At 42.7% G+C, this 72089-nt stretch overlaps 1 protein-coding gene across 1 annotated transcript; it reads left to right on the forward strand.

Moving 5' to 3' along the window:
- The first annotated feature begins 244 nt into the window (after positions 1 to 244).
- On the forward strand, positions 245 to 29213 carry spcs3 (signal peptidase complex subunit 3). Its single transcript, XM_052019546.1, has 5 exons — positions 245 to 624; positions 17473 to 17546; positions 18372 to 18448; positions 20464 to 20579; positions 26237 to 29213. Exons 1-5 carry the CDS (start codon positions 482 to 484, stop codon positions 26367 to 26369), a joined length of 543 nt encoding a protein of 180 aa, XP_051875506.1. The 5' UTR covers positions 245 to 481; the 3' UTR covers positions 26370 to 29213.
- The last annotated feature ends 42876 nt before the right edge of the window (positions 29214 to 72089 follow it).

Raw genomic sequence — 72089 nt, forward strand, 5'->3', positions numbered from 1 at the left:
CTCCCCCCACCAGCTCTACCCTCACCATCCATTCCTCCCTCCCTCACCATCCCTCCCCCCACCAGCTCTACCCTCACCATCCATTCCTCCCTCACCATACTTCCACCTCCACCCGAGCTGCACAGACATCCTACTTCCATCCCAACCCTCCATCTCCACCCCCACCGGGGCTGAGCCACACACCCAGACCCTTCCCCCGGAACTACACGCACACTCGCCCCACCCACGGATTTACGCAGGCCGCCCTCCGCCCGGAGTTACAGACATTTCCCCCCGTCCTCCTCCTCTCTCCACCCCCGCAGCCAGCGTCGCCCAGGCGAGGCCGGTCCCGGAACCCAGGACGCGGCTGCAGTTTCCGGGCGGCGCCAGTCGGCGGGGCCTGACGTGGTGTTGTCCGCCCGCTGCTTCTTCCCCCCCCCTCGCCGGTGTCGGTGCGGCCCGCGGCTGCTCCTCCCGCCCCGTCCTGTCCCGCTCCGCCGCCATGAACACAGCGCTGTCGCGGGCCAACTCGCTGTTCGCCTTCTCGCTGAGTGTGATGGCGGTGCTGACGCTCGGCTGCTTCCTCACCACCGCCTTCAAGGAGCGCAGCGTCCCTGTGCACATCCAGGTCTCCAAAGTCATGCTGTGAGTGAGCGGGGGGGCGGAGTGGTGGTGAGGGGAGTTGTGAGGGGTGTGGGGGGAGGGGGTGAGGGGAGTGGTGGTGAGGGGAGTTGTGTGGGGGGGAGGGGGGAGGGGAGTGGTGGTGAGGGGAGTTGTGTGGGGGGGAGGGGGGAGGGGAGTGGTGGTGAGGGGAGTTGTGTGGGGGGAGGGGGGAGGGGAGTGGTGGTGAGGGGAGTTGTGTGGGGGGGAGGGGGGAGGGGAGTGGTGGTGAGGGGAGTTGTGTGGGGGGGAGGGGGGAGGGGAGTGGTGGTGAGGGGAGTTGTGTGGGGGGGAGGGGGGAGGGGAGTGGTGGTGAGGGGAGTTGTGTGGGGGGGAGGGGGGAGGGGAGTGGTGGTGAGGGGAGTTGTGTGGGGGGGAGGGGGGAGGGGAGTGGTGGTGAGGGGAGTTGTGTGGGGGGGAGGGGGGAGGGGAGTTGTGTGGGGGGGAGGGGGGAGGGGAGTGGTGGTGAGGGGAGTTGGGGGAGGGGAGTGGTGGTGAGGGGAGTTGGGGGGAGGGGAGTGGTGGTGGGGGGAGTTGGGGGGAGGGGAGTGGTGGGGGTCTGGAGAAGGGGTGGGGGGGGTTGGTGGAGGGCGGCCCACGGCGGAGGGACGAGAGAGGTTGGGGCTGGAGGGGCGGGTAGAAGCTGGTTTGGGGGGCGGGGTGATGATAGTGAGCGGCTGGGTCTGGTAGAGGGGATAGGAGAGCTGGGGACGGATTAGAGGGGACAGGGGGATGAGAAGGAGCGGTCGGAACGTTTTGAGGGGGGAGGTGAGGATGGCCAGGATGGAGGGGCCGAGTGGTCGATGCAGGGGTGATGGCAAAGGGTGGCCAGGATTGGAGATGGGGGAGCAGTGGGTACTTGGTATGGACAATGGGAGAGCAAGAGGGTTGGGAGGGGGGCGGGGCTTGCAGCGAGAGTTGGGGGTGTGAACTTTGGGGATGCCAAGACCCGGGGAGAGGGATCAGGGAAGGGGGAGGGTGGCTGCCTTTGGGGATCCAGGGGTCTAAAGTGGGGGTGGTGTTGGGGGAGAAGGTGGGAGCCCCAGCGGCCTGGGGTGTTGGAGATGGGTGGTGGGGGGGGGGGGGATGTAGGGGTGGGAGGGAAGGAACTCGGGGCAGTGAGGATGCCACCATAGGTCTAGGGGGAAACAGTCGATGGAAGCCCCAGTTGGGGGCGATCAGGTGAAATAGGGGTCGGGGCGGGGGGTTGAGGGGCATTGGGGGAGGCTGGTAGTGGTGGTGCCGCCGCCTGGAAGCTGTGGCTCTGTGCCTGAAGCATGGGGTCTGGATTTACTTTGTCCTTGGACTCATTTATTCTCTTTCCAACCCCCTTCCCCCTAAAGAAGCCTTCATTTCTTCTCATCTACTGAATGATTGCTTGTTTTCTTCGTTCTGCTTCCTTGCCTCGTATTCTCCTAATGCGCTATTTTCTTGTGCGTGTTCTTTGTGTCTCCAATGTCTGCTGAATATTTACATTTGGCTCTGCTCCTTTTCCGAGGACCCGTCAGCCTTTCGCATCCACTATACCTATTGTTTCGCTTTCCAAGAACTAGATCACTTCAACAGCCGTTTGTACTATAGTTTCTGACCAGAATTTGCCATATTTTGCCTTTTCGATTAATTTGTCCATACTTGGAGTGATCTGACATATTTGTTTGAAGGATACGTGTACTTTTCTGCCGTCGCATTATTTATGTCGAATTGGATCTGCCTGTAAAAATGCACGTGTAAAATTGATTTAAAGATTGGAGTTCCACAAATTATGCAAGTTTATGCCAGAAACTTGTAAGCGGAGTTGAAAGTTTGTTTGTCTTCCTTTTGTGCCATATGGCAACGCTGACGTTGTAACAAGAGTGCTACCCTTTGCTGTAGTCGTTTAGCACCGAAGGACCATACCTGCACCCGTTGCATGAGGTGCATTTTTACCAGAATTACGCTTTTTTAAAGCTATTTTTTGGTAGTTCGCGCACAAAAGATAACTGTGGTTTCATTTCCGTTATAGCACCTGCCAATCACTGTGGTCCACGTATGCACAAAGCCAGTAGCAACGCTGCAGCTGCTGTCTGACCCTCATGGAGGTTATTACGTGCATTGGATCAAGATGAATTGTGGTGATACATTGAACCTAATATTCTGCTTTAATTTGGTTGACTTTATGAAAAAGACAAGCCATAACTGCATTGATCCATACATTTGCGAATCTAAATGGCATAACACTCAGGATGGCATAACACTCAGGATGTTTTTTTTCGTGGTTAGTCCTGTCTTTATTTTAAAAGATGCACATTTAAAACAAAAACAGGAAGTGGAACGTTCTGAGCATAGAGATTGTCATCTTTTAATTCAGCAAACAGGACATTGTCCATCACGAAGAATTACCTAGAAAACTTTTGCAAAGGTTTGAACAATACTTGAGGTTATTTGAGAATAACCTCACCTGTTTTGTAAAAAAAAACAGCTTGCCAAATTCATTTCAGAAGATTGGATTCTTTAAAACTTTTATGTTGGTTGTACATTTTGAACACAGCCCTTCTGTACTGATGACTTCATGAACAGTATGTTGACTGTTTGTTCACTATGTTAGCCTGCAGCCTAGTAACTTTTAACATAAGCATTGATTTCTCTGTTATGATCCTTACCAGCTGATCTGCTTTCACTTTTTATAAAGTACAATTTACGCAAAACCTCAATATTTGTCTCCTCACTTGTATTGAGATTTGCTTGTCTGTCTTCCCAGTCATTTTGAAGCTCCTGTTCTTTTAATATTATTTACATAGAATTATCCTGCTAATTTAGATCTGGGATATTGTCTCCACCCTCTCATTGGCCACTGTTCATGTCACATCGTCAGGATCTCCACATTTTAAATTGCTCTTGCTTTCAAACATCTGCATTGTATTTTGTACTTCATCTGTGCTTTCAACCAAGTCTTCCTTTCTCACCCCTCCTACTAGATGCCCATTCTCTCCTGTATATTGTGCTTCATATGGAGGTAAGGCATTGCAGATGTGTTTCAATTTGTTGTGGGTACTGCTCCACCTAGATTGTATACCATGATTATTGCACCAATAACCTTTTGGTGCCATAAGAATGGAGCTAGTTGGAACAAGTTGTAGAAGAGAGGAAATTTAGGTTCAAGCTTTTTTAAAATGTATAGCATAGGTGGCAATCAAGAGAAACGTTGTTAGAGTTATAGAATCATTGAGTGACATAGTACAGAAACATTCCCTTCGACTCACCATATCCTGTGGACCGTCAAGTACCCATTAATACTAATCCCATTTACCAGCGTTTGGTCTGGAGCCTTCTGTGTCTTGATGATTCAAGTGCTCATTTAAATACTGTAAGAATCTCTGCCTCCAGCACTCCCTTAGATTGTGTGTTCATATTCTAATTACCCTCTGAGTGAAAAAAATCCTCTTTAGATTCCCTCTAAACTTTTTACCCCTTACTTTAAACCTATGCTCTCTAGTTTTAGATGCCTCCATCAGGAGGAAAATGTTTCTTTACTATCTACCCTGTCAACATCCCCAAAATTGTTTACACCTCCGTCAGGTCCCTTTTTCAGCCTTTGGTCCAAGGAAAACAAACCCAGTCTATGAAATCTTCCCTCATAACTGAAATAATCCATCCCACTTAACATTCTGGTGAATCTACTCTGCACTCTGTCCAGTTCAATCACATACTTGCTATAGTATGGCGATCAGAACTGTACACCATACCCCAGCTGTTTTATAAAGTTGTACCAGAGCCTCCCTATTCTTGTATTCTAAGCCTGGCAATGAAGGCAAGTATTCTATATGCTACCTTTGCCACCTTGTGTCTCTGTGCTGCCACTGTTAAGAATTCTTGAACTTGTACAGCAAGGTCCCTGTGTTCCTCAATACTCCCTACAGTCCTACAATCTATTCTTTAAGTCCTATCCTATTAGTCTGTGTCTATAGATATTATAGAGCCCATGCTAATTGTGGAAAGATCAGTCTGTTACATTGATCTAAATCTGGCTATTTGTGTCACTTTCAGTATTTCAGCATTTTGAAGATGATGTATGTGCAGAGAATGTATTCTGTAGGGCAGTGGTAAAGCGTGCATTCTAGGCTACATTGCTGGTACCTAAGCTTTTTCTATTGAATTTATTGAAGTAGGGTGGCATGGTGGTGCAGCTCATAGTGCTGTTTCACAACTCCGGCTTTCTGGGTTCAATCCTGACCCCTGGTGCTGTCAATGTGGAATTTGCACTTTATCCCAATGAATGTGTGGGTTTCCGCTGGATGCTTCTGTTTCCATACACATTCCAAAGACATGCAGGTTGGTGGGTTAATTGGCCATTCTAAATTGCCCCTAGAATGTAGGTGAGTGGTAGAAAGAGGGCATGGCTTTAAAGTAATGGGTGGGAAGCTCAAGGGAGATATCAGAGGAAGGTTTTTTACCCAGAGAGTGGTTGGGGCATGGAATGCGCTGCCTGGGGCAGTGGTGGAGGCAGGTTCATTGGTCAAATTCAAGAGATTACTAGATAAGCATATGCAGGAATTTTAAAATAGAGGGATAGGTGGGAGGAAGGGGTTAGATAGTCTTGGGTGAGGTTTAAAGGTTGGAACAATGTTGTGGGCCAGCGGGCCTGTATTGTGCTGTTCTATGTATCCTTAGTCAAATGTACATCGAAACACACAGTGAAATGCATCTTTGTGTAATGTAATTGGATGCAAAATTGGAAGGCCAAGGGGTCTGTTTCCCTGCCGTCTGATTCTATAACTGAGCATCATGTACTTTACAAGTTTATAGTAGCCTTACAGGGATTGTTAGGTCACCTTGTGTGTCTCCACAACATTTGCATCAAGGGAATAACTTCATTGGCCTGATCATCACCAAGGCACAGTAAGCTCAAGGCCAAGTACTGCTAAATGGGATTAGTATAGATAGGTACTTGATGGCCAGCATAGACATGGTGGGTTGAAGGGCCTGTTTCTGTGCTGTATGACTCTAAGAGCACAACAACTTTCCAAAGTGTTGGATCAGGCAGAATTTGAGTCTGCAGAAGTTGTGTACTTTTTAAGTGAAGTGTTAATTGTCCAGCCATAGGAACACTGTAGCTTTAATAAGATGTTCTTTAATAAGTGGCTTCTTTACTGATTCCCCTCTGCTTTTCTCAACTCCACATGAATCGTGTCAATAGAATGATAAAACGTGCTGCTTGTTTGAATGATTTGCTAAGAAGGAAGTGCAGTACCATGCAACATACAGTAGTCTATTTGAATATCTGTGGCTAGGGCTTAAACAGTCTCTTATCGTAACTGCACTCTCAAGGTCCATGTCGCTGTGACTTGGACATGCCATATCATTTTATTTTATTGGTGCTTTGTTGCCTAAAACCGAAGTAGGTGCAGGCACCACAAAGATGTATTGTTTCTGGAAGAGGGAAAGTAAAATTATTTCAATATTAAGGACATGCATTGCAAAAAAACCCCCCACTAAAACGCATGATTTAAATTCAGAAATGAGGAAGTCGTGCTTTAGTTATAGTCATAGAGTAATACAGCATGGAAGCATGCCCTTTGGCCCAATTCAAAGTTATATGAAGCTTTGATCAGACATCATGTAGAGTACTTCCTTCATGTTTGCAAATGGCACAGAATAATATTGGAGGGAACAGAATATGGATTCTCCATTGAGGAATAATTGTAGATCTGCTAAATAAATTGTCAGGATGTTATTGGGGGGGAAAAAGCATTCTGAGGGATGGGATTACTCAACTCAAAGTACACCAGAAAACAGAAGCAAGAATGGGCTACCAGCATGCCACCCCCCCAACCCCCAAGTGTGCTCCACCATTCAATATCATGCCTGATCTACCCAGGCCTTAACTCCTTCACTGGCCCAGACTCCAATGCTCTCAAATCCCCAATCTTTCCAATTTATCTACCTCTACTTTAAAACGTCCAGTGAGTGAGCCTCCACAACTGTCTGGGGCAGAGAATTTCAGAGATTCACCATTCTATGCAGGAAAACATTGCTCCCTCCCTTGGTTATAAATGACTGCTCCCTCATCTTGCAACTATGCCCACTCCTTTGAAATTTTCCCTGTAATGAAAACATCTCAGCATCTACGCTGCTGTCTCCTTTTTTCTAAACTCCAAAGAAATTAAGCCCAGTCTGTTTAGCCTCCCTTGATAAGATAATCCTCTCTTCCCAGGATTGAGCCCAGTGAATCTCTTTTGAACTGCCTCCAATGCTACTATATTCTTTCTTGGGTAGGAGGACCAGAACTGTACAGTACTTCAAGTGTGGCTTCCCCCTGTACAATTGTAACAAAACTTTCCAATGTCTAAACTCCAAACTCAATCAAAGATATGACATGTTTTTGGAGACATCTTATCTGACCAATTTGATTGAATTTTTTGAAGGGATAATAAAATGTGTCAATGAAGGAAGTGTCGTTGCCTACATGTTTCAGTAAGGCATTTGACAAGTTGGCACATGGGAGACTGATTCACAAAGTTAGAGCCCAAGTTAAATTGCCTCAGCCAAGTTAGAAAATTGGGTCCAAAATTGGTTTAATAACAGGAGGTGATAGAGACAGATTGATTTTGAGAGTTGAAGCCTGTAACCATTGATACTTGAGAGATCAGTGCTACGGCCTTTACTGTTTGTTATTTACATTAATGAGTTGTAGGAGGTATAGTATGTAAGTTAGCAGATGAGTGGAAGTTGGTGGTGTTGCCAGTGAGGAGAGTGTAGTCTCGGGTTGCAGGATAATATTGATCAGTTAGTAAGATGGGCAGAACAATAGCAGTTGGAAATTGATCATGATAGGTTTGAGGTGATGCATTTTGGGAGAACCAGTAAGCTTAGAATATACTCATTAAATGGTAGGATGATTCACTGGGAAGGGACCTAATTAAGGTGTACAAAATTATGAAGGGGATAGAGGGTAGATAGTGAGAAACGTTTCCCCCTGGCAGAGGTATCTTTAACCAGAGAGCTTTGTTTCAGGTAAGGGGCAGGAGATCTGGAGGGGATCCAAGGAAGAAATTTTGCACATGGGGTTTGAAGGTGGGGGGAGCAGTCTGGTGGAGGCAGAGACTCTTGCATCATTTAAGTAGTATCTGGACAGGCACTTGAATTGCCAAGGCATAGAAGGCTGCAGGTCAAGTGCTGGAAACTGGGATTAATATGGAGGGTATTCTGGTCAACATGACCATGGTAGGCCAAAGAGCCCATTTTTGTTCACTGTGACACTGTGTATGACTTTCCTTTGTATTCCTTGAGTTTAGAAGATTGAGGATGATCCAATCAAGTTCTTTAAAATTGTAGATGTGGAAAAACTCTTTGTTTCTTCTGGTGGAGGAATTACAATACTGGGGACACTAAAATGACTAACTCCTTGATTTTAAGGGTGAAAGCGGTAAGCTCTAGTTGTATAAAGATCAGTGGAAAGATCTCTAAAAGAATGCAGATGTGGTTCAGTTGTAACTTTCAAGACTTGCATATAGGTTTTTGTCAGGGGTATTGGGATATAGAGCAAAAATAGGGAAGTGGAGATACAAATCAGTCCACCTCTAATCAAATGTAGGCAGCTCTGACTTGAATGACCTATACCTGTTATGACTCAGAGGCCTGGGAACTTCACTGCTAGCACTTAAGTTTAATTCAGGCTCTCGCTAATGAAAGGACATTCTCATCCGTCTCCTGCCTGTAAATACGACTGCAAAATGAATTTAAATGGTCTTGGCACTGTTCCAACAAGCAAACGGAACAAGAAGGCACTTAATTTAGGACTAAATGAAGCTTGCTCAGAGTTGCCAGAGGAATAGGTAATTTGGGAAATGGAATTGGTGCACTAATGTTGAGAGAGAAATTTTTACCACACAAGATCATTTGGGTTGTCCTGTCTCTAAGTCAGGAAGGAGCTCTCTAGTGCTGGGTATGTAATACACATACGTGCTGTTTAACTGTGAGACACGAGACTGTGTTTGCTCCAGATTCCAGCAACGTATTGGAGAACTTGGGAGGTCAAGAGGCATCAGTGGGTGAAAATGAATTGTCAACCCCCACAAATATTGCTTGACCTGCTGAGTTCCACTGGCAAGTTGTTTGTATTTCCGTTTAAATATGATTAGGGCCTCTGCCTCTACCATCCTTGCATGTAGTGAACTCCAGACCCTTACCATCCTCTGGGTGATATCCATTCTAATACCACTTGCTCTGTTTCGCCAGGTTTTTGACACCCCTGTAAAGGGCATAGGGTCTCGTTTACTGTATCTAGGCCCTTCATGATTTTATACAACATAGTCATCTCCCCTTGGCCTCCTTTGTTTCAAAAAGGACAATCCTTTCTTATCCAATTGTTTCTTTATAACTACAACTTTCTAGTCCTGATAATATCATAGAAAAACTCTTCTGTACTCTCTTGTAATGCAGTGACCAGAGCTATGTGCAGTACTTGAGCTGTGGCCTAACTAGTACTGGATTGAAATGTGCAAAATTCTTAATAGGCCTTATAAGATAGATGAAGAGTTTGTTTACCCTGAAATGGGTAACCAGGAGTCACAGTCTCAAAAAAAAAGGTTGGCCATTAAGTTAGAGACGAGAAATGTCTTCACCCGCAGAATTATCAACAAGAGGACTGTAACAACATGATCACTCAGTACATTCAGGATGGAGATTGATAGAATTTTTTGTTAAGGGAATTGAGGGATATGGAGTTGTATGGTACAGCAGCATGAGCTTGATGGGCCAAATGGCCTCCTTTTCTTTCATTTAAAACAAACATCTGACATGCTGCAGGAAAGTGGTGCTGAGGTTACAGATCAGCCATGATCTGATTGCATGGCCTACTTCTGCTTTTGTTTCTTGCATTTTATTGTAACTACTTTTTTGACTTGCCCGAAGTAAAAACTGAAATTGCTGAACACAAAAATGGTATCGCTGGAAATCAGATAGCATCTGTGGAAAGAGAAACTGAGTTAATGTTTTGAGTTGAAGACTCTTCATTGCAATTGGGAAGTGAAAAAGTGTCAAAAGCTTCGCTCAGATTCATGTAGGTTACATCGCACTGTCCTCATTGGCTTTGTTAATCTCCCCCTCACTCAATGAAGTACAGAATAACCAGCCAGTTCTTTTCAGGGTATCTAGTGATCAGTTGTTCACCATATTCAACTCTCTTACACACTTGTTCCTGAAATGGAAGGTGCCTTGGTGTGTAGTGTTTCGAGTTTCTTATTTTGCACAGTCTGTTCTCTAGGTCATCTGAAAATACCGGACAGGTTTGCCACGGGGAGTACGCTGATCGGCTTTTATTTAAAGGCTGCAGCTGTTTGCTAATATTGTTTTGATTCCAACTCTGAGTGGTTCAAAGTCTTTTGAGCTAGTGGAAAAATATTGGAATATATTTTGGAAGACCTACAGGACGGTGCTTCAAGGGGAGGTAACATTGCCCAAGATACGAGGTACTATTTGTGTAACCCAGCTGTTCCATGACACCAGGCAGCTTAAAGCAGAATGTGGGCCTGAACAAATTCTGATAGTTACTAAATAGCTGTACTTCAGTATGGATATATTCGTCGTGTGCATTGACCACGGAGTAGAGAAAGTTTGCCAAAGTACCATATAGGAGTAGTACACGGCCACTTTCACTCTATGGGAGAACATAACACTTCATAGGATATAGATTGTGCTGATTATTATAATTTACTAATTAATGGCTATGCAAATAATAACTGGTGTGAAAACTTACCTACTGGTAAATAATATAGAATTAACTGACATTAGTACCACTCCTTAATTAAAAATTTAAGAAATAAATGTGCAGTAGACATTTAACAATTTCTGTTGGTATCCTGTAAGGACAGGAATAGGCCAGACTGCTTTTTGACTCTCATTTCCTTGAGTCTGACAAATGTTCTATCTGTGCAACATAATGTAACAATGTTTGCTAATTTAATATATTCTTCATATCTCTGCATTTCTGTCGTGTAAATATATAGGGCTCCCTGAGGGGGGGATAAAAAACTTCCCCCTATTTTGTCATTCAGACAATATTCCCTTCTACATTGTCACTTATCAAATTGTGTAATAATGCAAACAAATTATCAAATATTCAGACAGCATATATGTTGAAACAGTAACTCTATCATACACACACTTTTCTGGATGCTTCTGGTATGCAATGGCAGTTATTACCTGACTCCTGTGGCCAGTCTCGGACTTATCTGTAGCAATTCCCTTCCATGATGTTGTGATGCCATTTACTTGCATTTAATTTGAGATAACAAAGTTGCTGCTTATAGTCATCAAGAAGCAGAAACTTTCTTCATAGCAACTTGCTACTTTCAAATTAGTTGTTGTGTTGAGGTACTTGTACGTTATGGGATCAAGTTAATGGCTGACCAGTTGCTTAATAAAGTTAAAATACAGGTAATACTCAACAGATCAGGCAGTGTCAGTGGAGTGAGAAACAGAATCAACATTTCAGGTCAATAATGTTGATGTTACAGTAATTCTCAATTTGTTTCCTGGAATCTGATGGGAATGCACAATCAATGACAGCCCAGTGGAGTGCATGGAGATACACCTGTTCTGTCCTATCCTATTGACATCAGCACCAATATATGACGTAAGCTGACCAACCTGGGCAAAGAGACAAATATAGTTCTACAGCGAGGCTTTTGTTTATTGGTCCTTGTGCCAACTTCCAGTTTTGAATACTCAGTTATCAGCTCTGTTTGGCTAAACAAATCATATTTTAAAGCTGATGAGCCTTTCTGCAGTTTTGTGGTGAAAAGTTTTCTTTTTTACATGACAGCAGATTTTATTAGTAAGGGAGCAGAATTCTTGAAATGTGAGAAGTGATTCAACCATTACTTGATCAAATATTGCCTTTGTATCAAGGGCAGACATTCTTGCCTTGCTGTGGAATTGTTGCTGCATTAAGAGAAATATAAGATTTTTTATATTTAGCAATTAGTGGAAGAAGAGGTTTAATGTGAATTCAACTGTAAAGTGGACACCTGCAGTGATCTCAATTACTAAAAACTGCAGAGCCTGAGGGATTGCTGTTCTATGCTTGTATATCGTCTGTGTGCCTATTATATAGTTTGTAAAAGCTTATTTAATTTGGCCTGGTTAGAATTGACATTATTGTACATTGCAATAATGTCTGATTGTTTTGAGTTATTTTTTGGAGTTAATTCCCTATGTAGCCTGCCAGGGAGAAGAGACCTAGTCTACATAAATAAAAGTAAAAAATGCCAGACTCAATCAGCAGGTCAGGCAGTGTCTGTAGAAACCAAAACATTTAACGTTTCGGATCTGAGACTCTTTGTCAGAACACTCTACTTGATCTCGCCTGTAGGATAGTTCTCTCTCTGCCTCCACCCAATCCCAGGAATCAATCCAGTGAGTCTTAATCTCCATTTGTAAGCAAATCCATCCTTTGGTAGTGAAACCAGACCTGTACATGATATTCTAGCTATGGTGTCACTAAGTCCTCTTTCATTAAAGGCCATTTATACACCTAATTGCTTGTGGTATCTGCAAATTAATTTTCAGTGATTTTGTACAAGGATACTTGAGTCTCTCTAATCTGCTGTTTTTTTTTTGCCAAATGGATGTAATATTCCATCTGCCATGACCTTGTCCATTCATTTAGCTTGTCTCTATCCTCGTGAAAGTAATAAACAGGAGCAGGAGTAGGCCAATTGGACCCTTGAGCCTGCTTCAGTATTCAATAAGTTCATTGCTGACCTAATTGTGGGCTTCACCCCACTTCTGTGCTGAATCCCCATACCCCTTGAATGCCATGTAGTTTAAATGTCTGTGAACTTCTGCCTTAAGTACATTCAATGACTCGCCTTCACAGCTCCCTGGGCTACAGAATTTCCAAAATTTGTGATTTTCTGTGAGAAGAAATTCTTTCTCATCAGTCTTGGAGAGGCAACCCCTGATTCTGAAGCTATGGCTTCTAATTCGAGGAAACCCCCACCAGGGGAAACATCCTGTCAGCATCCACGCTGTCAATCCCCCTCAGAATGTTTGAAGTTTCAATAAGATCACCTCTTCTTCTACCCTGCAATAAGCAAATGCTCAGTTTGCTCATCCCTTCTTGCATCAATCTAATGAACCTTCACTGTACAGTTTTCAATTCAAGTATATCCTTCCCATGGACACAATATTCTGAGTGTCCTATAAAGGTGCATCAAATTTGTATTCCATACTAATTGCAATGAAATCTAATGTTCCATTTGCCTCCTGTGCTTATCATTTTGTGTATCGTGTACAGGGGCTCCCAGATCCCTTGGACCCACAACATTTTGATGTCTTTCACCATTTAAATAATACTTTCATTCTTCTTTCGTAGGTGGATAACTTTGTGTTTTTCTACATTATAATCCCATTTGTCAATTTATTGCACACTCACTGAACCTGTCTAGGAGACAGCCCATCGGGTCAGGGGACTTGTTGGCCATTAGCCCTAGTAGTTTGCTTAGTACTTTTTTTTTCTGGAGATAGATTATTTTAGTTTCCTCCCTTTTAACCTCTTGATTTAAAAACATTCCAATGATAATGCGTAGTGTCTTCCACTGTGAAAACTGATCCAAAATAATTATACCTTTTCTCTAGTTCCCATTATTAATTTCCCAGCTTTATCCTCTAAGGGACCAGTGTTTACTTTAGCCACCATTTTTAAATACCTGTTCTATATTGCAAATTTATTCTCGTACTGTTTTGCTCTTTATAATTTTTTTTAGTCATTCTTAGTTGGTGTCTAGAAATTCCCCAATTCTCTGGCCTTCTGTTAATGTTTGCAACTTTATATACCTTTTTCTTTCAGTTTGATACCATCCTTAGCTACTCGTAGTCTTTCTTTCTCAATGGCATATACCTTGGCTGAGATTTATGAATTATCTCCTAAAATATGTGTTACTGCTGATTTGCTATCTTGTCCTAAAATTAGTTCACGCTAGCCGACTCTATCCTTGTATCAATGAAACTTCCCTGAGTTTTCCTTACAAGTCTTTCTGCTACCTGGCTTTGTATCATCAAAAAACCGACACTTCATTCCTTCATCCAAATTGTTGATAAAGATTGCAAAGGCCACAACTGTTCACACAGAACCCCACTAATTATAATCTCTCAACCCAAGTATCCTGATAACCAGTCCTCAGTTCATACCAATTCCAGTCCCATGTCTTATAATTGTTTCAACAATTTCTGAAGTAGCATCTTATTGAATGCATTCTGATAGTCTAAATACACCACAAACACTGGCATCCCATATTTATACTGCTGGTTACAATCTCAAAGAAAAACTCTTAACTGATCTGGTGAACATGGTTTTCCTTTCATGAATGAAATTTGAAACTGCCCAATTGTGTTATTAATTTCCAGTGATCTGTTACTACTTCCTTAATAATGGGTTCTGCCACTTCCCTACAGCAGATATCAAACCAGTTTGTGGTTCCCCATTTTCACTCTTTCTCTTTAAATAGTGGGAGTTACATTTTCAGTCTGTTTGGAATGAGAATTTTGCAATGTGACAACCAGTGCTTTCACTGAATCCTTCAGAGCCTTGGAATGCAGTTCATCATATCCTTGGGGATGTATCTGCTTTCAGTCCTATTAATTTCTCCAATACTTCTGTAACTGGTGTTAATGTCTTTCAGTTCATTTTCCCTAAATCTATTGTTTTCTACTACTTCTGGGTTTTTAAAGAATTTTCCGTCATTTCTTTGTCCCGTAACTTAATTTCCCATTTCATTCTGTAAAGGAGCCCTGTTTTATGTATTAATGGAACCTTTTACAGTTTGCCTTTTGTTTCTTGCTAGATTATATTTTACTCTTGTATTTTTACCATTTCTTATATCTTAGTATCCCTTTGAATTCCGAAGTTTTTCCAATCCTTGGGCTTCCTGCTCTTCTTGGAAACGCTACACACCTTTTATTTTGATTTTGTAGCTCTTCGTGTTAACTACAGTTGGCCAAATTTTTCTTTTGGATTGTATATCCCTAAATAAAAAGATAAAATTTGTTATAAACTATGCATTAATAACATGTTAGCTTTTGCTTGTCTACTGTTTTTTTCCTGATTTGCCATAAACAACTTTGTGCCTCAAGCTTTCATAGCTTGCTCTATTTAGGTTTATGACCCAGATATCAGTCTTGACTAAATCACTTACAATCTTAATATAAATTTCTTAACATTATGATAATTTCCCAAAAGGCCCCTTAACTACAAGGTTATTAATTAACCCTTTCTCAACACACAATACTAGATCTGAAATAGCCTGTTCTTTAGTTGCTTCCTCAACATTTAAATTCAGAAAGCCATCTCATATACTGTGAATTCATCTTCCACAATATTACTAGTTTTGTTTCCCAGTCTACGTATTAGATGAAAATTTCCCCATGATTGTGTTATGCTTGTTATGTGAATCTCTAATTTCCATAAGCCCCTAATTTCCTCATTGATACTTTGTTCTACATTACTTTGCACAACATCTTTGGGGCATATGGACAATATCCTCCAACATTTCTGCCCCTTGCTGTTAATTAGCTCCACCCATACTGATTTTACTAACATACATTCTATCTAGTGCCTTTATCCTATCCTTTATTATCAGGGCGAGCTGCCCTCCTTTTCCATTTTGCTGATCTAAAAGTATCCTGGAATGTTTACTTCCCAACCTTGATCAGTGCAAATATGTCTCCACAATGACTGTAGATTATACCCATTATTTCTGTCTCTATCATCAATTTGTTTAGTTATGAGCAAGACCATTACAAATAGGAACAAGAATAAGCCAGTTTCTCCCTTGAGTCTGTTCATTGCTGACATAACTTTCCACATCTAATTTCCTGCCCTCTCCTTATAACCTTTGGTTCCCTCACAGATCAAAAATCTGCCTTTCAGAGTTTTCTAGTGCAAAAAATTCCAAAACGTCTTAAGCCCTTTGAGAGGGGAAAAATAATCTTCCTCATCTCGGTTTTAAATGGGCACCCTCTTAATCTGAGACTATTCCCTCTGGTCCTAGACACTCCCATGAGGGGAACCATAAGAGTCATGGAGATACAACATGGAAACAGGACCTTCTGCCCATAGAGTCTGCACCTACTATTAACCACCCATTTTTAAAATCTTTCCACATTCTTTTTCAACTCCCACCAGATTCTACCACTCACCCACATACTGGAGGCAATTTACAGAGGCCAGTTAACCTGCCAACCTTTGTCATCTTTGGGATGTGAGAGAAAACCAGAGCACCTGGGGGAAACCCACACAGTCATAGGGAGAATGTGCAAACTCCACAGAGACCACCCTGGATCAAGGATGAACCTGGGTCTCTGGTGCTGTGAGGCAGTGGCTCAACAAACTCTGTCACTGTGCCAACCATCCAGCGTTTACCCTGTCAAGATCTAAAAGAATCTTGTCTTTTTTCAATATGATACTCTTTCATTTATCTAAGCTAAAATGAGTACAGGCTTGATCTGTTCAACTTTACTGAACAGTTTGCTCTGGGTGGCATTAAGGAAACTCCTGTCCAGGACTGTCATGAAGGAATTCTTCAAAGTTCTCCTTCCAGTGGGTGCTGACAGACTCTCTATCATTGCTAAGCTCTTCTCTATTCTTGGCACTCAGTGAGAAGCCCAAGAACATCCCTGGTGCTAATTCTGGGCGCCTTCAGGGCAGTCCGCATGCTGTGAATCCTTGCTAGTCCTGTGGAATGGAGCTTGTCAGATTACCTGTGAAGTCCGCTCTGAGAAGATTTATCTTTGCAGGGCCCTTGATATGTTGGACATTGAGTTTATTTTTGCAGTAGCATTTCTATTGCTGCTGTTGTTTCTGGGTCAAGCTGATGGTGATGACAGTGCAGATTAAGCAGTACCTATCATGGTGGGAGCATCTTTGCAGTCTCTCTCTCTTGCACAATGACAAAATCTAAAAGGTGCAAGTGCTCCGTTCAGGATATTACCATGGTGTCTGGTGCTTGCCTCACTAATAGCAAGACTGTGTTCCATTTTGTCAGGAGGACTCTTTTGAAGTTGGCTCTTCCTACTTCCTCCTTGCTGCTCGCACCTTTCTAGAGGATTGTTCCCTCCCAACACCATTGCCCAGAATGATCAGATGGTTACTAAAATGTGGGTGCCATGTTGCTTAGTAGCTTCCGTCAGCCACATATTGTACCTGCGACACATCACACATTGTTGCAGATCTTGCTGGGAAGTGCTGACGCGCATTGTTAAATTCAGAACTTCCAGGCAGACAATGAAGCCCCAATCTTAAATGCCTGAGCTCAGCCATCCATTTTGTAGCTATGCTCTGCCACTGGAGACCAGTGGCAATTATCCAACATTTGCACTTAGAAACTGGTTTTGGATCTTGCATCATTTGAACGGACATTTAGAAAGATTCCTAAAATCCCCAGTTCTGACAGCTTAAAGCTGGGGTAATGTTTTCCTAGATATCAAAGATTTCTGGAGGAGTTTTATGATTGAATATTTTTTCTGACCCATTCCTAACAGTCCATTCTATTTTTCTTGAGATCCTGCTGCCACTAGGGATCTAGTTCCTTGGCTTGGGTTCTGACTTGGGAGCAAGATTGGCCTTCCAAGTCCTGAAACAAGATTGAGCAAGCAGTGAACATTGGTGACTGGCCCATTGCGTTTTGGGTAACAAGTGGATTTTGAAGCCACAACCTTTTGACTTAATGGCAGTTCACCAAATGATGCATGTTAAAACCTAATTGTGTTGCTGTACTAGTCTGCAGCTGACTTTAATAATTTTAAAGTATCTTGAATATGCTTTAAGGAATAACTACTCAAACATTTTTACTGCAGGAAAAATGTAGAAGACTTCACAGGACCCAGAGAAAGAAGTGATTTGGGATTGATCACGTTTGACCTGTCTGCAGATATCCTTTGAATGCTTTTTACATCAATGAAACACAACAACGAGGTAGTTTGGAACAAGTGGTAGACACAGGAGATTTAGTTATAATGGATTAGTGCTCAAATGATTCCAGTATTTCAAAGATTTAATTGATACAGCAAGTGTTTAAGGAGCTTGTCAATAGCTGTGGCTCTTCTCAAACTCTCAGGGATTTTTATATTTATTTCTGCTGAGTACAATGGATAACTTCATTATTCAGCAGTTACTTATGCATACTAGCTCAAACTGTAGAATCAGAAAATTTATAATGCTAGAGGAGGCCAATTTGGGCCATGTTTGAGCTGGTCAAAACCTTGTTGTATGTCAGCTGTCTTTGCACCTTGGTGCACATACATGTAGTACTCACCTGAAAGTATAAAGAATTATAAGAAAAGGAAATGTGGAATAGGGCTTGTTCTGTGTCTTGCTACTTTCAACAAGTACTATGTACAGTACTGGGTTGAGGATTCCTGTGACTACAGTCATTGGAATTCATAGTTCTGTGGTGATCTGCGTCATCCTTAATATTTGCCAGCTCTCTGGGTAAATGCTTGCGACTGTTACCACAAAGAAACAAACTGTCATCTGTCCAACTTTATCAGGGACTTTCTAGGTGTTAAATGGGTCCATAATTAAGAATGCTTCTGATTTGGTTCATCTATTTTGGATCCATTAATTGGAACAAAGTGTGGGGGAAATTGAGCAACTCTCTGACTAAACTGGCTTTTTGCCATGAGAACTGCAATCTAAATAGCAATTAGCTGCAGTTTTATAATTTTTTTCTAAGTTTTCTTTAACTGCTTTCTACATTTGAAGCCAATCTTTGACTGGAATGTCAAGCAATTGTTTCTTTATTTATCAGCAGAGTACAAAACAAAAAATAACGTAAGTGTGTTTTCTATATGTAATAATATTTTTTTTAATAAACTTCAGATACTTGGTGCCACAAGCTTATTTAGAATAATTTCTATAGTCAGGAATTTCCATAACTTTGGAAATTACATAAATGCACTCAAGATTTGGGGAAGTGCCGTGTAGGGTGACAGATTATGACATAAGGAAACATGCAGCCAGAAAAGAGGGGAGGTCTTCAAAGTACTGTTCAGGAAGAACTACAAGGCTATCAGAGACCAAAGGCTGTGATGTGTGCTTTAATCTTAGTATCTGATTCAGTCCCTTCCATGTTCTCACTTTAAACTTAACTTTTTTGGGACCTCTATTATAAACAGAAGTCTGTGGGCTCTACTGTCCACTTGCCTTGATTTACTTTTCTTTAACCTCTTCACATATTGACTCAATAATTAGCATTGTCAAAAGGAAAATAATCTGACTGCATTTTCACTGTAGACCCAATAGTAATCATGAAAATGCATCTCAAAATCAGTTAGGGCAAAAATATGCACCTTGAAATCTGACATCAAATGTGCATTTACCCAATTTTGTCTTAAGCCATTAATTCTTGACCTTGTTTTCCCTGATTATAATGCCTTCAGCAGAGCAATTGATTCAAAATTTAACATGAGGCCACTTGGTATTAGAGCAATTGACCAGGTGTGTTTTAAAGTCATCCCTTAAGGAGGAAATCCCTTTGCATCGGACCTCGGTAGCGGAATGCCTGCCCACTAAGCAAACTAAATCTAGGCATGAGCAAGAGGCCCAAGACAGAAACGTGGAAATTATCACTGGAAGAGCTGTAGGGGGTGGAATTAAATTGAGGAACATAGAACATAACAGCACAGTACAGGCCCTTCGGCCCACAATGTTGTGCCGATATTTTATCCTGCTCTAAGATCTATCTAACCCTTCCTTCCCACATAGCCCCCCCATTTCTGTATCATTCATGTGTCTATCTAAGGGTCTCTTAAATGTCCCTAATGAGGGGTTGTTGCTTAACCAGAGACCAATATACTTGATTAAACAGGAGTAATAGGTGAATAGAACTTGAATTCTGATGTGGGCAGCAGAATTTTTAATGACCTATTTTATGGAGAGGAAGAGGAAGGCTGGCGGGGATGTATTGGAATAATCAAATCTATACTTCAAAGGCACAAATTAAGGGTTTTGGTGGCAGATGATGGAGGTAAGATTGTACTTGTCGATCTTGTGGAGTAAAAATTGACAGACTTGGAGATGGCATGGATTTGTGATCTGAAACCCAAGTTCTTCATACTTTATACCAAGGTCACGTACAGTTTCCATGGTACATTTTCACACAGTTGGCAAGGAGAGAAATGGATTTGGTGCTCGGGAATGGGCAGTGATTGAAGACTATAGTTTTGGCTTCCCGAGCATCTGAGGAACATTATGAATCACTTGTATCAGCTTGCTGATTGTAATTCATTTAGAATGAGTGTTCAGAGTATAGCAACTTAATTCTATGCAAGTGATGTTATAGATTCTGGGATGCATTTTACTAACTCTATATTGGCTGAAATTTAATCATGAAAACTAGAGTTAAATTGGTTAATAAAAATGCAGCAGCATTGTTTTTATTATCCAGTATTTACTACAAAGTGATCAGTCAATCCCATGAAAATGTATTTCATTCACTTATTTTTACCTTAATGGGATACAAATAAATTGCATAATCTCATCCATAGCAGACTTGCAGATAATTGGGACCAAATATCCACATGCAGATGTATGGGTTGTCTAGTTAAACTCTTCACAAGATAGAAATGCTTGGCGGTTACTCCCCTCTGTAGGGAAGCATTAGGTTGAACCAGTTCAGCTACTAACTCTTTGTTGGAACTATTGTCTGTGCAGATATAGACTGATTATAAGATTTACAGCATATTTTCTAGATTCCCAGCACCTGAAGGTCTTTGCTATTATTTTGTGTGTACTGCTGTTAATAGTTTACTGCATTCATGTTATCTTGCCTCTTATTGTAAATGTAGGCATTGAATCAGGTTGTTCTCTGGGACAAGATTGTACTTCGTGGAGATCAAACAAAGTTGGATCTGAAAGATGTGAAGTCAAAATATTTCTTCTTTGATGATGGAAATGGCCTGAAGTAAGCAATTTATTCAACTTTATTCACTAAATATTTTACCTTTAGTGAAGCAGTTTCTCACTAATTTTACAGGTTAAACTCTTATAAATGTTTGAATGCTGTCTATATTGTGTGAGTAACAATTAGTACACTGAGATGAAATGAATAATTTGCAATTGAAACAGGTAGAAGTGAGATTAGAAACATTGAACTAAAAGTACATTATGTTGGTAGACCAGGTGGTATCTTAGTGATTCACCATTTGAATGCTGGCATCTCTGATGTCATAGCACTTCCTTTCTGCGGTCCTGGAGTTTTGGGCTCCAGTTTCGGAGAAGGATAGCGAGGAAGGCTATCAAAGCTTGCAGTGTCATCTTGACCAGCTGGGCAAATGGGCTGAAAAATGGCAGAGGGAATTTAATGCAGACAAGTGAGGTGATGCACTTTGGGAGGACAAACCAGGGTAAGACTTGCACAGTGAATGGTAGGGCACTGAAGTGTGCGGTAGAATGAAGGGATCTGGGAATACAGATCCATAGTTCCTTGAAAGTGGTGTCACAGGTAGATAAAGTCATAAAGTTTTCAGCACTTTGGCCTTCATAAATCAGGGCATCAGAGTACAGGAGTTGGGATGTTATGTTCAAGTTGTACAAGACATTGGTAAGGCTGAATTTAGAGTATTGCGTGCAGTTCTGGTCACCTATCTACAGGAAAGATCCACAATTTTTTTTGACTCTGCAGGTGCTCCTAACTGAGCTATGTTAGACCTTACATAATCTGGTTGTTAAATTTGTCTGCTTTATTCCTTCTACTAAAGGTGTGAATTTGTAATGAAGACGAGGCAAAAGTCCTGTTACTTTGCTGTTTAATCATGAGATTTGTACCTTATTCATTGCTGTTAATTTGCACTAAGATCTAGTTGTGAAATCTAACAGACTTTTTTGATAAATACAGAGTATTACTCTTAATTTTAAACAAAAAAAAGATGCATTAATATAGTATCACTTAGAAGATTTGAATGTTTAACCATTCGTAGTGGTTAGCAATCAGTATGTTAAGATTCCTATTTTCATTATTAGTTGCTATGAATTACTGAAATTGTCATTGAAATTACCAACGATTACTATGGTGTGTTCAGGACTGTAACTAGGTTGAAAGGTGAGAAGTGTGCAGTAATGTAGCCTGGTCTCCCTCATTGAATCCAGGTGGTATAAATTAAATCCTGCAAAATAAACCTTTGGTCGGTATTGGTAAAACCTGAGGGATAGAGAATGGGTTGATGAATTTGGAAAAATATTCCGCGGACCCGTTAAAGTTTATCTTTCAATAAATTATCCAAAGAAAAGCATAGAATACTTTAGGTGTTGTAAAATTAGTGTTTTATACCTGTAAGGGTCTTCATAGAGTACTATAGCACAGAAACGGGCCTTTCCGCCCATCTAGTCCATGCCGACCTAACCTTCTGCCTAGTCTCATCTACCTGCCACCGGACCATATCCCTCTAAACTCCTCCCATTCATGTACCTATCCAAACTTCTCTTAAATGTTACATTTGAACCCCACATCTACCACTTCCACTGGCAGCTTGTTCCACACTCACACCACCCTCTGAGTGAAGAACTTTCCACTCGGATTCCCCTTAAATATTTCACCTTTCACTCTAACTCTGTCCTCTAGTTCTAGTCTCATCCAACGTTGGGGGGTGGGGGGGGGAGTCTGCATGCATGCAGTCACCCTCTCTATACCCCTCATGATTTTGTATACCTCTATAAAATCTCCCCTCATTCTTCTGCACTCCAGGGAATTAAGTACTAACCTATTCAGTCCTTCTCAATAACTCAAGTCCTGGCAACATCCTTGTAAATTTTCTCTGCACTCTTTCAAGCTTATTGATATCTTTCCTGTAGATAAGTGACCAGAACTGCACACAATACTCTAAATACGGCCTTACCAATGTCTTGTACAACTTGAACATAACATCCCAACTCCTGTACTCTGATGCCCTGATTTATGAAGGCCAAAGTGCCAAAAGCTTTCTTTATGACTTTATCTACCTGTGACACCACCTTCGAGGAACTATGGATCTGTATTCCCAGATCCCTTTGTTCTACTGCACACCTCAGTGCCCTACCATTCACTGTGCAAGTCTAACCCTGGTTTGTCCTCCCAAAGTGCATCACCTCACACTTGTCCGCATTAAATTCCATCTGCCATTTTTCAGCTCATTTTCCTAGCTGGTCAAGATGATGCTGCAAGCTTTGATAACCTTCCTCACTGTCCATTACACCCCCAATCTTGGTGTTATCCACAAATGTGCTGATCCAGTTTACCACATTATCATCTAAATCATTAATATAAGTGATAAATAACAACAGACCCAGCACCAATCCCTGCGGCATGCCACAAGTCACAGGCCTCCACTCAAAGAAACAACTTATCTACTAGCACTCTCTGGCTTCTTCCGCTAAGCCAATATTGAATCCAATTAGCTACTTCATCCTAAATGCCAAGTGACTTAACCTTTTGGACTAGCCTCCCATGTGGGACTTTGTCAAAAGCCTTGCTAAAGTCCCTGTAGACAACATCCACCAACTTTCCCTCATCAACCTTCTTGGTAACCTCCTCGGGAAAAACTCTAAGATTGGTTAGACATGACCTACCACGCATAAAGCCACGTTGACTATCCCTAATCAGGCCCTGTCTATCCAGATATTTATATATCCTGTCCCCTAGGACACCTTCCAATAATTTACCCATGACTGATGTCAGGCTCAGCAGCCTATAATTTCCCACCTTATTCTTAGAGCCTTTTTTTGAACAATGAAACAACATTAGGTATCCTCCAGTCCTCTGGCACCTCACCCATGGCTAAGGATGTTTTAAATATCTCTGCCAAGGCCCCTGCAATTTCTGCACTAGGCTCCCACAAGGTCCGAGGGAACACCTTGTCAGGCCCTGGGAATTTATCCACCTTAATTAGCCTCAAGACAGCCAGCACCACCTCTTCCGTAATCCAGATACGGTCCGTGACCTCGCTACTCTTTTGCCTCAGTTCTATAGTCTCTGTGTCTGTCTCCAGAGTAAATATGGATGCAAAAAGTTCATTTAAGTTCTCCACCATCTTTTTCGGCTCCATGCATAGATGACCATGCTGATCTTTAAGAGGACCAATTTTGTCCCTTGTTATCCTTTTGCTCTTAACATAGCTATAGAAACCCTTCCACCTTCTCTGTCAGAGCAACCTCGTGTCTTCTTTTTGCCCTCCTGATTTCTCTATCAAGTGTTCTCTTGCATTTATACTCCTCAAGCATCTTCTAACTGCCTATATCTGATGCTCCACCACCTTTTACTTTACCAGGGCCTCAATATCCCTCGATAACTAAGGTTCCCTAAACCTGTTAGCATTGCCTTTTATTGAGATTCTGTACTCTCAGTATTTCACTTTTGAAAGCCTCCCACGTACTGAGCATCTCTTTGCCGGAAAACAGCCTATCCCAATCCATGCCTGCCAGATCCCTTCTGTTGCCATCAAAATTGACCTTACTCCAATTTACAGAGAATCTCCTTCTCTGCAATTATCTTGAAACTATTGGAATTATGATCACTAGATTCAAAGTGTTCCCCTACATACACTTCTGTCATCTGCCCTGTCTTTTTCCCTAAGAGGAGATCCAGTATCCAGCTCTCTCTAGATGAGACCTCTACATATTGATTAAGGAAACTTTCCTGAACACATCTGACAAACTTGATCCCATCCAATCCCTTTACACTGGAAGTCCCAGTCAATATATGGAGAGTTAAAATCACATACTATCACAACCTTATTTTTCTTGCAACTGTCTGCTATCTGTCTATAAATTTGTTCCTCTAAATCCCGCTGACTATTGGGAGGTCTATAATATAGTCCCATAAATGTGGTCATCCCTTTCTTATTCCTTAGTTTCACCCATATTGCCTCAACAGACAAGCCCTCCAGTATGTCCTCTCTGAGTATTGCTGTGATATTTTCCCTGATGAGTAATGCATTCAATTTTAGCAAGTAATTCCTGTGCTTTTGGTTTAACAGTAACATTACAACTAATGTACTTGGTTTTTGTAGAGTGTTTTACTTCCATCTTTCACATGGGGTTAAAACTTGTCATAATTGTTCTGTGAGCCAAGATAAACTGAGGATTCCTGGGTGGAGTAGTGACCAGCAGTTAGAGTAGCTGCAGCACAGATCTGGAATTGACTAACTGTAAATGTCCCCAGTATAGGTAGGAGTATCGGGGGAGTTGATGGATATATGAGAATAGGGAAATAATGGGATGATAGAAGTGCTTTGAAATCCAGCATAGACTTGAATGGCCTCCACCTGTGTCATTAGAAGCTACGAGAAATTCAGATATATGTGTGGACTCTGGAGAAATATCCAGGGAAGTGTACACCATATGATTCCTAGCTTGTGTTCGTTGGTCTGTGTTGCATTCGTTATTTCTAGCCAGAGATTTGGTATCGAATGCTGCAATTTGATTTGGCTCCCTGGTATAAAAATGGAGCAAGGATCTGGACAGAGAATGCAGGCAGTATTTCCATTCTTGTTGATACCCTGGGAAGCCTGTTTCACCAAGCCCAGTCTCTCTCACTTGACTTCCACTCTGTTAACTAATGACGGGCAAATAAGTGCATTATGTCACGAGAGGTAGGGCATCTAAGTTTTAATCAGGTTCCTTTGCTGGAGGAAAGCTGATAGGAGAGCCAGGCAAGAACAGTGATTGATACTTGCAGTACTATCAAGAGCCTCCAGGTGTCAATGTTCAGCTTATGAAAGCCACCCTTCTGAACAGCCTCACCAATTGGTTAACACTTTTTTTTAAAGCCATTGTACTCGTTCCCACTTAATTTTCTTTCAGCTAACTTTCAACATGGTGAAATGCATGTTCCATATGTATCTGTAGTGTGCATTAAATCATGGTAGATCCTTTAATTCTTTCTATTGTAATTGCAGTAAATAGTGGACCATTGAGAGTGTTGCATAGTCTGCACACTTCACCCTGATATATTCCGAAAAGATCTGCATTATAACTTGTGTGTGTTAGAGGAAACTTTTAATCAATAAAGCCACTTGAGAAACTAATGTCTAGCTAATAATGTGGCAATGATTTCCTGCTTTCAATATGCCTATCTAATTGCAGTCATTCTTGTTGACTATTTTTGAAAACTTGAGAATCTTTTCAATTTGTAGCAATAATTACCATTTACTAAGTAAAACATTAGACAATTCATAGCATAACTTTGATTAAAATTTGACTTTGTGATTTTGGGGCAGGTGACCAAAGCTTGGTTGAAGTGAGAGGCCCTAAGGAAGGTGGAGAGAGGTTAGGGGCAAAATGCCAGCACTGAGGGACAGATGTATGTCCATCATTGTAGTGAAGGAAGTCTGGAATGAGCCCGAGGCTGCAGCTCGTGGTCTGCAAACCTCTGTACAATGGAGGAAGGTAGATTAAGATTGTAAGGGCATTTGAATGCAAGAATAATAAAATTAGTCATTGGCTTGGGGCCCAGTGTTGACTGGTGAGCAAAGGGACTTAAGGTGAACAGGACTCAGTGCATGTTAAGGCTTCCATCATAGGACATCTTTAATTGAATGGTTGTGTTTGCCAATAAAACTCATACATTTTGGTGTTTTCTATTGACAGGGGTAATGAAAACATCACTTTGACTCTGTCCTGGAACGTGGTCCCAAATGCTGGGATTCTGCCTCTTATAATGGGTTCAGGGCACTATTCCGCCGCATTTCCAGACTCGTATGAGATGACAAAAAGCTATTGAACTTTTGACTCTTCTTTGTTATAGTACCTTTTATTGTTGTAATTTGAAACTCATAACTCAGAACGTATTTTTATATCCAAGTATCATGTCTGCGTGGCTGGGGTGAAAAAAATCTGAAAATTCCCCCCAAATGAAAATAAAAATGGGTGACTGTTTTGTATTTTTTTGTAACAGGCGCACAAATTTTGCATTGTAATTTTTTTTTGTGTTCAGGTTTGATCCCATTCTATGACGTGTGTTGGATTGTATTCGCTTGGGATGAGTAGGGAAAGGTCTATTTCTGCACACTTAATGTGAAACAGTAATAAACACATGGCTGATAATAAGTATGATACCTAATTCCCGGGAAATCCATCCCTCCCTGCCCTCAAAAGTGTGGGTTACATTTTCTCCATAAAATGTTGTCTCATCGTACACAATACATCAGCAGTGTACTGTTTACACCACAACTTCCATATCTTTTGTATTTTCAAAAGCATTTTCTCTTGCATTGCTACATAGCCAGCCATGGCAGTTTAGGTGTACTCTGGAAGGCAAAGCTAAGTAACTGCTTTGCTTTTTCTGCCTCCCTAATCCTAAACAAAAAAAAATAAAAGGTTACTTGACTCGGTTTGTATCCTTGAAGAAAATGATATCCTCCTTATTAATTATGCTACTTAATAATCTCCCCCCCCCGACTTCTAAAGCCTTAGTCACGACATCTGTTATGCTCATTGCAAGTGGTCTCTGTTTACTCACTAGGGTGGGGATTTTATTTTCTGTGGACAAAAATTGAATCCCATTCCTCTAATGTAGACAGATTTGCTTCATCTTAGGACTGTTCATGTTTTTCTTTGCTGTACCTACAAGAAACACAAAGTAAATTGAAGCATGAGTATTTATACCAAGTGTTCTGGGGATGTTCACTGCTGGAGTCCGAGCATTGCTTGTATCTTGCAGCACATCGGCTTTTATACTGTATAATTACTGTGAATTGCAACAAAAAAAATACAGAAATGTGCATATTCTGTGGAACAGAATATATTAAATTCTTTTTGCGGTATATTCTTTTAATGGTTGGCAAAACACTGTACATGGGAGCGTATTGATGTTAGAAACCTGGAACTCTGAAAGATTTTTAAAAAGGCTGTGCTTTACAAAAAAAACAACAAAGCCTGTGTTCGAATAAAAGGTTTTGTTTTTATTTTGTCCATGAACAGTTAACCAATTGTGACCTATTTTTTTTACTGCCTCCCACATTGCTCATTCTGCCTACCCCCTCACCCCTTGAATTTATAATTTAAAGAAGCCACATCTGTACAGAACCACATGCTCAGCCAGATGTTTTGTAGCACTGCAACCTGAGACCTACTGTAGCCACCTGAACTGTGTGTGTTCCCTTGCACTCTGCAAGCTCATGTATCTGAGTAGCAGTAGACTACTAATCCAGATATCTGAATTTAAAATCCCACTACAGCAGCTAGAAAGCTTAAACTTGGTAAATTCAATAAAGGTTTAGAGCCCGCAATAGAACAGTACAGCACAGGAACAGGTCCTACCTCCCTCTCTGTGATTTAAAAAAAATACTTGCTCTGCACATCCCCTTTAAACTTTTCCCTTCTCACCTTAAAGCTACAGCCTTAATACTGACCATTAAGAGCAAAAGAAAGAACAGCCTTCCTCACTGAGGTAAAAGATCATGGCTGATCTTTTAGCTCAGTGCCACTTTCCTGCTCTTAACCCCATTTCCTTCAATTCTTTTTTTTTATCCAAAAATCTATTATGCTGTTTTGAATATATTAGTCACGGACCTCAGGTAGAGAATTCCAAAGGTTGACCGCCCTCTCTGTCAAGAAATTGCTTCTCATCTCAGTCCAGTGTGAATGCTTTCTTTTGAGACTTTGAAACCCAATTCTGGACATCTCAGCCAGGCGAAACATCATCCCTGCATCTACCCAGTCAAGCCCAAAGGAATTTTGTATGTTTCAGTGCAATCACCTCTTCTAAACTCTAGACAGTAGAGGCCCAGTTAGCTTAATTTCCTTCAAAGGATATTCCCCATTCCACAATTCCAGCGATCAATCCGGTGAATCTGCATTGCACTCCATCTATCAGAACTATATCCTTCCCTAGATGGGGAGACCAGAATTGTACACGAAATCCAAGTGCTGTCTCAGAAGAACCCTATACAATTGTCGTAAGACACTTTTACCCTTGTAATCAAATCCTCTTGCAGTAATAGCCAGCATACTGTGTGGCTTCTTAATTTGTTGTAACTGCAAGTTCTGGTGATTTAATGAACAAATTCTCAGGTCCCTCTGAACACCAACACATGAATCTTTCACCCTTTTTGGGAAAATACTGTCTTCCCACCACCCCCACTATTTTGCACTATATATTCCATTTATTTTGTCCTTGTCAGATGACTTAGTTTGTGTAATTCCCCTTTAATCCTATTTGCATCCTCCTTGCAATTTTCACTGCCACCCAGGTTGGTATCATCAGCAAACCTGGATGCATTATATGTGGTCCTTTTTTTCAAATCATTATATTGATTGCAAACTGTTTGGGACCCAGTGCTGATTGCTTAAGTTACTGCTCACAACCTGTAAATGAACAGTTTATTCTCACACTATTTTGTGTTTGTTAACCAATACCAAATCAATGGAGGAATCTTATTCCAAATATCATCGGCAATAATTCTGTTTAATAATCTCTCATAGCTTTCAAAGGCCTTTCAAAGTCCAACTATGCCGCATCGACAGGTTTGTCCTCTGCTATTCATTTACCTTTATTTTGATAGATGTTGCATTTATATTGTGTGTAGCAGTTGCTACCGCGGAATAAAACAAGACTCTACTCGGAGGATTGCCAAACGGAACTGGTTTATTTTCCCGCCTTGCGCGGGCCCTTTAAGGGAGAATGTTCCCGCCCAAAACAACCGGTAATGACGTAAGTCCTACGTCATCAGGACTTTCCTGCGTGCGGGTTCTCCTCGTCGCTCGGAAAGACGAGGCCCACCGCCATCTTGGGCCTCGTCGCTCCGACGCCGCGCGACCCGACTGCCGAGCCGGTTCGCCCGACTAGACGGTGAGTTGCCACACAACCCCCCCCCCCCCCCCCCCCCCCCCCCCCCAGAACCGGCGATACAGTCCCCAAGGTCCGTGGGCTGTGCCAGCTGCCGCTTAGGGGGACGGCCTCTGCGTCGCGGCGTGGCAACCTCGACAGGCTGTCGCAGATCCAAATGGGCCGGTTTGAGGCGTTCCGCCGTGAAAACCTGTTCCCTGCCTCCAATGTCCAAAATAAAAGTGGATTCGTTATTCCGTATGACTCGGAACGGTCCCTCATATGGTCGTTGCAATGGCGCCCGAGGTGTGCCCCTGCGAACGAAAACAAACTTACAGTCCCGTAGTTCCTTGGGCTGGCAGGATGGGGCTTGACCGTGCCGTGAGGTGGGAATCAGGGCCAAGTCGCCAAGCTTCTCGCGCAGTCTTTGTAGGACTGCTGGGGGTTGTTCTCCTTGGTCCCGAAGGGCAGGTATGAAATCCTCGGGGACAACCAGTGGCGCCCCGTATACAAGCTCAGCTGATGAAGTGCGGAGGTCTTCTTTGGGGGCAGTGCGTATGCCGAGCAGGACCCAAGGCAGCTCGTCAACCCAGTTAGGACCCTTCAGGTGGGCCATCAAGGCCGATTTCAGATGGCGGTGAAAACGTTCCACCAACCCGTTTGATTGAGGATGGTAGGCCGTAGTGGTGTGCAGCTGCGTCCCTAGCAGGTTCGCTAATGCAGCCCGGAGACTGGAAGTGAATTGGGTGCCTCTGTCTGAAGTGATGTGGGCCGGAACGCCAAAACGTGAGACCCAAGTTGTGAGCAGCGCCCGGGCGCAGGAATCAGTGGTGATGTCAGTCAGGGGGGTTGCCTCAGGCCACCTCGTGAACCGGTCCACGATGGTAAGGAGGTACCGGGCTCCTCTTGAAACTGGCAGAGGGCCCACGAGGTCGACGTGTATGTGGTCGAACCTCCTACGGGTAGGCTCGAACTGCTGTGGTGGGACCTTGGTGTGTCGCTGGATTTTTGACGTCTGGCAGTGCGGACAAGTCCTGGCCCACTCACTGACCTGTTTGCGCAGGCCATGCCAGACAAACTTGCTGGCGACCAGTCGGACAGTAGATCTGATGGATGGGTGCGCCAACCCATGTACTGAGTCAAAAACGCGTCTCCGCCAGGCTGCAGGGACTATAGGGCGGGGCTAACCAGTTGCAACGTCGCAAAGTAGGGTCTGCTGACCTGGACCAACCAAAAATTCTCGGAGCTGCAGACTCGAGACTGTGGTTCTGTAGCTGGGCAGTTCGTCGTCGGCTTGCTGTGCGTCAGCTAGGGCCGTGTAGTCGACACCCAAGTATAGGTTGTGGATGGTTGGTCTGGAAAGTGCATCAGCAACGACATTATCCTTTCCGGAGACATGTTGGATGTCAGTTGTGAACTCGGAAATGTAGGATAAATGTCTCTGCTGACGAGCTGACCAGGGATCGGAGACTTTGGAGAAGGCAAAGGACAGAGGCTTATGATCGGTGAAAGCGGTGAAAGGCCTGCCTTCTAGAAAGTATCGGAAATGCCGGACCACCAGATACAGCGCTAGAAGTTCCCGATCAAAAGCGCTGTACTTCAGTTCGGGCAGTCTAAGGTGCTTGCTGAAAAATGCCAAGGGTTGCCAGCAGCCTTCGAGTAGCTGTTCCAGTACCCCACCCACCGCGGTGTTGGACGCGTCTACCGTGAGGGCAGTCGGGACGTCAGTCCTGGGGTGTACCAGCGTCGTGGCGTCTGCCAGGGCGTCTTTGGCCTTAACGAAAGCAGCCGCAGCCTCGTCAGTCCAGGTGATGTCCTTGCCCTTACCAGCCAGCAGCGAGAACAGAGGGCACATGATACGGGCTGCTGCAGGGATGAAACGATGGCAAAAGTTGACCATCCCAAGGAATTCCTGTAGGCCTTTGACTGTGTCGGGGCGGGCAAAATAGCGGATAGCATCCACCTTGGCGGGTAGGGGTGTTGCCCTGTCGCTGGTGATTTTGTGGCCGAGGAAATCGATAGAGTCAAGTCCGAATTGACACTTGGACGGGTTGATTGTGAGGCCGAAATCGCGGAGGCGGGAATACAGCTGGCGGAGGTGGGAAAGGTGTTCCTGGCGGTTACGGCTGGCGATCAGTATGTCGTCCAAGTAAATGAACACCAAGTCCAGGTCTCGGCCTACCGCGTCCATCAGCCGCTGGAAGGTCTGTGCGGCATTCTTAAGGCCGAACGGCATCCGAAGGAATTCGAACAGGCCGAATGGGGTGATAATCGCCGTTTTGGGGACGTCATCCGGATGGACCGGGATTTGGTGGTATCCCCGAACAAGGTCCACTTTGGAAAAGATGCGGGCCCCGTGTAAGTTCGCTGCGAAGTCCTGGATGTGAGGGATGGGATAGCGGTCTGGGGTGGTGGCGTCATTCAGCCTGCGGTAATCGCCGCAGGGCCTCCACCCTCCGGTGGCTTTGGGGACCATGTGCAGGAGGGAGGCCCAGGGGCTGTCTGACCTGCGAACAATCCCCAGCTCCTCCATGTGACGGAACTCTTCCTTTGCCAGGCGGAGCTTGTCTGGAGGTAATCGTCATGCTCGGGCATGAAGGGGTGGCCCTGTGGTAATGATGTGGTGTCGTACCCCGTGTGTGGGCCTAGAGTTTGTAAACGAAGGTGCCAAAATCGATGGGAATTCAGCTAGGAGCTTGGCGAAATCGTCGCCAGAAAGGGAAATGGAGTCCAGGGGATAGGTCTGGAGAGTGCTACAGTGGACTAACCACTTCCTTCGCAGGTCGACTAACAGGTTGTGGGCCCGAAGGAAATCGGCTCCTAGGAGTGGTCGGGCGACGGTGGCAAGGGTAAAGGTCCAGGTAAAACGGCTGCCGCCAAAGTGTAATTGAAGCATACGGGTGCCGAAAGACCGTATCATTGTACCGTTGGCGGCATTGAGTAGAGGACCTGGTGGCCTGTCACGGGTGTCGCGGCCTGTCGGGGGCAAAATACTGACCTCCGCTCCAGTATCAACGAGGAAACGCCGTCCAGATTTCTTGTCCTGAACGAATAGGAGGCTCTGTCGGCGGCCAGCCGCCATAGCCATCAGCGGCGGCTGGCCCTGGTGTTTCCCTGAAACTTGCAGGGTGGGCGGCATCGACGGGCCTCCGCACCCCACCTCTGATGGTAGAAGCACAGCTGGTCTCCCGTGTCGTCGTCTGCGTTCCTGGGGCGTGGTTGCTCGGTTGCTGAGGCCGGGCGAGGCGGGCGTTGGGCTCGCGGCCTGGTGATTTGACTGACGGACGAACCACTCTCGTGCTTGGCCCTCCACTGAACATCTGCCCGGGCGGCCACCTCACGGGGGTTGCTGAAGTCGGCGTCAGCTAACAACAAGTGGATGTCATTGGGGAGCTGTTCGAGGAAGGCCTGTTCGAACATCAGGCATGGCTTGTGACCCTCGGCCAATGCCAGCATCTCATTCATTAGGGCGGATGGGGATGTCCCCCAGGCCATCCAGATGAAGCAGGCAGGTGGCACGCTCACGATGGGAGAGGCCGAAGGTCCGGATCAAAAGGTCTTTGAAAGCCGGGTACTTATCTCCTCCGGAGGCGACTGGATGAAGTCTCCAACCTGGGCGGCTGTCTCCTGGTCCAGAGAGCTAACCACATGGTAGTATTTCATGGAGTCGGAGGTGATCTGCCGAAGGTGGAATTGCGCTTCGGCCTGGTCAAACCAGACGCTGGGCCGAAGTGTCCAAAAGGTGGGCAGCTTGAGGGCCACTGCATTGGCTGCTGCGCTGTCGTTCATTTCGCGGGTCCAGAAGCCGTTTGGACCGTCGGGGTCACCCGACTGCCGAGCCGGTTCGCCCGACTAGACGGTGAGTCGCCACGTGTATATATAAAACTATCTCATAAACTTACGTCCAATGCAGGGAAGGAGATTTGTCTTTACTCAGTCTGGCCTGTATATGACTCCTCACCCCCAAACAATGTAGGTTTTTAATTTCTCTCTTTGAAGTGTGCTGGAAGGTCATTCTGTTCAAGATTAACAAACAAACAATCTTTCCTGAGAGCTTCATGAGCAAGGCAGGCACATAATTCCTGTCCTTAATTGCAACATTGAATATTAGCCATTTCAGGGAGCAGTTGAATCAACAAGCTTGTTGGATGTGGTGCTGCATTGGTGGACTGCCCACCAAAATATGGTGAACCAAATAGATTCTTGCAATATTGTGGGTGTTTAATGATTCCAGGTTTATTTATTGGAATTGCTGCCTCCTGAGCCTCTAGTTCGTTAACCATTTCATAATGAATCCTCCTAAGTATCCATTTCCAAACGCCCATGACTTGAATTTTGGCAAGCAGATGTGATATTCCAGTGACTTGAGGTAGCTTGTGAGAGATGCCGACAATGACTTGTGTTGGAATTCCAAACATTTTCTCCCTCGTTGTTTTGGCAAAGCACGTTATCACATGAGCAAGTCTGTTTGAGATAAGTGACTTGGCATCTAGGGAAAACTTGAGTGTGGTTATCTGAAGCTGGGATTTGAACCAAGATATTTCACCCATTAATATCTACCATTTCGTGTAGTTCTCCAATATCTCTGTTTATTCTACTCTATCCTGGCTATTAATCTTAAAGAGCATAAGCAAGAAAAGTTTGTCAGGGATGACTGGAAACTGAGTGCAGATTTACACCAGTATGTTTTTATACTAATACAGTTGATTGGTGACTGACTTGGCATTAGTTGAATTACAGACATTTTGTGGTATTTATTCAGTTAGTTCTTTTTGAAAGAAAAATCAGCTTAGGTTAGCAGTCTTCAGTAATAATAGCTTAAAGGCAGTAGTCTAATATTGTAATCTGACAGAAAAGTAGTTTTTAGCTTGGTTTGAAAACCATTTTCATTGTGTTGTGAAAGTAAACCTAATAAACATGCAAGTGATTTCCCTAAATATAAAGATGCTATTACTTTTGCGTAAGACATTAAATAACATTGTAAATTTGCGTAGGCATTGGACGTGCAGCACTAGAATTTGGGGGTTCAAGTGAAACAGCTGGTTTCAGGAGTACCTAGTTTGGTATGGTGGATCTCAGAGCGTTCTAAAAGTACTTTCACCGTAACCTACTCATCCACATTATGCATTGACGGCAAAGGACTGAAAATTGCTGCAGAAATTTGTTTCCACTGGAACCTCTAAGTAATAGCCTAACTATATGCAAGAGATAAGACTGCAGATCCTGGAATCTGGAGCAACAAACAATCTGCTTTTGTTTGTTGCTACTCATAACAAGCATTTGATTGAATGTGGGGGTGATACAAGTTGCTGAGGCACTTCCCCGATACATGACTGACACTCCGCATTTTCAATGTTGCCATTTAAATAATGTTGATTTGAGCTAGGAATGTGCCTACTGCTCATGTCATACTTCCAACACATTGGAATAAACTGGATTTAATTTTAATTTGGTTTCCTGACTATCAACCTTAATCACAGCAGGTCTCTCTCGAGAAATCAATAGTTATGAAGGATGGTCATTTAAAACTGCTGTAAATTGGAATTTATTCTGGCGGAGGGTGATGATTCTTTGGAATTCTCTATCCTGGTGGGTTGATGAGGCTAGATCATTGGAGGTATTTAAAGAGGTGGAGACATTTCTGAAAGATAAGGGAATTTAGGCCCATGGAGAACTGGTGGGGAAGAGATGAGACCTGGGACAAATCAGCCATATTGGTAGGGCAGGTTTGAGGGGCTGAGCGGCCTACTACAATTCACTTTTCTTTCAAGCAGTTGTGTTCTTTAAACAATGAAGATCCCATTACTGAATGGTAACTCCCCTCATTTCTGAAGTGCAAATGATATAAATCTCATCCAATCTTTTCTCGATGTTCCAAGAACCACATTTTACATATGATTCCCATCTCATCGCAATTGCATTCTGTATTTGCAGAGAGATTGAAACTCATCTGCGATCATGTACCAGCACATTTTGGAGTGGGATTGTGCTGGAGCCAAGCCTGCTACCCTGACTCTCTGCCCAGACATGCCTTTTACAGCTCCAGAAAACTAAATAAGCTGGGAGACATGCAGAAATATACAAATTGGTTTTAATAATTAAAGAATGGTGTAAATTTGTATGGGTAATCTACCTGTGGCTCTGGAATTATGGGGCTAATGGGGGAAAAAGCTAGTTCCAACAGTGGTTTGCTTGGGCACCTCATTTGAACGAGTGAGTTGGCCCTTTGTACACCAGCCCTCACTGGCATTGATTGAGCCCCCCTCAGCACAGCAATGCCCTGTCGCTGAGCTCAGTGCTGCACTGCCAGCAGATCTCCAACCTCATCTTGGACTTGTGTGTTTGGCCAAACCTGTTCAGAGCCAACTTGACCCGAGCCAAGAGTGGATGGTAGCTCACACCGCGGAAACGTAGGCTGTCAGTCAGTTCGATCTGGCTCAGTATCAGATGTGAAACTATAAACTGTTTTATGCCCTGCTCTTCACCAATAGGTGCCACTCTTTCTCCTCTGTTCCCCTGGCTTTGAATAATAAAATCTAGAGGACTAACCTCTAGAAGGGAATGTAAATCGATTCTACAATGTTTTGAGCAACTTGTTGGCAAATGGTTTTCCATAACAGTTCATTTTGTATTAGAATCTATATTTGTGCTGTATGCCATGTATCACAGGAAGGAATTGTTTTAACCTTTGTTCAGTGTTTTACAAAAATTGCACATACTAATCTTTCCATAAATGCCTATTTCATCATGAATATTTAAATGGTTGTGGATTGGGCAATTGTTGGACAGGTCTCGACTACACCAGCACCAAAAGTAACAAATGCTTTGACTTTTGTTGAAACTTTCAGAAGTTACTTTTCATCCAGAATTGTAGATCACAGGAAATTGAAGAGAAAAGTATTTTGAAATCCACAATTAAAGTATTTGCCTTCCTCTGTTTTATCATTTGATTTATCCTTTTTATGTCCATAATACATCTTATTGAGATGAGCAAAGTGAGCTCCACATAAACTTGGATCAGCCAAGTGCAGGTTACAAATAGGATACCACTGCACTGAAATCCTGCATACTAGTACTGCTTAGCTCATGTAACCCACTGCAGTTGCTGGAATTCTTGTAATAGAAAGTCAAGCAGCATCTGTGAAGAGAGGACTGAATACAGGTGCTCTGCAGAATGACACTGAGCTTCCAGCTTCCCATCACTTTAATTCTCCATTTTACTCCCACTCCGATCTCTGTGTTACAATGAGGCCCAACACAAGCTTTAAGAACAACACCACGTCTTCTGGACACATTGCAGCCTCATGAACTTGATATCAAGTTCTCCAACTTTAGGTAACTCACTCTTTCTTTAGAACATCGATCAGTACAGCACAGGAACAGGCTCTTCACCCCATGATATCTGTACCAAACACAATAAGTGGTATCTCTTCTGCATGCACATGATCCATTCCCTGCATATTCATGTGCCTAAAAGCCTCTTAAATGCCACTATTGTATCTGCCTCCCTCACCATTCCTGGAAGCCCATTCCAGGCACCTACCACTCTCTGGGTGTAAAAAAAACTTGCCCCGCTCATCTCCTCTACCCTATCTATGCTTCTCATAATTTTATAAACTTCTATCACGTCTCCCCTCAGCCTTTGGCACTCCAGAGAAAACAACTCAAGTTTGTCCAACCTCTCCTTGTAGCTTTTACCCTCTAATCCAGGCAGCATCCTGATAAACCTCTTCTGCACCTTCTCCAAAGCTTTCATATCCTTCTTGTAATGGGGTGACCAGAATTGCACACATTGCATTCTCTTCTCTTGAGGGACTGGTCCCTCCAGAATGCTGAAAGGCAAGGGGAGGGGAAGATGTATTTGGAGGGCAGTGGAGTGAAAGATAAGGATCCTATCCTTATTCTAATTGTGAGCAGAGGGTGTTGACAGCAGAAATGTGGGAACTTAAGCAAATGTGATTGCGAGCCTTGTCAACTGTTGTGAAAGGGAAACCACAGTTAAGAGAAAAGAAAAGCAAGGAATCATCATCAGCACAGACACAGTGATCCAGAAGAAGTGGGAGAATGAAAAGGAGCCATCACCAGAAGAAGGATGGGTGGAGGTGCGGGCAATTGTTGGTGAACTCTCATCTGCAATTTTAAATGTAGATTTAACCATCAGTTGCTAGCTTAAGGCTACTGGCACAAGTAGTCTAGATAGATATTGGAGTCTTTGGGCTTGTCATGGACATTGGTTGATGATCTATCTTCTACTTGCCCTGTCTGTTTCAGTGGTGCTGAGGTGGAGATAGTTGAGACCTTCCAAGTTCCTACGTGTGAATATCACCACTCATATGTCCTGGTCCAGTCATGTGGATGGTACGGCCAAAACATCACGCCAACGCCTCTGCTTCCTCAGAAGGCGAAGGACATTCAGCATATCTCCGATGATGCTTATCACATTTTATAGATGCACAATAGAAGTGAACGCAGCACAGTCCATCACGCAAATCAGCCTTCCCTGCACTGACTCTGTCTACACTTTCCACTGTCTCGGGAAAGCAGCCGACATACCACACTGGTCATCCTCTCTTCTACCCTTTCCTATCGGGCAGAAGATACAAAAGCCTGAGAGTACAAACCACCAGGCTCAAGGGCAGCTCCTATCCCACTGTTATCAGACAGTTGAATGGACCTCTCATACGCTAAACGTTGAACTCTTGATCTTTCAATCTCCCTTGTTGTGACTCTTGCACTTTATTTGTCTACCTGCACTGCACTCTCTCTGTACCTGCAACACATATGTATGGTATGATCTGTCTGGAAGGCACACAAGACTAAAACTTTTCGCTGTACACGTGACAGTAATAAACCAATACAATATAATGATCGAGAAGCTGCAAAAGGGAAGGGACGAGTTTGCTATGGGCCATGTGATAGTGAGGGCAGGGTGAAAAATGGCAGCAAAGATGGTGAACAGGAGCAGGAAGCAGTGCCAATGCAGTCACCAGTGCAGCAAAAACAGATGTGTGTGAGTTCGCCTCATTAGGACTGAAACAAGGACTGTTCTACCTATCCAGACAGTCACCAGCTTGGCTCGGAGGGTGCAAATCTCTTCAGCTGTCTTTAATAGGAGGAAAGTGAGTGGAGTAAGAGAAGAAGTTGGTCAATATTTAGCCAGGTGAACTACAGTGATGGCGGAGGGGCACTGGTTTGGCCTCTGTTCTAGTCAGAAGCAAAAGGCTCTCAGCCCATGCTTTTGTGGGTGGAGATAGAGAAGAATTTTAAGTCCATGGTGAAAATAAACCAGTCGGGATGAAGAAACTGGAAACTCAAAGGAACAAAGAACATTATGGATGTGGAAAGGGAGTAGACAAGAAAGAATAACATTAAGGTGGAAAGAAATTAGTTCTGTAAGAGAGGAGGTCCTGCTTGTGGATCTCATATTAATATCTTCCCTTTTTCCATGCCATCCATAAATTTAAATTGTGTGTGTCCTTGTGATGTTAATGCAAACTTATACATAATGAAGGGCATGTGTTACCTGTCCTGAGGCTGGAGTCATACAGCACGGAAACAGGCCATTCGGCGCAACCAATCGCGCCGACCAAGATTCCCCTCTAAGCTAGTCCCATTTACCCGTATTTGGCCCATATCCCCCTCAACCTTTCCTATCCATGTACCTGCCTAAATGTCTTTTAAACATTGTAATTGTGCCCGCCTCTACCACATCCTCTGGCAGCTTGTTCCATATACCCATCACCCTCTGTGTAGAAAAACTTGCCCCTCTGGTCCCTTTAACTCTTTCATCTCTCATCCCAAACCTATGCCCTCCAGCTTTAGGCTCCCCTACCCTGGGAAAAAGACTGACCATTCACCTTGTCTGTGCCCCTCATGATTTTATACAACTCTATAAGGTCGCCCTTCTGCCTCCTTCCCTCCAGGGAAAACAGTCCCAGCCTATTCAGTCTCTCCTTATAACTCAAGCCATCCAGTACCGGTATCATCCTTGTGAATCTTTTCTGCATCCTCTCTAGCTTAATCACATCCTTTCTAGACGGCCAAAACGGCACACAATACTCCAAGTGTGGTCTCACCAACGTCCTGTACAGCTGTAACATGGCGTCACAACTCTTGTACTCAATGCCCTGACTGATGGAATAGGCGTTGATTGAGATGGAAAAGTAAACCAGAGAGTCATTGAACGTTGAGGGGGTGGGGAATTTGTGTCTGGATGATGAGTACGGTGCTGTTTAAAGGGCCAACACTCAGACGAAATTCTTTGTCCTCAGTGAGACCTGTGACTTTCTATGACCTCACACATTCTTATGCTCCCCTTAAGCACTTGCCCGTGAAGGTCAGCATTACAATCATCTCCAGCTTCCTACCTTCTGGATCATACTAAACTGCTGCCACTGATCTCTGCCATAGATTACAGTTTGTTGCTCACTGCTGGATTAGGAAGGACACCCAAAATCCACGCTGAAGGAGAGGAGACTTCAACTAAATTTCCTTCAACCTACAGGAAATATCACATCACAGTGATACGCCCCAAGAACTTGCTGCACACCAACTGAGAACGTCAGTTGGAAATCTGCAATGTTGGTGCCAGTGTGATATGCCAGTGTGATATGCCAGTGCCATGCAGAAATCTGACAGCACTCTTCTGTGAATATTTCAGTTGCTCTTTTTGCAACTCTCTCAGACAACATTAGGGGTAACTCACTATCCTGTATTTAATACTAGAAAAATAGTGTGGAACAATTTCTAGATCAATATCATATTCACTGCTAAACTGCTCATTTTCCTCTCTCAAATAGCTGCTTCGCCACTGAAATCTTCATACTTTTCACCTCTAGGATCAATGGGGCATACCCGCACACCCACCACGCAAAAGATATATTGGTGATGGAGCGAAGAATTTACACAGCACCCACCACAATTTCAGGACAATCTAAGATTCTTTAAACCAGTAAAATACTTCTCACAGTCTACTTGCTGGCCTCAAATTTTCACATTTCCATAAATTCCCAAATGATCCAAAATATTGTATATTCAGTGTCTTAGTACATCCCATCCAGCCATCATGTTGTTTTTTCCGACTTTCACTATGTCCCTGAACTCACCTCCTTTAGATTCTCACCTGAACCCCCTCCATGGCATTGCATCCTCTTGCCTCTCCATCTTCCTCTGATTCTGGTACTGTGACCCTGGCTAAGAGAATCAAAGAAGCATAGAAGATTTACAGTTCAGAAGAAGACCAATCAAATAATTATATTCATGATGGATGAAAAATCAATCAAGGTCCCAGACAGTCCTTCTAGGTGAGGCAGCACTTCACCTGTGAGTCCAAGGGTATCATTTATTGCATCCAGTGCTCCTGGTGCGGCCTCCTCTACATCGGTGAGACCCGACGCAGATTGGGTGACCACTTCGTCAAGCACCTTTGCTCCTTCCGCCGCAACGACCAGGACCTTCTGTTGGCCACCCACTTTAATTCCACATCTCATTCCCATACTGACATGTCTATCCATGGCCTCCTTTCCTGTCACGTTGAGGCCAGGCGCGGGTCAGAGGAACAACATCTCATATTCTGCCTTGGGAGTCTCCAACCTGATGGCCTTAGCACCAATTTCTCTAACTTCTGGTAACCCTACCCTTTTTCTTTCCCCCACCCCCCCCCACTCCTTTGTCTTCCCTTATTCCTATGGTTCCCTTCCCCCGCCTTGATGACCTGCCCATCTCCTCTCCTATCCTCTCCCATCCTTTATTCCATGGTCCACTGCCCTCTCCTACCAGATTCCTTCTTCTTCAGCCCTTAGCCTCTTCTACCTATCACCTCTCAGCATATTACGTCTTCTCCCCCTCCCCCACCCACTACTTTCCCCCTCTCATCTGGACTCACCTATCACCTGGACTCACCCATCCCCTGCCTGCATGTACTCCTCCCCCTCCCCCCACCTTCTTATTCTGTCTTCTGCCCTCTTCCTTACTAGTCTTGATGAAGGGTCTCAGCCCGAAATGTTGACTGTTTATTTCCCTCCATGGATGCTGCCTGACCTGCTGAGTTCCTTCATCCAGCCCAATCCAAACTTCCAGCACGATCTGTAGCCTTGCACAACAAGACACTTGAAGTATATATCCATGTACTTTTTTATATGTGATGAGGGTTTTAGGTGGGGTGTTCCAGACCACGACTATTCCCTGGGTACAAAATGTAGCCTCATTGCCAGCTAATACTTTCTACCAATTTCATTCTATCTATGGCACAGTTTTTGACCTCTTTGCTAAGGGAAAAAGGTCTTTCCTGGATATTTTATGCGGGATGTTATGTTGCAGTTAAGTCTCCCCTCAGCCTCTGTTCCAGAGTAGACGGTCAAGACCTAGCTGATTTTTTCCCAAAGCTACGATAGTAAAAATGCCTCTGTAAACCCCTCACTCTTAGAAATTTTGTAACCTTATAAGTCTCAGAATACATATGTTTGACCAGTTTCTGTTTATAACTAATCACGACTACAGAGTTTGAATTTCATTTCCCTATCTAATTCTTTTTATCACCTTCCCCATGATACATACAAAATACATTGGAATCATTTTGACATCAAATTTACTGTGAAGATGTTCTTTGCTATTGGATTAATGAAACAAGCCCATTTTCCCCAATTTTAAGTCTGATAGATTCTGAGATCCCAACTTTTTTACAGTGTCTTTAGGTATAAATCTGTTCAATATCGGTTCAATACAAGTGAAGTATAGTTTCCAGGACATAATCGTTCTAACATACACATTGATGATGTAGTACAAAGTGTTATATAGTTGATGGTGTTGATAAGCAGCTGACTATCTATCTTCAGCCAGACTTCCTTTCCATTCTATTTGTGACTTTTATCAGACTCAAAAATGTATTCAAAACTGAAGACAGAAACATAGGAATTGAAAGATGTTGGCTCGGAGCAGAGGTGTTAACAGGGGAAACATGCCAAATATCCTGGCTATGAGGTCTCATTATTGTAATAGGGACCCTACTGTCAAAGTCAAAGCCGAGTTTATTGTCATGTGCACAAGTACATGTAGGCACAGGTGCAATGAAAAACCTGTGCAGTAACATCACAGGCACATAGCATCAGATACGCAACATTCACAAGAAAAACATATATTAAACATAAATTATACACAATTTTTACAAGAACGAACACAACCAGAATATAAAAAAAAGCAAAATCTATTGTTGGCTTTGACCCCACCTACCTCGGACATTCCCTATAGGTAAATAGGTAAATTGGTTTATTATTGTAGAGAAAAAAAGGTCTCCAGATGCTGGAATCTAGATGAAAAACATGATGATGCCGGAGGAACTCAGCAGCCCAGGCAGCATCCTTGGAGAAAAGCAGGCGGTCAACGTTTCGGGTCAGGACCCTTCTTCAGGACTGAAGATAGGAAAAGGGGAAGCCCAATATATAGGAGAGAAAAGCAGAGCAGTGATAGGAGGGCAAAAGAGGACAGGCGGGGTGGACACAAGGTGGTGATAGGTAGATGCAGGTAAGAGATAGTGATAGGCAGGTGCAGGGGAGGAGGGGAGAGCAGATCCACCAGGGGATGGGTAAAAAGTAAGAAAGAGAAAAAAGAGAGAAAAATAGAGAAAAAGAAAGGTTAGGAAATGAAAGAAGAGAAGATGGATGGTGGCGGGGGGAGGTTGTGAGGAAGGGGGTGTGGGGATTACCTAAAGAAGTGGTTTTTTTAATGTCATGTGTACCGAAGTACAGTGAAAAGCTTTTGTATGCCATCCATACAGATCGTTTCATTACAACAATGCATTGAGGTAGTACAGGGGAAAAGAATAACAGAATGCAGAATAAAGCATTACAGTTACAGAGAAAGTGCAGTGCAGTGCAGACAATAAGGTGCAAGGTAGATTGTGAGGTCAAGAGACAATCTCATCATACTAGGACCCATTCAATAGTCTTAGAGGGATAGAAGCTGTCCTTGAGCCTGGTGGTACGTGGTTTCAGGCTTTTGTATCTTGTGCCTGATGGGAAGGGGGAGAAGAGAGAATATCTGGGGTGGGTGGGGTCTTTGATTATGTCGTCTGCTTTATCGAGGCAGTGAGAAGTATAGACAGAGTCCAAGGAGGGGAGGCTGATGTGCTGAGCTGTGTCCACAACTCTCTGCAGTTTCTTGTGGTCTTGGGCAGAACAGTTGCTGTACCAAGTCGTGATGCATCCAGATAGGATGCTTTCTATGGTGCATTGATAAAAATTGGTGTGTGTCAAAGGGGACCTGCCAAATTTCTTTAGCCTCCTGAAGAAGTAGAGGCGCTGGTGAGCTTTCTTGGCCGTGGCATCTACATGGTTGGACCAGGACAGGCTATTGGTGATGTTCACTCCTAGGAACTTGAAGCTTTCAACCCTGTCTTCTCCCCTCTTCCATCAGGCAGAAGATACAAAAGCTTGAGATCACATATCACCAGGCTCAAGGACAACTTCTATCCCGCTGCTATAAGACTCTTGAATGGACCTCTTGTATGTTAAAGATGAACTCTTTACCTCACAATCTACCTCATCATGGCCCTTGCACTTAATTGTCTAACCGTTCTGCACTTTCTCTGTAATTGTAACACTATATTCTGCATTCTGTTATTGCTTTCTCCTTGTACTACCTCGATGTCCTTATGTTTAGTACAATACTTATACAGTATTGTAGCATGGTATCATAATGGTTAAGTTACTCCACTACTGCACTTTCTCTGTAACTGTAACACTTTATTCTGCATTCTGTTATTGTTTATCCTTGTAGTTCCTCAATACACTGTGATAATGAAATGATCTGTACGGATGGCATGCGAAACAAGGTTTTTCACTGTGCCTCGGTACGTTTGACAATAATAAACTAATTACCAATGCCTGAACAGCAGGCTGACATACAGTATGTGCATATGGCATCAATTGACCAGTGAACTATACAAATGTGATAATTTACATTTGATGCCTTTGCTTCACAGCTTACTAAACAGAATAAAGCCATGCAGATCAACAAGGTTTTCACTTAGCTATAGTGATCTAACCAAACTTTTCATAGCTGTAGTTATCTTCTGAATCAGTGTTGACAGGTCAATCAAAAAAAAGTGCACAATCTTTCATAGGAAATGAAAGCATGGTAAGGAAACGTTGACTTTACTGTGCATGAACAATTGTGGTGAATTTCACAAGTGGAGCGATATAGGCCCAATGGACACCAAAGGCTGTGTGCCTTACCAACTGTAACCATAACTGGTTTTGAGAGCTCTGATATTGGATATGTTGGAGGTAAAATGTGCGATTGTGATGAACGAAAACCTTCCAGGATTCATCGGACATCATGGCCTCAATCCCTCCAGGTTATACTGTCTGTTTATGCAAGCTAGTTGGTCTTCTTTCATTTTCTATTAACATAGAACGTAGAACAGTACAGCATGGGAACAGGCCAAACATGATGCCAAATGAAACTAAATCTCTTCTGCCTGCACCTGATCCATATCCCTGCCACCCTGCATATTCATATGTCTATCTAAAGGCCACTTGAATGTCACTTTCGTGTCTGGTTCCGTCACTACCCCTGGCAGCCTGTTCCGGCACCTACCACCCTCTGTGTAAATTACTTGCCCCTGACATCTCCCTTAAACTTTCCCCCTCTCACCTTAAATGCATGTCAATTTTAAAGTTTGTAAAATATTAACTTTCTTTAAAGAGGCTTTCTGTTCCTAAGGGTGGGCAATCAATTCCTCATTGGTTTTGTTCCTGTCTCACCCTCTGGTATGCAATGTGGTCTCTCCTTTGTCCCCATCCATTGACTCATTGAAAGGTTTGATCTGTGGATATCAGCGGTTCTCCATTCAGACTGCTGATACAAGTGTTCAACAGAAAGGAACTGAGACAACTGGATTAGACTATTTAGTAATTTGTTTATCAATGTCACATGTACTGAGATACAGTTAAAAACTTTGTTTTATAGAGTCATAGAGTACTACACAACAGAAACAGGACCTTCGGCCCATCTAGTCCATGCCGACCTGATCTTCTGCCTCATCCCATCTATCTGCACCCAGACCATATCCCTACAAACCCCTACCATCTATGTACCTATCCAAACTTCTCTTAAATGTTACAATTGAACCCATATCTACCACTTCCACCGGTAGCTTGTTCCACACTCGCACCACCCTCTGAGTGAAGAAGTTCCCCCTCAGATTCCCCTAAAATATTTCACCTTTCACCCTAAACCTCTAGTTCTAGTCTCACCCAGCCTTAAGGGGAAAAGCCTGCATGCATTCACCCTATCTATACCCCTCATAATTTTGTATACCTCTATAAGATCTCCCCTCCCTCTCCTGCGCTCCACCACCGGCCTATAATTTCCCTGCTTATTCTTAGAGCCTTTCTTGAACAACAGAATAACATTAGCTGTCCTCCAGTCCTCCGGCACCTCACTCATGGCTAAGGATGTTTTAAATATCTCTGCCAGGGGTTTTGCAAGCCATCCATGCAGATCATTTCATCACATCAGTACATTGATGTAGTACAAGGGAAAAGCAATAACAGAATACAAAATAAGGTGTTACAGTTACAGAGAAAGTGCAGTGTAGTCAGACAATGAGGTGCAAGGCCATGACGAGGTAGATTGTGAGGCCAAGAGTATAGGCCATTCAGCCCACAGATCCATCCCAACGTTTATGCTCCACATCATCCTTGTCCCACCTACTAACATGACAATCCTATCACATATCCTTCTTGTCTCTGAAAGCAGTCACCTCTGGATGATGACCAGCATAAATTTCAGAAGAGTGAAATGTTGGATGTGTTTGAAATTCGTGTTGCTATTGAGCTGGCAGAAAACAGAGGGACAAAAAAGTGAATTAAATATGGGTAAAAGTGGGTAAAGTTATCTGGAGCACCAATGTGCCACAAATCAAAACTTAAATATGTATGGCATTGGTGGTTCGTGATGTAATTCCTGAGCTGCTGTCATTTTAAGGGTTTCTTTTTACTCAATGGGGTACAAATTGCACCTGATTCAGGGCTAGTCTGTGCCTCCGTTGAACTTGCCCACTGAGGTTTGTGGGGCAGAGTGGAAAGCAAAATATCTTTGCACAGATCTATAACAATTAAAGTCTGAGTGCATGCAAGGAGCCTTAAATAATACAGACCCTGATAATGCAGCAGACTGGTGCTTAAGTGATGTCTGAATATAATTCTAACAATGATTGTTAAGTTACCAAGTACTTGGAAAGAAGATAAAGATATCGCACCAAATTCAGCAGTAAGCTCTTGTATCAATTGTTTGATGTACAGTTGTCTAATAGATTTTGCAACTTATTTAATGAGTCACAATTAAATATACATAAGCAATGCTAGTATAAACAGCACAGGTAAAAATATAACACGTGTTTGCATTTATTTAATTTACTAATATTCAGCAACTAAGAAACGGAACCATTCATATTAAAAATATTTTTGCTTTCTGTTGCACTGTACTTTCTCTGTAACTGTTTTATTCTGCATTCTGTTACTGTTTTCCCTTTTACTACCTCAATGCACTGATGTGACGGAATGATCTGTATGAATGGCATGCAAAACAAAGTTTTTACACTGTACCTCAGTATGTGGCAATAATAAACCAAATTACCAATTTTTGCTGTTAAGAAGAAAATATTATTATGTTATAGAAGCACAGTAATTCAGAGGGCTGGGCAATTGATCCAGTGGTATGAGTTCAAATCCCACCATAGCAGCTGGATAACTCAAATTCAATGACTTAATTTAGAGTAGTAATCAGAAATGGTGACCATGAAACTACCAGACCATGAGTAAAAACCAAACTGGCTCTTTCAATATCCTTTGCCACACACTACGTGTGATACCAAAACATTTGATGCATGGTTTCCACCCGAAATGTCGACAATTCCTTCTCCCCCTACAGATGCTGCTCGATCCACTGAGTTTCTCCAGCAGGTTGTTTGTTGCTCCAAATTCCACGATCTCCAGTCTCTTGTGTTTCCCACAGAAGTCATAGAATCATAGAGTCATACAGCACAGAAACAGGCTCCTTGGCCCAGCTGGTCCATGCTGATCAAGATGCCCATCTGAGCTAGTCCCATTTGTCTGCGTTTGGCCCATATCCCTCTGTACGTCTAAACCTTTCCTTTCCAGATGACGTGATTGGCTTATAACAGCTGTCAAAAATGATCTGGCAAACAAACCAGTTTAAACGCAATTAGGGTTGGCCAAAATTTCCATGAAACCCCATCAACATTCTGCAAGTTAAATTAATGCAAAGAGCTGAGATGGTAACACCATATGCAGTTGAGAACACTCTAATTCTCTCACTCTTTAGATGCTACCTGACCTGTTAGGTATTCTCAACATTTTTTGTTTCGTACAGTTTAAAAGTTACTTTGCAATATTATTGTAAAAGTAGATGCGGCAAGTCATTAATTTAAGTGCTTAAAAATAACACAGATTTTCCTGTAGGTGGTGTGATTATTTTCACAAACTACAATGCAAGATGCTACAGAGATAGTATTTGTTTCCTTTAAAGGAAAACTGCATTCACGTGAATTTTCATAGAATCCTACAGGGAGCTATTTGCACAGTTGTTGACGTCTTATCATCCTTTGTCCCACTGTGTCTAATCCATTAATCTGCTGGTCAAGAGACAGACTGGGAGCTGACACTACAATATGGAATTTCCTCTCATCTATGATGTTTGCAAAGCCTGGGTGTTGCCTACATCCTTCTGTCCTCAGTTAAGATGTCTCAAAAGGGAAAAGGATTTTACAAATGATTTCTCCTCCCTAATCCATTTGACCAGAAGGTTTGAGATATAAGATTATACTGAAAGATACTAGTGCCTATAGATATCTCTCTATATTAACGTACCAAAGGCACAAAGTTACTTTAATGCTCTGAGCTGCTGCCTAGGAAAGTTATTAACCATAATATGACACTGAACCTCATATTAGGGTGGATGAACAAAAGTTTGATCAGAAAGATAGATTTTCAAGTGTCTTAAAGGAGGAAAAATATTTGGTGGCTCAGTGGTGCAGACAGTCAAGCTGCTACCTCAGGGGTCAGTGACACAGGTTCAATACTGACCTCCGATGCTGTCTGTGAAGTTTGCTCATTCTTGTAACTGTGTGAATTTCTCAGAGTGCTCCGGTTTCCTTTCACCTAGGTCAATCAACATCAGCAAAAGGAAAGTTCAATGTTTTGTGTGAGAAGCTTCCATTAGAAGCAATAAGTTAGCTGCTGTTTAGGCTGATGGCTAGGCATTAGTATTACTCCTTTAGCAGGTTCAGTTGTGTATGAGCATCCGAGCAGATTCTGCTCCGTCTCCTTCATCTTGCCTTCCCTTGATGTTTTCCTTGACTATTCCAAGAAATGGACCGAGAATGATTGGCATCCAAGAGATGTTCAGTTCAAAGGTCTTGAATGGACCAGTTCTTGGGATCTTCTTTACTTGTGTTCATGGTTGGAGGTCTCTTGATTTCTAGGCTAAGAGGTCAAAGTAATCAATTATTATGTTAATCAGTGGTATAAGTAGAGCTGGCTACAATGTAAAGCAGGTCCATCTGAGGACCTGGAGGAACTCAGCAAGTCAGGTAGCATCATTGATGCTGACCCACTGAGTTCCTCCAGTGCCTCTTTTGTGTTGCTCCAGATTCCAGCATCTGCAGTCTCTCGTGTCTCCAGGTCCATCTGATTTCTTTCTTCTACTTATGGGTGATAGGCTAAATTGAGTTGGGTTCATCCCACCACCTGGATGCACTGCTCATAGACCCTGCCCACCAACACTTACCTGATTAGGATGAAAGCATCCCATGGAGCTGTAACTCCATCGCCGGATGGAGAAAGGCCTCAGTTGAGTAGTGTTGAGGTCCTACCCTCAAAACACCCTGGCAATCTTTGGCAGGTGGCACAGCCAGGAGCAGAACCTCAATTCTTATCAAAGCTGAGGGGCTTTGTTAACCATCTTTCAATTCCTGTAATATTCAGAGATACTTAAAAACTAATGGGCCAGATTATGCCTGATCCTGTAATTAGAAGAATCATCATGTCCTCCCCACACTAACCATGCTACCGCACTAACCTTCAGTGACCGCATAAAATGTTTTATTTCATTTAATGTCAAAGACCCCACCCACCCCAGGTCATTCTCTCTTCTCTCCTCTCCCATCAGGCAGAAGATACAGGAGCCTGAGGGCACATACCACCAGGCTCAAGGACAGCTTCTCTCCCACAGTGATAAGACTGCTGAATGGTTCCCTTATACGATGAGATGGACTCTTGACCTCACGATCTACCTTGTTTGACATTGCACCTTATTGTCTACCTGCAATGCACTTCTCTGTAGCTGTGACACTTTACTCTGTATTCTGTTATTGTTTTTACCTGTACTACCTCAATGCACTCTGTACTAATTCAATGTATCTGGACTGTGTAATGAATTGATCTGTACGAACGGTATGCAAGACAAATTTTTCACTGTACCTCAGTACAAGTGACGATAATAAACCACTACCAATATCAATACCAATGTCAATGCCTTAAATCATTTTACATGTGATTATCTACCCTATTTAGACATTTTGTATTTTTATAAACTTCTATCGGGTCTCCCCTCAGCCACCAACACTCCAGAGAAAACAATCCAAGTTGTCTAACTTCTCCTCATAGCTAATACTCTCTAATCCCGCCAAACCTCTTCTGCAATCTCTCCAAACTGCACTCCCTTGTACTGCAGTGACCAGAACTGCACACAATACTCCAAATGTGGCCTATCCATGGCTTTATACAGCTGCAGCATTGGATTTAGTTGAAAAATACAGCATTTGACATTCAAATTTGTGTGCTTGATTTTTAGATTCGTTTCCTGGGACTGGCATTTATTGCCCATCCTTAGTTACCCTACATAGGCAGCAGTGGGATTTTACTTGAGATACCAGTGGGATTTTACTCGAGTGGCTTCATACAACAGAATAAACACAAAAGTGGAGAGATTATGCTTCAGATGAGATACATCTGGAGTACTGTGTACAGTGTTGGTCACCTTATTTAAGGAAAGATGTTAATATTGGAAACAGTTGAGAGAATGAGCAGATGTTCATAGAAGGTGGATTTCAACAAGAGATTTCCATTCCCAATGTACCTGTTGGAATACTATAAAAATCTAAAAGTTTCATAGAACATAGAACAGTACAGCACAGGAACAGGCCCTTCAGCCCATGATGTTGTGCCGAACTGATTAAATTAGTAATCAAATGCCCAACTACACTAATCCCTTCTGCCTGCACAATGTCCATATCCCTCCATTTCCTGCACATTCATGTGCCTGTCATAGAGCCTTTTGAACGCCTCTGTCATATTTGCCTCCACCACCAGCCCTGGCACTGCATTCCAGGCATCCACCACTCTCTGTGTAAAAAACTTGCCCCGCACATCTCTTTCGAACTTACCCACTCTCACCTCAAATGCATGCCCTCTGGTATTAGACATTTCAACCCTGAGGAAAAGGTTCTGGCTGTCTACTCTGTCTATGCCTCTCATAATGTTATAAACCTCTATTAGATCTCCCTTCATCCTCCACTGCTCCAGAGAAAACACCCAAATTTGTCCAACCTCTCCTCATAGCACATGCCCTTTAATCCAGGCAGCATCCTGGTAAACCTCTTCTGCACCCTCTCCAAAGCTTTGACATCCTTCCTGTAATGGGGCAACCAGAATTGAATGCAATACTCCAGACGTGGCCTAAGTAGAGTTTTATAAAGCTGCAACGTAACTTCCCAACTCTTGAACTCAATTCGTCGACTAATAAAGGCAAGCATGCCATAGGCCTTCTTTACCACCCTATCAACCTGTGTAGCCACTTTCAGGGAGCTATGGACTTGGACCCCAAGATCGCTCCACACATCAACACTGTTAAGGGTCTTGCCATTAACGGTATACTGTCCCTTTACGTTTGATCTCCCAAAGTGCAACACTTCACATTTGGCCGGGTTAAACTCCATCTGCCATTTCTCTGCTCATATCTGCAACTGATCTATATCCCGCTGTATCCTTTGGCAATCTTCTAGGCTATCCACAACACCACCAATCTTCATATCATCTGCAAACTTACTAACCCAGCCATCTATGTTTTCATCTAGGTCATTTATATATATCACAAACAGCAGAGGTCCCAGTATGGATCCCTGCGGAACACCACTAATCACAGACCTCCAGCCAGAATAAGTCCCATAGACCACTACCCTCTGTCTTCTATGAGCAAGCCAATTCTGAATCCAAATGGCCAAATCACCATGGATCCCATGCATCTTAATCTTCTGAATGAGCCTCCCACGAGGAACCTTGTCAAACGCCTTACTAAAATCCATGTAGACAAAATCCACAGCTCTACCTTCATCAATCATCTTTGTCACCTCCTTGAAAAGTTCAATCAAGTTAGCAAGACACAACTTGCCCTGCACAAAGCCATGCTGACTATCCTTAATTAGGCCATTGTTTTCCAATTATTTTGATCAAAAGCACTTTGCATTTCCAGATTTAAAAAAATACCAAATTCAAACTCTCAAACTGGAATCTGAGCTTGCATTTTTTGAATTATTAGTCAAGGCTTCTGGATTAAATTGCTGCAACATAACTACTTCTTCAGCCTCCTCCCAATTGCTGTCTTTGTTTACAGTGGGAGCAGCAAATATTTCCAGTCACATTCTGTCACCTTATCTAAAAATAGGATTAAGGTCACACCAAAACATGAAGTCTTAAACTTGCAGATAGTTTGATAAGGAATATGGCAAAATGACCATAAACCTTAAATTATAATAACATTGCACCAGTTCTTTTGAGGGTTTCCATCACAGCATCACAGAGGTAGAGCAAACCATGCTGACATTCGGCCCCACAAGTCTACGCTGCCTCCTTCAAAGAGCAATCCAATTAATGCACCAGCCCCACTCTTTTGTTCATACTCCTGCAAGTTTCCCCCAATTATCCAATTTCCTTTTGAAAGCTCCCATTTATACCTGTATCCCCCATCCTATCAGACTGTGCACTCTGAATATTAACAAGCCACTGCGTAGAAAAAGAATTCTCTTCATAATACCTCCTCTTCTTGAGCCAGTCATCCTAAATCAATGCTTATAAATTTGTACCAAATCAGAATGAGCCAATATTAATTTAAAAATCATTGAACACGCTTGACAATGAATCTGACTGAATACTTGAAGAATTGAAGAAGTAATGACAGGGGAATCTAGAAGCATATCACTTACATGTACTTAGAGAAAACATTCTTCATGTGAGATTGTTATCTGTGATGGAGCTGTGCTGCACTGTTCTATGTTCTACGTTTGGGGCAGGACTTACACATTAAGTGGCAGGGCCCTGGAGAGTGTTGCAGAGCAGAGAGACCTGGGGATACAAATACATTGTTCCCTGAAAGTGGTTAGACAGGTAGACAGGGTGGCAAAGAAGGCGCCGGCCTTTATCGATCAGGACATTGAGTACAAGAGTTGGGTCATCATGTTACAACTGTACAAGACGTTGGTGAGACCATACTTGGATTATTGTGTGCAGTTCTGATTGCCTAGCTATACGAAGGATGTCATTAAACTGGAAAGGGTGCAGAAACGATTCACAAGGATTTTACCAGGTTTGGAAGGCTTAAGTTTTAAGGAGAGACTGGATAGGCTGGGGCTTTCTTCCTTAGAGCATAGGAGGCTGTGGAGTGACCTTATATAGGTATAGTAAATCACAAGGAGCATCTATGTGGTCACAGTCTTTTTCCCAGGGTAGGGGAGTCTAATGCTGGAGGGCATAGACTTAAACTGAGAGGGGAGAAATTTAAAGGAGACCAGAGGAGCAACTTTATCACACAGAGGGTGGTGGGTGCATGGAACGAGCTGCCAGAGGAAGTGGTAGAGGTGCATACACGTACAGTTTTTTAAAAGACATTTGGACAGGAACCTGGATAGGAAAGGTTTCAAGGGACATGGGCCAAACACAGGCAGATGGGACCAGCTCAGGTAGGCACTGGATGAGTTAGGTCCTAGGGCCTGTTTCCATCCTGTATGACTCTGTGATTCCATTGACCTGTTGAGGAGACCAGCTGAGAAGCAGGATACAGACAGCAGGGATAATGTGCAGATACTCAGACTGGAAGGATATGACCTGTGGTCTCCCAAAGAGATCTGTGTTCGGCTTTGTCACTGCACTTATCAATTGCACGATGGGATAGAGAGCCTCCCGACATAAATTTGGCTGTAACCTTATGTAGATGCCAATGTAAGCAGTGCAAATGGAAGCATGAGCTTATAAAGAATTATCAGTAGTTATTATTGTCAAAAGGAATGTTGCCAATGGATTTTAATGTTGATTGGGATAATGAAAAGGCATTTCAGCCCATTTCTTACTTGAATCACTCACCTTGCACGTCTCGTTATACTTGTTTTTTTTTCATCATATTTGCTTTTGTCATCCAAGGAGATCTAATTTGCATTCCTGTACCACTTTAATTCTCTATCCTGCTCCCAAACTGACCTCTCTGTGACCACCTACGACTGATAAAATGAGACGCAATGCAAGTTCGAGGAACAGACCTCATCCTTTGTCTTAGCATGTTGTAGCCTTTGGGACTCAACACTGAATTTTACAATCTCAGGTGACTCACTTTATCTGTTTCTGTCAGAACTGGCCGGTGCACACCAGACAGCAAACAGACTTGACAGAGAGTCCAAGGACAAAGAGGTCCAAGCTGACTGGAGACCAGACCCTGTTGCATGAACATGGTACGTACACATAATCAGCAGGAATGCCCACATAAACGTGGTAGTGTAGCGGTTAGCGTAACGCTTTACAGCGCCAGTGACCCGGGTTCAATTCCGGCCACTGTCTGTGAGGAGTTCATATGTTCTCCCCGTGTCTGCGTGGGTTTCCTCCGGGTGCTCCAGTTTCCTCCCACATTCCAAAGACGTACAGGTAAGGAAGTTGTGGGCATGTTATGTTGGCGCCGGAAGCGTGGCGACACTTGCGAGCTGCCTCCAGAACACTCTATGCAAAACATGCATTTCACTGTGTGTTTCGATGTACATGTGACTAATAAAGAAATCTTACCTTATCTCTCTAAACATGACTGACATGCACACATACTCCATTCTCACACACAGACATACCCAGGACATTTCCACTCTTTCCTGCAGCCTATTCTTTAGCCCCACTCTCCACACACCTCTTCCCTAACGCCCGTCCTCCTTTACCCTCCCTCCCTCCCCAACACTTTTTGCCACCCTCTCCCTCCCACCTATTCTCTCTAATCACCTTTGACTCTGATTTCACCATTCTTTCAGGAAGCTAAATTTCACACTCATAAGAGCTGCCTTCCGTTTTGATGAATGGTTGAAATATTCTCAGAAACTCCCAACTGGATTGTAAAATGCAGGCAGAAATTGGCACCTGTAAATGATGGGGGATTTGCAAAGGTTGGCATAGTATCTGACTTGCACTGTTGTGTCACAGCATGGAGATGCTCCCAATATCCACAATAATGCATGCCGATTGGAGTGAGGTTTCATTCTTACACAATTAGTAGTATTTAACAGGGCTTATTATATGTTTATTGTTGCTGATTTGTTAACGTGAGCTTGTTGCCTTAAAATGTTGATGGCAATTCTGTTTTCACCTCCATGCATCATTAACCTTAATTGTTTTACATTTAGATATTCACCAAAAAATGTGAAATAAAGATCTGTCTGCTCATATGTCTTGACTGAACTCTCCACAGTCATATACTGTATGTTAGAGAGGAAAAAGCAAATTTGCTTAAGCTATTTATAGATGGTAGTCAGAGTAAAGAAATAATTTTTCTTTCATCATTGAAAGTTAAATATTTACATTGCAAACTGCAAATGAATGCCTGCAAGGAAATTAATTTTGAAGGATTTCAGCTATTCAAACTATTTTTTTATTCTTGGATTTAAGTAAATATGAAGCTAAAACATTGCCACTTCTGAATCATATGAACATTAAAAAAATAGGTAAAGGAGTAGATCACTCGGCCCCTCGAACCTGCCCAATCATTCAATATAATCATGGCTGATCTACCTGAGGCCTCACCTTCTCTTCTGTACCAGTTCCACATAGACCTCAATTCTACGACCTTTTAAAAAATTATCTAATTGTTCTTTAGGTACCCCCATGACCTTGTCTCCCCAGCCCAGAGATTCATCACCCTCTGCGAAAACTTCCCTCACAACACAGATTTAATGATCATGCCCTCAACTTGTAACCATGCCCCTCATTTGAGATTCTTCCCCTCCCCACCGTGGAAAAATCTCAACCATGCCCCCTCAGAATCTTACAGGTTTCAATAAGATCAGTCTCATTTGCCTGAACTCCAAAGAATATAGATCTATTTTTTTTAGTTTCTCTCAATAAGACAACCCTTTCATCCAAGAATTAGTCCAGTGAATCTATTTTGGAGTCCCTCCAATGTCAGTGCATCCTTTCTTAAATAAGGTAACCAAAACTGTGAGCAGTACTCCAGGTGTAACCTCACCTGTACCCTGTACAATTGCAGCAATACTTCCCTATCTCTAAATTCCAACCCTCTTGCAATAAAGGAATATATGATATTTGCCACCTGCTACACCTGCCTGCTACCTTTTGCGATTCATGCATAAGAACATCTGAATCACTCTGTACTTCGCTCATCTGCAATATTCTTCCAGTTAATCTGCCTTTAGATTCCTCTTGCCAAACTGCATAACCTCATACTCTCCCATATTAAACTCCATTGCCAACATTTTGCTCACTCACTCAACCTATCGATATGCCATTGCAGTCACCCTGTCACCTATTTTTGTGTCATCAGCAACCTTACACTTTGCATCCTCCTCCAGGTCATTGACATAAATGTTAAATAAACTGGAAGCTGAAACAAATGCGGTGTGATCTGAGTGGTAGCAGATCAGTGATCCATTGTCTAACCAGTCCGTTGAGAGGTGGGCATTCCTGTCAAGGCGTTAAAGCCCAATCCCCTCACAAGCTTATCAATTCACCTCCCAATGCAACATCTAGGCTGTATGCTTGGCCATGCCCCATATTCCAAGCTTCTTCATCAATTAGCCATAGATCGCAGTCTGAAGTTTGGATCATCAAGGACATCTGTGTGGATTTATGGTGAAAGGGAGAAATCTTCCAACTGCCACAGAAGGGGCAATATGACACTTTGTAAGGACATCAAAACCCATCTGCAAAATCCCAGAGCCAGAGAGGAGTGCCATGTGGCTATGTGACCACCCCAGGGTTGTGCTGAGCAGAAGATCGAGAGATTATAGTAAAGGCCTGAAGCTGTGGCCTGGAATAATCCAGTGAGCAGGAAGTTGAAAGTCACCATGACCTTGACTTCCATGGAGAAGACAGTCTAGATGTAAGGGTGCTGTTGAAGATTCCCAATCTCAGGCAGGATAACACACATCTCCATGATGCCTGGCTGAGAAACTCTGAGCCTGTGAATACTTCCATCATCAGATAGACCCATTTCAGATGTAGTGTCTCTGAAGAGTTATAGCCACGTTGTAGATGACTTTGGGTCCTCCCCAAGGTACCTGACCCTCCCTAAGTATCAGCCACGCTCTCCAGAAGTGTCCAGTGATGGAGTTCTGCCAGTGGGGTCATCACTGAGGCCCTCATTATCTCAACAGCCAGGTTTTTCAAATAGTACTCACAGTCTGTGGTGTCTCTGCGGACATTGGGAGGTGTTTAAGCAGCCTGTCCTGTTGTGGAGCTGCCTAATCAGGTCCCAGTGTCAGCAATGTATCCCTTTAAATAGCAAGAAACTATGATGTGTTCCTAGTTCTACTGAGGCTGTTCCTAGATGGTCACCACATGAGACATTAAACTCCAATATATGTTGATACAGGCAGAAACAAAGATTATGTGATAATAACATCATTCGGTGCAAGTTTATATCCAGTCAATACTACCAAAAGCTCTGAAGCAACACACAAAGTGCTGGAGGAGCTCAGCAGGTCAGACAGCATCGATGGAAGGAAATGGACAGTTGATGTTTCAGGTCAAGACTTTTCGTCTGGGCCAGATTTCCAGCATTTGCAGTCTCTCGTGACACCAAATGCTCTACATATTTCTATTCATTTATTGTGGCATTGAGTGTTGTTGCCAAGACCAATACTTACTGCCAATTCATGATTATTCTTGGTGGTGTGCCACCTTCTTGAATTGCTGCAGTCCTTAGAATCATAGAATCATAGAAGCATACAGCATGGAAACAGACCCTTTCGACCCACCTCATCCACGATGTCTGTAATGCCTATCTACACTAATCCCATTTGCCCGCCTTAGGCCCGTATCCCTCTATGTCTTTCCTATTCAAGTACCTGTCCAAATGCCTTTCGATCATTGTAATTGTATCTATGAAGGTATTTCTACAATTAACATGCAGGTCTGGACTGAGGAAGGATCTCGACATGAAACATCGACTGTCCATTTCCCTCCACAGACGCTGCCTGACCTGTTGAGTTCCTCCAGCATTTTATTTGTTGCAGCATGTTGCAGGAGCAGTTAGGAATGAGAGTGTAAACATCTTGCTGCAATTACGTAAACCTTTGGTACAATTCCATTTGGACAACTGTGTATAGATCTGGTTCACCCATCTAAGAATATATTTATGATAAAGGGAATGTAATGGAGGGTCACCAGATTGATTAATGGGATGAGGGATTTGTCCTATGAACAGATGCTAGGCAGACTAGACCTGTACTGTGTAGAGTTTAGAAGAATGAGGGGGTGACTTTATAGAAACGTGCAAAAATATTACAAACTTTGACAGGGTAAATATAGAGGTAATATTTCTCCTGGCTGTGGCATCAAACCAAGCAGTTGGGAAGAGAAGAAATTTCTTCACCCAGAGGATAGTGAATATTTGGAATTCCCTGCCCAAGAGGGCTGTGGAGGCTCAGTTGCTGATGGTCCTATCCTCATAGTTGCTGTGACCTTCCCTTGGTGGCTACTAAGACCCCACTCAGCGACCCCTTTGGGAGCTTGTGCTTTCAAAGGCCTTCACGTTATTCCTGAAGGTCTCTGATGATATGATTTACTTGCAAAGAGTTGAACAAAACGTAAATACTTTAAAAATATTTTTAAAAATCATTCATACATTCATAAAAAATAAAAATAGCAAATTAATTCTTCTACCACATGTAAATTTATTTAAGGCATCAACATTAAGTAAAATAAAATTAAAAATATCTTAATTTATCTTTGTTAATGAAGGTCAATGGCTCCATTCAAAAGAGTGGGGACAACAGAAAATCTGCTGGAGGAACTCCATGGGTTGAGCGGCATCTGCTGGGGGGGATATCAATTGTCGATGTTTCACCTGCCCACTGTCTCCAATTCCACCCCTCCTTCCCTCTCCTACCTCGTGCAGCCTTCCTTCCACCATCTTCCACCCTTCATATACATTAACAATTTGGAAGAGAGAGACAAGTGTAACGTGTCTAAGTTTACTGAGACACTAAACTGAGCGGAAAAGCAAATTGATGACAGAGGATGCGGAGAGTCTGCTAGAGAGATGTAGATAGGTTAAGTGAGTGGGCAAGGGTCTGGCAGATGGAGTACAATGTTGGTAGATGTGAGGTCATCCAGTTTGTAAGGAAAAATAGAAGATTAGATTATTATCTAAATGGTGCAAGATTGCAGCGTGCTGTTGTGCAGAGGGACTTGGGAGTGCTTGTGCATGAATCGCAAAAGGTTGGTTTGCAGGTACAACAGGTTATCAAGAAGGCAAATGGAATGTTTGGCCTTCATGTTAGATGGATTGAATTTAAGAGCAGGGAGGTTATGCTTCAACTGTACAGGGTACTGGTGAGGCCGCACCTGGAGTACTGTGCGCAGTTCTGGTCTCCTTACTTGAGGAAGGATATACTGGCTTTGGAGGCGCAACATCGTGCGCCGAAGGGTCTGTACTGTAAAGTAATGATTTTTACACAGTAGGGGAATTTAAGGGTTATGGGAAAAGGCAGGTAGGTGGATCAGAGTCCATGGCCAGATCAACCATAATCTTACTTAATGGTGGAACAGGCTTGACAGGCCAGATGGCCCAGTCCTGTTCCTATTTCTTATGTTCTTATGTTCCTCAGTCCACCAATCACCAGACTTCTGTCTCACCCCTCTCCCTCTCCTCTTTATACTGGCCATCTACCCTCCACTCAAAGTCCTGATGCAAGGTTTTGACCCAAAAAATTGACAATTCCTTTACCCCCCCCCCCCCCCCCCCCCCCCCCCCCCCCCCCCCCCCCGAACAGATGCTGCTCAACCTGCTGATTTCCTCCAGCAGATTGTATGTTGCTCCAGATTCCAGCATTGGCAGTATCTTGTGTCTTCTCTGCAGGTGATGGTGATCCCATGTTGCTCTTGACTTTTTTGCTGTAAGAGTTTGTGAATTTGTGAGGTCTATCAGAGCAGCTTAGGTGAGTATCGCATGTGCATTTTATAGTGGAACGCACCCCAGGTACATACAGTGTGTCTGTGGTGAAGGGAAGTTGTGATTCTGCCAGTATGATTTAGGTTGCTCGAATAACCTGTGGGATTGGTCTCCCAATTTAAACACTCACCCCCCAGATATTCATGAGGAGAATTTTCCAAGATTCAGTGAATTGTCTTGCTGGGAACAATGTTCCTGTGTCTATGTGGACCATCTGGTTTTATCATTCTGTTTTAACATAACAATTATTACAAAACTGAATGATTTACAAGGCCATTTCAGAGTGTAGTTAAGAGCCAACTACTTACCAATAACACTGCAGTGTATTCTACCTCTGAAGTTCAGTGCAGAACCAGGTGCCACTGGGCAGTATGGTGGTGTAGCTGATGCCTCACAACTCCAGCAATCCAGGTTCAATCCTGACCTCAGGTGTAACTGTGTGGAGTTTACACATTCCCCCTATAACCATGAGGGTTTCCTCCGGTTTACTCCCATGTGCCAAAGCTGTGTGGGTTAGTAATTTAGTTGTTCCTATGGTGGAATTGAGTGCAGTTAGTGTCAGAATCTGGGAGAGGTGATAGGAATGTGAAGGATTAGTGAAAATGAGTTCTTGGTGGTCAGCTGAAGGTTCTATCCCTGTGCTGAATGAATCTATGACTCTATGATTACTTTGCACTCAATGAATTTCTCAGTAATCTTTATTCAAGAACATATTGCTCAATCAACACAATTCATTGTTCCATTACATTGCAAATTACATGTACACTACATTACTCCATTTACTGGTTGCATAGAACATAGAACAGTACAGCACAGGAACAGGCCCCATGGCCCATGATGCCTGTGCTGAACACATGGTTCCATCCCCTTCTCTGGAAAGCTCTTGGTTAGTAGCAAATGAGCATCTGAATTTTTTTTTCTCTATCGTTAAATGAAGGTGTCAGCACATTTAAAATACTAAAATAACAAATAAATGTATTTCAAATGATTGCACCAAATGTTCTGATTCTGCCTTCCCACTCAAGGCCAAGATATTTTCTTATGATAATGATAACGCCCCTCTAATTTCCCTTCCTTAAAGGAAATGAGAGCCATTCCACAAACACATGCACCTATAGATATTTATACCAACACATTACTATTTTTGATTATACAAAGAGTTTGGGGAGGCCCATTGCTGTCTGGCAGCTGCTTTCTACATTGTTTAACCTTTCAAGGCCTAAGAGGCACATTCCGTTGATGACCTGCTAAAAATACCCAAGTGACTTTTGTGCAGTGTTTGTCAGTCATACAACAGATGGTCTATGTGCAGTTTCAATAACGAAGTTTCCAGCCTTTGGCTTCAATGTCAAGTCACTAGACTTATAAAAGTATAAGTTGTGATTGTAAAATTAGTGCAAAGTGAAAAATGGTTGCCATTATTTGTTCAGCCCATCCTTATTCACTGGATTTTAATGCTTCCTTTATAAGCTGTGGTAACCTGATTCATATTCCAGCCTACAATGAATCGTAAAGAGGTATTTTGAGAGTTGTCTACACCAATTTATTGTGGACCACTTCATTGCTGTAAATCTGGATAATATTATTACCGTCTGGCAAAACTTGTGAAACATGTTCCCAAGGACTGCTCTTTCAACTCTGCAATCCAGCTTTCAATCAAGCCCAGACAGAGATTATAGTGATATTTCCTCTTGGTTGGCTTTGTAGGAGAGGTGGAGTACAACTGAAAAACAATGAACTCAATCCCTGGCGGACCTGTGTTGATGACATAAAACTGCACTGAATTTTCAATTGCTTTGATGATGTTTTCCAGCAATAAGTCATCAGGGTAAAAGAAAGATTTCAAGGCAGATGGAATAGGAGGCAATCTTCAAGGGTGATATTAACGTCCATTTTAAATTAATCCTCAAATGCAAGCTACCCATGTTGTGCTACCCTCTCAGTTACTCAATGACAATCAAAGCACATATACTCTTTAACATTCATATTCATTTCCTTCTGGAAGTACAAGGATTAGGTTGCAAAACTATGACAAGAAAATGTTGACATAATTTCATAACCTGGTATTTTTCTACAATATTTATGACTTTAATTTTTGTGCCACATTCTAAACACATGTTTTGACTTTTAGTAATGATTGGTATATAAGTAATCAAAAATTACTTTAACTGATCTAATACTTGCCTAGAAATTCATCTAAGTTCAACGGAATAAATTTCAGAGGCAGAGTGCTCCTTTTTTTATTGCTTGCTTAGGATCACTAAACGGGGATGAATTTCCAGGCAACTATCTTTTAAGGTGCTGAGTAACTTAAATCCTGACTGCAGGCAAACAGTAGATTACATCCATTAAGTCACTTGGCTTCAGTGCAGGTTAATGGGTCTTACATAAAATGGCTGAACAGTCTGACGTGCTCCATCTGTACTGTGTCTCATTGCGACAGGTGGTGAAGGGAAGTCCTTAAAATAAGAAATAAATTTAGGTACAGAACCCTTTAGCAGACTGAGCACTCACTCCACTCTTTGAACGGCACATTATACTATTCTGTTGCTATGTCAATGCCCTTGGCTTGCCAATTCCATCCTTTTCTTATGCCCCCCTACTTCACGCTCAGCACTGCTTTTCCCATGCTGGACAATAGCCCAAGACGATGGAGCCTGCAACCTGCTGTCAGAAAATATTCCTTGTACATCAGTACTTGTACCAGAGGCAATGCAGTTTGGTATTGTTATTGGTATTGGTTTGTTATTGTCACTTGTACCGAGGTACAGACCAATTCATTACACAGTGCAGTTACATTGAGTTAGTAGAGAATGCATTGAGGTAGTACAGGTAAAAACAATAACAGTACAGAGTTAAGTGTTACAGCTGCAGAGGAAGTGCAGTGCAGGTAGACAATAAGGTGCAAGGTCACAACAAGGTAGATTGGGCTAAGCTTTAATCTTGCATGGTTTGATGAAATCCACCGTGTGAACTGTGCATGGGTGAGCTAATGTTCTTTAAATGTGCCCTCCTGCAGACTAACCTGCCCACCAATTCACCTCTGCCAGTGCTAGGTATGTCGGCAGTTTTCTTGCTACTAGACAGGTAAATAAATCAAAATAAATTGGTAGATTGATTCATTATTGTCACATGACCGAGGTAGAGTGAAAAACTTTGTTTTGTATGCGATCCATACAGATCATTTCATCACATGAGTACATTGAGGTAGTACAAGGGAAAAGCAATAACAGGATGCAAAATATAGTGTCACAGTTACAGAGAAAGTACGGTGCAAGCAGACAATAAGGTGCAAGGCCATTAGAGGTAGATTATGAGGTCAAGAGTCTATCTTATCATACAAGAGGACCGTTCAGTTGTCTTATAACAGCTGTCCTTGAGCCTGGTGGTATGTGCTTTCAGGCTTTTGTATCATCTGCCCGATGGGAGGAGGGAGAAGAGAGAATGTCAGCTGTGGGAGGGATCTTTGATTATGTTGGCTATTTTACCAAGGCAGCGAGAAGTGTAGACAGAGTTCATGGAGGGGAGTCTGGTTTCCATGATGTGCTGAGCTGTGTCCACAGCTCTCTGAAGTTTCTTACGGTCTTGGGCAGAGCAGTTGCCATACCAAGCAACCGGATAGGATGCTTTCTCTCTTGTACATTTCCAATGTATGTAACAGGCAGAGGTTGTAAAAGGTGCTATATCAATGCATATCTCTCCTTCTAAAGTACAGACAGCAGTTTAAAGGAACAGTAGCAGTTTAAAGCATATGTCAAAAATTATGAAACAATTCCCATGCAATAAATTAATTCACAATTACTGTTGTTACAAAGTCAAACACAGCAATTATTGTAAACATGACAAGAAAAACTGAAGTGTGTGAAGGCAAATCCCTCTTCTTCAGAAACTTCAAGTAAATCCTTAAAGTTGATCTGTGTCAGCAGCCAAGACTTGGGTTTAATTTCTCATCCAAGGGTGGTGCCTCTAAAAACATCTGGACAATGCTGGGGTGTAACAAGGAAAGAGAATATGCAATAAAAAGATATTGAGTTCTGTGAAAGAAGGAAGTGATCTTGGGTTGCATGTCCACAGATCTTTAAAGGTAGCAGAAGAGGTCAATTAGATGGTTAAAAAGGCACATGGGACTCTATGTTTTAGTAGCCAAGGCTTAGAATATGAGAGCAGATTATTAGAATATTAGAACTGCATGCAATACTGATTGGACCACAGCTTGAGTATTGAGTACAGTTCTGGTTACCACTTTACAGAAAAGATGTGATTGCACTGGAGAGAGTGCAGAGGAGATGTTACCAGGACTGGAAAGTGTTCGTGATGAGGAAAGATTGGATAAACTGGTGGTGTTTCTTTGGAAAAGAGGAGGTGGAGAGGAGACCTAACTGAGGAATGTAACATTTTAAGGGAGCAAGCTGCAGTATATACGAAGGACCTATTTCTCTGAGTCGGTAAGTGGCAGGGGTGGAGGTGAGGGAGGGTGGCATGCTCAAAAACCACAGGGTATTGATTAAAAATGACTGGTAAAAAGATTAGAGGGGAGCTGAGAAAAGGTAGGCATCCTGAACTCATTACCTGAAAGATGGTAGAGGCTGAAAAACCTCATCGCAGATCAATAGTATCTGTGAACATATGAATTAAATACAGGAGAAGGTTTCAAACAAGCCCTTTCAATGTAAGAACGTAGGAAGCAGAATTAGAACATTTGACCCCTCAAGCCTGCTCCAATACTTTATACGATCAGTGCTGGTATAATCTGGGCCTCAGTGCCGCATTCCTGCAGACCCCTTTATCCCTTTATAGTTTAATGTCTGTTAATATCCTCCTTGAACATATTCAATGATTCTATCTCCACTATTCTCTGGCTTGGAGAATTCCAAAGATTCATGATTCTCTGAAAGAAGAAATCATTCTTCATCTCTGTCTGAAATGAGCAACTCCTTTTACTGAAATTGTACTCCCTAGTTCTGGAAGTTATGTTATGGTATAGCTCTCTATCTATAGCTGCATGCTTACTTTAATTGGCTGGTGCACAAGGGCACCCAGGTCTTGTTGTATCTCTCCCTTTCCTAATCTTTTGCTAAAATTTTCAGATAATGTTCCTATTTTACCACCAATGTGGGTAACATCACATTCATAGAACATAGAACGTTACAGCATAGTACAGCCCTTTGGCCCACACTGTTGTGCCGACATTTTATCCTGCTCTAATATCTATCTAACCTTTCCCTCCCACATAGTCCTCCTTTCTTCTATCGTTCATGTGACCATCTAAAAGTGTCTTAAATGTCCCTAATGTATCTGCCCCCACAACCTCTGCCGGCAGTGTGTTCCATGCATCCACCACTCTCTGTATAAAGAACTTACCCCTGACATCCCCCTTATATCTTCCTCCAATCACCTTAAACTTATGCCCCTTTGTGTTAGCCATTTTCACCCTGGGAAAAAGTCTCTGACTGTCCACTCGATCTATGCCTCTTATCATCTTGTACACCTCTATCAAGTCTCCTCTCATCCTCCTTCTCTCCAAAGAGAAAAGCCCAAGCTTACTCAACCTATCCTCATCAGTGTGCTTGTCACATCCTCAAAGAATTCAATCAGGCTCGTGAGGCATGACCTGCCCCTCACAAAGGCATGCTGACTGTCCCTAATCAGCCTATGCTTCTCCAAATGCCCATAAATCCTGTCTCTAAGAATCTTATCCAGTAATTTGCCCACCATTCATCCACATTATACTACATCTGCTCTGTATCTGGCCACTCGCTCAACCTGTCCAAATCATTCTGGAACCTCTCTGCATTCTCTTCACAGCTCAAGTTTATGTTTTGTATTATCTGTAAACTTCGCAATATTATATTTAATCATCAATGCATATCATGAATGTGTACAAAGGTGAATAATAATTTGCTTTCTCTTTCTTCCGTCAAACTGGATGAAGGCATATTCTCCTACGTTATGTTCCATTTGCCAACCACTTGGCCACTCAGTTATCTATATCCCTTTGCAGGCTCTCTGTGTCCTCATTATAACTTGCAAACCCATCTATACTTGTATCATTAGTGAATTTGACTACAGTACACTTAATCTCTTTATCCAAATCATCGTTATGGCTTATAAATAGTTAAGACCCCAGCACTAATCCTTGAGGCGCTCCACTAGTTACTGGTCATTAATCTGAAAATGATTCATTATCACGACTCCCCTATCCATACCAATGAATCACCCCCAAATCTGTGCACTCTGATCTTCCAGAGTGACATCTTATTGAATGCCTTTTGGAAATCCAAATACATTACATCTACTGGTCCACCTTGTTTGTTACATTCTCAATGAACTCTAGCAAATTTGCCAAACATGATTTATCTTTTATAAAACCACATTGACTCTGCTTGATTACCTTATTATTTTTTAAATGTCCTGCTATTACTTTCTTCAAAATTTGCTTCCAGGACTTTTCCGATAACAGAAACTAGGCTAATTGGTCTATAGAACATAGAACAGTACAGCACAGGGTGCAGTAACTTTTGGCCCATAATGTATGTGCCAATCATGATGCCAATTTAAACTAATCCCATTTGCCAGTCAATATAGTCTCCTGTTTCCTGTCTCACCACTTTTTTTGAACAGCGGTGTTATATTTGCAGTTTGCTAATCCTCTGGGACTTCTGAATGCAGGAAATTCTCATCAATTACAACCAATACACCCATTATTTCAGCAGCCACTTCCTATCAGACCGTTGGATCTAATCCACTGGGTCCAGGGGACTCGTCGACCTTTAGCTCTGTTAGTTTGCCTGGTACTTTTTTTTCCAGTGAGAGAATTTTTTTTAGAATCCCTGCCATTTCCTTATTTGATTTTATTAACTCGTCCTTGGATGTGTTCTTGGAGCTATGTCCTATAGGATTCAGGAAGTATGATAAGACTGAGTTGCTCTTTCTCAATTTGAATGGACACAATGTGCCAAATTAGCTCCTTTGATGCTTTAAATTTTCTATGATTCCTCTGCTTTTAATGCTCCACCCCCTCTGTCCTGACCTGTCAGCTGAGACCAGGTCCACAACCCTACAGTGGAGCTTGAACCAGGAGATTTCTTGATCAGAGGCAGAGATGCCAGGGATTAAAGCAAAGCTGACACATGATATTCAATATCATTCATGATGTTATGAAATGAGATCTTTATTCCTTGGAGGTTGTTTTGACAAGCAGTAGCTCACCAGTCCATGTGCCATTGAGAAGCTTTAACCATGATGAAAAATCACTCTTTCATTGCCTACAGTTTGTGCTCCACTTATTTGGAAGGACATTTATAAGAAGAAATTGCAGAGAGTTGTGAATGTAGCCCAGTCCATTACGAAAACCAGCCCAATCTCCATTGACTCCATCTACACTTCCCACTGCCTTGGGAAAGCAGCCAACATAATCAATGACCCCTCCCACCCCGGTCATTCTCCCCTCTACCGTCAGGCAGAAGATACAAAAGCCTAAGAGCACGAACCACTAGACTCAAGGACAGCTTCTATCCCACTGTTATCAGACTCTTGAATGAACCTCTCGTGCACTAAAAGGTAAACTTTTGAACTCTTGATCTCCCAGTCTACCTTGTCATGGCCCTTGCACTTTATTTATCTGCCTGCACTGGACTTGCTCTGTAAATGCAACACTATATTATGTTTTCTTTTTACTACCTCGATGTAATTATGTATGGCATAATCTGTCTGGCTGGCATGCAAAACTTTTCACTGTATTTTGGTACATGTGACAATAATAAAGAAATACTAACACCAGTTTGTAGCAAAGTGACCCATGGCAAATCGACATCTTCCCCTATTTCCTTGTCCATTAATACCAGCGGAAGTAAAAGAGAGGAGATGAAAAACAAATTGCCCTCTTACTATCTATCTTCAAACACATTCGAACAAAAGTGAGACTTGCCTCACTGTAATAAAAATCAGAAGATGCTGGAAACATTCAGCAGGTCAAGCAGCATCTGTGGAAGGAGAAACAACATTTCAAGTCTGGGACCCATCATCAGAACTGATCACTCCCTCACTGAATTGGTTTGCGGTGATAACATGTGATGCAATGTCTTTCGATAAGGTTGACTTTGATGGCTCATTTTTTGCAGCCATAAGCATTTAAGATTTTTCAAGTGGTTGCGGTTATTAATATTGAAGTGGTGGCAGACATGAGTATGGAAAAGTGATACCGCTTGTGTTGTTGTCACATTCAATTATGGCAAAGCTAAACAGACTGCTCCACTTGTGTGAATGGCCACAGGCAACTTTAAAATGAAAGTCTAAGGTTTGATCCACCAGTGTTATGCTATTTATTTCTGTTACATTACTTATAGCTGTTTTACCATTAAATTTATTACAAAACCATCAAATTCTTCTGCCCATCAAAAGGCATGTTGAACTGCAAATGCTTGGAGGGTCAGGCGGATTGTCTCATTTTTCCGATGTACATTTACCTCATAAGATATCTTTATTAGTCACATGTACATCGAAACACAGTGAAATGCATCTTTTGCGTAGTGTTCTGGGGGCAGCCTGCAGGTGTCGCCACGCTTCCGGCACCAGTATAGCACGCCCACAACTTCCTAACCCGTACGTCTTTTGGAATGTGGGAGGAAAATGGAGCACCTGGAGGAAACCTACACAGACACGAGGAGAACATACAAACCCCTTACAGACAGTGGCCGGAATTGAACCTGGGTTGCTGGCGCTGTAAAGCGTTACGCTAACCGCTACAGTACTGTGCCTGCCAACAATACCCTATTGTGCAATAGTGTTCAATCCTGTTGCATTTGTGAAGTCCTGAGGGAGTCAGGAGAACCAAGAACCATCTACACACAAAGCAGCTGGAGGAACTCAGTGGGTCAGGCAGCGTCTATGGGGGGAAATGAACAGTGGATGTTTTGGGTCGAGACTGTCCTGATGAAGGGACTCGACCCAAAACGTCGACTGCTCATTTCCCTCCATACATGCTGCCTGATCCACTGAGTTCCTCCAATACTTTGTGTGTGACTCCAGATTTCCAGCATCTGCAGTCTCTTGTGTCTCCAAGGGCCATCTTCATCATTTAGGAGCTAGCAAAGCCAGGGGTTGTGAGGGTCGGTTGCAGTCGAGAGAATCCTGGGGGAAAGGTAGGGTAGAGAATGTTGGAATTAGCTGTGAGTCAGGTAACTTAAAGTTGAGTGGGATCAGGAGACGTATTGGGTATTGGTCAGTGATGATCTGGTGGGATTGGGAGGGATAGATCAGGAAGATGAAATGATCGGGGTATGATAGGGAGAGGCCATAATGACATCAGCAGAAACATCTGGCTATAAAAATGCAGAAACAAAGTCAATTGAAGTCTTCAAAAGGGAATTAGATAAGCACTTGAAGGGGAATAATTTACAGGGCAACAGAGCAAGAGAAGGGGATGAGGACTAGGGACCAACAGCTTCCTTCTTTGTCAGGTCAAGTCGAGCTTATTGTCATATGCACAAGTACGGAGAGGTGTAGGTACAATGAAAAACTTGCTTGCAGCAGTATCACTGACATGTAGATTCAGACAGCACACAGAACATAAATTATACATAAATTATACAAGGCAGTGAAAGAAAAAAGAATATGCAAAACAAGACATAAATGCAAAAAAAAACACAATCAGAAACAAGTCCATGGTAGTGCAAGAGGTGGTCCATAGTGTTCTGTTGCTGAGGTAGGATTAGGGTTGCTATAATAGTTCTATGATCCTACTCAGGATACTATGATATTACTCAGGTCACTTGGCAGTTTCGTAGTCCTCTTGTGCAGTGATGGACAGAAGGTAGGAAATATGAAGAAACCCTCCAAGTAAGTGAAACGACTTTGGAAGGGAGAGGACAGAAAGAGCAGTCTGCTTATGGCCTGGTCCTGCCTCTCAAAGCTTTCTCAAAATCTCCACTGTGTTAAACAAAACAGGGTGAATTAACGTACCCAGCAGTGCAGATAGCACTGACCTGAAACTTTGGCAAGTATGTGTGTTTCTCAGCTACACTTCCAGATTTCCTCCTGAAATCCAGGTTAAAATAAAGCTCTTTGTATTTAAAATAAGACATTCCATTGACATTCTGACTAAATTCCTGGGCATTAACTTATCAGACGACCTGTCCTGGGCCCAGTACACAGACGCAATCATAAGGAAAGCGTGCCAACGTCTTTACTTTCTTAGGAGGTTAAGGAGGTTTGGCTTGTCACCGAACACTCTGATAAACTACTACAAATGTATGGTTGAAAGTATCCTTAACTTTGAAAGTTGCACCATGGTCTGGTGTGGTAATTTGAATGCACAGGAACGTAAGAAGCTGCAGAGAGAGTAGTGGACTCAGCCTAACACAACACAGGCACATCTCTCCCCACCACTGGTGGTATCTACAGGAGGAGCTGCCTCAAGAAGGCAACATCCATCATCAAAGATCCCCACCATCTGGGCCATGCCATCTTTTTGCAGCTACCATCGGCCAGGAGGTACAGAAGCCTGAAGTCCCACACCACCAGGTTCAAGAACAGCTACTTCCCTTCAATCATTCGGTTCTTGAACCAACCGACAAAACCCTAATGACTACATTTTAGCGTCACTATAACTACTTTGATCACCTTACACTAAAATGAACTTTGTTTTTTTTGTTCTGTGTTCTTTCTTATAAAAATTGTGTATAATTTATCTTTCTTGTGAATGCTGCTTATATGATGCTATTTGCCTGTGATGCTGCTGCAAGTAAGTTTTTCACTGCACCTGTACATACATGTACTTGTGCACATGACAATAAACTTGACTTTGACTTTAACTTTAAATTGCTTGGTACTGTTTAAAGACTGCCATTTCAGGCAACAATCATTGCCTTTAAATTGGTAGTTTCAAAGGATTCAGGAATACCGTAAGAAGGCTGAAATATTTTAAAGAGATTTGTGGCGAGGAATTTTAATTGGTGACTGGATATGGTAACACCATGAATTGATCTTTTAATTTCTTGCATTATCTTATTGTAATCTTTCTCAGCTGGGGACAAGGATCAAAGCAAATACTCTCTCATCCTTCTTTAAACTTGATGAAAGAGGCTCATTCGGAAGATTTCAACTCAGTTAAGACCACTGCCAGATCTTAGAAAGTAATGTGTTTCACCAGAAATGGAAAGCTCATGGCTTGACAGCTAAGCAGGTGCGAATAAAATTACAAGCACCGACTAGGAATTCCTGGGAATTCTGGAATTCACTGCCCTCAAAGGTGATAGAAATAAAATCAATTAGAGTCTGTAAATGGGAATTGAATAATCACTTGAAAGACAATAGTTCTCAGGGCTAAAGAGACAGAACAGGGGAATGGGACTGATGAGATTGTTCTACCAGAAGACAGCGTACACACAAAAGTGGCACGATGGCACAGCTGGTAGAGCCACTGCCTCGCAGCTCCAGCAACCTGGGTTCAAACCTGACCTCTGGTGCTGTCTGTGTGGAGTTTGCACACTCTCCCTGTGACCATGCGAGGTTCCCCAATGCTCCAGTTTCCTCCCACATTACAAGGACATGTGGGTTGGCCGGTTGATTGGCCACTGTAAATTGATCCTAGTGAATAGGTGAGTGGTAGAATCTAGTGGAGGGGTTGTGGGGTGTGGGGTGGGGGTGGAGATTAATGGGAAGGTGCAGAGAATAAAATGGAATAGGTATAAGATTGGTGTAAATGGGTGTTTGATTGTCAGCATGTCTTGTTGGGCTGAAGGGCCTGTTTCCATCTGATATCACTCTATGACTCTATGACAAAGGGCCAAATGGATTCTTTCTGAGCTCATGCAATTTTCTGATTATATTCTATGATTTTCAGCTCTGTGTCACCTGAAGAACTAATATAGTTGGAAAAATCAGGGACAATGGCATGACATCTCAATAAATCTACTCAAATAAATTCAAGGATGATACAGACGTATAGGCTTTCAGTTACCAGAGTGTTCCTTCAAGTCTGTAAACCTTCCCTCTGGAAAATCATCTAAAGGCAGTTACACGATTCATTCCACCTCAGTTTGGATTGCTACTCATTTCCTTTTTTGCTCCATTTACCATCTGTCAGTCATTACATTCCTGACTTCTGGAATTCTCTTCCAAAATAACTTTGCCTTGGTACCAGTTTTCCTGCCTTCAAAATTCTCC

Source organism: Pristis pectinata, chromosome 7 (genome assembly GCF_009764475.1).
Source record: "Pristis pectinata isolate sPriPec2 chromosome 7, sPriPec2.1.pri, whole genome shotgun sequence".
NCBI classification, from domain to species: Eukaryota; Metazoa; Chordata; class Chondrichthyes; order Rhinopristiformes; family Pristidae; genus Pristis; species Pristis pectinata.

What these genes read in the sequence shown, in the direction of transcription:
- spcs3 (XM_052019546.1), top strand. Translation starts at nt 482, where the DNA reads ATGAACACAGCGCTGTCGCGGGCCAACTCGCTGTTCGCCTTCTCGCTG. An exon ending in CAGGTCTCCAAAGTCATGCT is followed by an intron (nt 625 to 17,472) that starts GTGAGTGAGCGG and finishes TTTTTACTGCAG; the next exon opens with GAAAAATGTAGAAGACTTCA. An exon ending in GATGATGGAAATGGCCTGAA is followed by an intron (nt 20,580 to 26,236) that starts GTAAGCAATTTA and finishes TTCTATTGACAG; the next exon opens with GGGTAATGAAAACATCACTT.